The sequence below is a fragment of the Odontesthes bonariensis genome, chromosome 13, assembly GCF_027942865.1.
Source record: "Odontesthes bonariensis isolate fOdoBon6 chromosome 13, fOdoBon6.hap1, whole genome shotgun sequence".
In the NCBI taxonomy this organism is placed as follows: domain Eukaryota; kingdom Metazoa; phylum Chordata; class Actinopteri; order Atheriniformes; family Atherinopsidae; genus Odontesthes; species Odontesthes bonariensis.
In genome coordinates this window covers 14,778,400-14,850,488 of record NC_134518.1, presented here as the reverse complement: position 1 = coordinate 14,850,488, position 72,089 = coordinate 14,778,400, and the positions used below count along the sequence as shown (strand labels likewise).

Sequence of the window (72,089 nt, the reverse complement as noted above, 5' to 3'; positions counted from 1 at the left end):
TATGGGAGTGAAGATAAAATGGCTTGTAAACCGGAGACGGGCTGTTGCGCTTTTAGAAGTGGTTGCATTATATGTGTTCTTGCATATTAGACTGGCACAACTAGCAATGTAAAGCAGCTGTGATGAATATTTTTTACTGTAGATATAGATCTAATTACATTGTTTAATGTATAAGGGGTCAGATATTTTGTTGTGCAGCTCATCACAGCTTTCAAAAGGGTTCTTTAAGTCTTGCTGTGAACAACTACTGCCTCCCAGATTTGAGTGTGGGGCAGCTGTGGACTGATCCTCAGTGTGTCAAAGTGTCTGTGGGCAGGACACTGAACCCCATACTGCCCCTGATGTACTCACTGGTGTCCTGTACATATTTTCATTGGTGCAGTTGAGGTGTTTACATGACTTGGTGAAAGACAAACAGCTTTGTTGGGCCCCTTTCAGGCAGTGTGAGTACAGGACAGACGAATGTATTCTTATGACTGGAGTTAAATAGACCATATCAACCAGTATGGTACAAAAGAAACATTGAAAAAAATGGTGGTATTTATGTTGATTTAAATGATAATTGACACTAAATGCTCTTAAAATCTACACTAGCCGGAGATCTTTTCTGTAAGTTGTAAGGTTCAAACCTTTTTGTCCAACACATTTCACAGATGCTCAATTAAAATTAGATTTTTCAATGTATTTTTCCCCCCCTAACCATTTCTGAGCTTTTCTGCTGTCTGTGCTGTTTTTGCACACTGTTACAGTTTCTTCCTGAAGTGATTGAAGCGCACACACCTGGTTATCCATGCGACACAAAAGATCTCATTTTCACATGCCATCACACAGGTCAGCCTTTGTTCCCCACACGCATCGGTGAGAACACGTTACACGACCTGCTATATTGGAGATGTTCTGACCCATTCAACACATTATTACTCATGTCAAATCACTCGAATCTTGTGCGTGCCCGTTTTTCTCCTGCTCGTCGAACTGATTTCTTCGTTGCTTCCTAATATTTCTCCCCTCTCTAATTTCCACTGTAATGAGATAACCACTGTCATTCACTTAATCTCTTTCAATTATGTGTCAAACTCGCAAACACCAGGAGAAAGGGTCAAGTTGGTCATTTTCAGTCAGAACTATTCACAACTACACTGTCTGGTACATTCTCATGGCTTTCGTGCGGTTGTTGTCAGCTGCTCCAGGCAACTGTTTTCAGTTTTCAAATTTAGTTTGCATTTTTCTGTAATGTGGGGAGCAACAATAACTAACTTCATTGGCAGTGACAGCATCTGTTTATAATTACCTTGTGTGTTATATTTTCAATGTAATGACTTTCCCTCCTCTAAAGTAACTGTCACCGCTGCTCAGCATAATTTTGCGCTGATGTAGCACATGTTGTTAACACTGCGGTAATTCCACAGCAGCCCGCTCTATCCTGTGACAATGGCATACCGCCTATCTAATCTGCCGCTGCCCCCCGACGCTGCTCTGTCTTGTTCTCTCGCACTCTGTTTTTAAACTGTGCATCCTTCTTATTATATATTTGAATGCCTGAGCATGCCCAGAGCACACTGACCACCGGCCAGCCGGCAGCCAGTGATGTCATGCGCTGATACACGTTCAGTTCACTTGAGAGCAACAAACTCGCCTATTTTTCTTTGTCAAACCGCAAGCTCCTTTCCTCTGCCTGTAGACTAAACACACGCTGGCTCACAGAGAGGCGCGCAGTGTAGTCGATGCGTGCACAGTTGTGAGTGCACACACTCAAACGCCACCTCACACGGCTGAAGAAAAAAGAAGCACACATTAAGAGCTGCACATACACAACAGAGAGACGGACAGAAATGCACCAACTGTGCAGCACGCAAAGATGTCAACTCGAATGCAATGCACGTCTTATTTTTCACTCATCCACCAGTCCGTGGGGTCCCTGCTGTGTGGTTGCTATTACTGTTTCGAAGCTTGAGTTTTAACAGATAACTCACAGACAGACAAAGCAGCGGTCTGGCAGCTGAGACTTTAACTCTCATAAACATAAAATAACCCCAGGTCATCCACAAAGAACTCATGGGAAAGCAGCACTGAGTCTACAGCTCCCTCTAACTGCTCGAGCCTTGGCTCGATTATCAAAGGGCATTTCCACTGCACTCCATTTTCTGAACCAAACTGGCTTGGTCCACTGGGAGTCTCCGCAGTCTTAAGAGTGGGAATAGGAAAAAAGACAAGAAAGAAGTCAAATAAAGGGGAAAGTAAAAGATAGAAACCGTTACGGAAATAGCGGATCACGTATACAGGGAAGCCTGCCGAAGCATGTTTTGTCTATTTACAACACACTCTTTTGGAATGCCTGGATGTGAGTGGAGAAGCAATAATCTGGAGAGCTGCAGAGGGTGGCCTCATGCGAGAAAGGTTATGAGTATTCAGTATTCTGCATGTGAACTTCTCCCATTTCTCCCTAAGTGGTGCAAGTGGGGCGAAAACTTAAAAACTAACCTGTGTGGGATGATAAAAAAAAAGCCCACTGGTGCCTGTTTTTATTGAGCCCACACTGCTTTTCTGAGCATCGAAGGACGCTGGTGGAATCATCCAAGTGGGTGGCTGGTAACCGTAGTGGATGAGGGGTTTTCTCGAGGCATGGACAGGTTTTCCATTACACACTGTATCAGGTGAAACAGCGTGTTTTCTTAATTGGTCATTGAAAAGAACCCTTTCCTCTCAGACACATATGCTGAGCAGATGTGATACAACTCGAGCAGTGTTCACAGGCAGCTATAAACAACCTGATGGCCTGAGGTGCAACCACCCCTTTACAATAACAAATGACTTTTGTACTTAAAATGGAAAGGGCACTTATTTGTACGCTGCGTGAATAATTTAGGGATTGATGCCCTGTTTCTGTAAGTGGCTATCAGGGGTCAGGTGTAGGAGCACGCATGAAGGATTATCTGGTATTTATTGGTAGGGATGATGACGTCAGGGCTGCGGTATCTACTCCAGACATCCGGTTGAGGCCATGTCTGCTTTCGGCACGGGGCAGTAGGCTGAATTCACCTGGTAATGATGTGTGAACATGTACGAGCAAGCACACTTGTACTCACACACCTGCAGGGTGCAGAGTGAAGCCTGAGTCGTCAGTCACCTGCTCGTACATGGGGCACAGAGAAAAGTTTTGGTCCAGCGTCAAAGAGTTAATGTTCATCTACATTGTGCTTTCATAGAGCGACTCATCCACCTGTGGTATTGAAGAATGTTTTTGTATCTGTCTGGTATCTAGTTTCCCAGGAGAGCAAGAGTCATGCGTCATTAACAGTCACAGATGATGGAGAGCACGAAGACAGAGCTTCGGTTGTTTGTTTTTTACTGTTGTTTGAGAAGAAAAGAAAAAAAAAAAGACTAAGAATCTGTCACCATGTAAGCGGCCCTCTGGGGATGTGATTCTCATTACACACCAGGATTGTTGGAAGGATGTTGTTCTCACATCGTTCCTACTGGTGCGGGATAAAACGTATGTGTGAGCCAGTACAGTGGAAAATCACTTTCAGCTGCGGATTGCCAACATTACTATATCAGTTCACAATGAGAGAACATTATTTTAAAACGAAGGTATGTATATAAATTTGAGTTGGCTGATCACCTTAGGATGAAACCTTTACAACAGATCTATAGCAGGTTCAGCGGTCGGGCTAGAAAAATGAAAAGCTTGCGGTGGGGAGACACAACACCTAATCCCATGATACATACCACAAATGTTAAAAACACTACACCACAACAAGGTTCACAAATCAAATTGTACTCTAGTCTTGGTGACTGTGACCACAGCTCATGCAGTGAAGCGAAAGGCTTGGACTGCTCAAGAGAAAAGGCAAAAGAAAATAATTCCTGCTTCATCTAAACGCACAATATAACCCCTTTTCAGGTGGGTTATTAGACATTGTTTATTCCCTATAAAAAATGTTGCAACAATACACGTATGATCAATGTCAAAATGAAAACACAATCTATGAAATAACAATATAAGTCAAAGAGAGGCTTAGTCTGTGCTGAATGACTCACTATGAAACAAAGTCAGAGCACAATAAAATGGTGCGGCGTGAAAGCAGGTCACACAGAAGCAGCAAAACCCAACAGCAGTCTGAGATAGTGGATTGTTTCATGATATAGTTACAGCTTTTAGGACTGTGAAGATGCAGGAAAGCATGGCTTCACATGATGGCACCTAAAAAAACCCTGCCTTTGTTTCAGTCATCATTTTAAGTGAAAAAATCAAGATATTTTAGAGTCTATACCTTAGAGTCTAAGCAGATTGTCAAGTTTCTGCGCAATCATTTTGTAAAATACAACCAACTAACCAGCACTAAAGGAAGTTGTAAGTCATTCTTATCCATCAGCAAGTGCGCAGTGACCTTTTCAGAACATCTTTCAGACTTTGCTTATTGGGTTCAGCTCTGCTGTGTCAGTTCCAGCTCAGGCAGCTGTGCTTCAAGCTTAACACTTACATGGTATTTCGATACCCTATTTATAGCATGATAATGATATTTTAGTAAATGCATCTACAAGGGCTTATTTGGTAGATAACATTTTAATATCTTAGCCTGTTCTGTGTGTTAGCGATATGTTTATTGAAAAAAAGTAGTTGATTACTTCTTCTAAATTGGACAGAGACAGATATAATGCCATGCGGTCCTTACATGCCCAGTGAGCTGTGACTGGCATTGACTGAAGTCCAGAGCACATTGAGCACTGCAGAGGCTAATCCCTCTCAGCATGAGCTCACCTCACAAAACATTAAGACATAAAAAGCTGATTAGCCACCTAATAAATCTGATGTAACCAATGCTCACAGAAATTTGCCACTGTCGCTTTGACAGTATAGCTTCTTTCATACAACCCTTCCACTGTGAGCTCCGGTATTTCTAAAGTAGGGGTCCCATAAAAGCTGGGAATCTCCCTCCCTTTAGTCAGAGTGATGTTAGCAGAGATTCACTTTGCACGCAAAGTCGTGTGAATGAGTCAGAACTTTCTCCTAAGTACAGATTTGATCAAGTTTCCTATCATTTTTACACCGGAAATTCTCTCCTAAAACTTTCTGGGGTCTGACTTGGGAAGACCTCTACTAGTAAACCATTACTGAATAACTCATTGTTGTTAAGTGAATAAGTCATTGAGAGCCACAAGAAAAAGAACTCTAAACGACTGAACTGAATGACTGAAGTCAGTAATTACTTTTACTGTGGACAGCTTGATTGTATTCACAAAATATAAACAAGTTAAACATTTTTTGCCTGTGACACACTCACAAAAGTTCTGATAAGAGGCATGTTTAGAGACATTTTTAATTGTTTGGAGACTGAGGATACTAATTGCTGCAATTTTGTAAGAGGAATTCTTCCTGAATACAGGAATGCAAAGAGACAGTCAGGCCAGTCAAGTTCACACACTCTGTCTACGTAGCCAAGCTTTTTGGTCTGGCGTTGTCCTGCTGAAATAAGCACGGACCTCCCGAAAAAAGACATTTGCATATGTCTCTTGAAATGTCCAATGCACTTACCTTCATCAGCAGTACCTTTTTTTTACATATATATATGAAAGCCACCCATGCCACCATATCATCATAAGAGCTGGTTTTTGCACCATTCACCAATACCAACCTGGATGGTTTTCTCATCTTTGACACAGAATCCGCTGTCATTTTTTCCCAAAAGCAGTTGAAATGTGCACTCATCTGACCACAGAGCACATTTCCACTGTCTCTTTGTGCATTTGGGATTAGCTTGTGTCCAGAAAGCTCATGTGGCTATACTGATCATGGTGACGTGATGGTTGTCAAGCGCAGCTTGACATGTCCAACAGGGCTGTCCGTCCCTCACCTTTAAGCACTGAGATTTCTCGGAGTCCCTGAATCTTTCACAGAATTTTGCACAGCAGATGATGAAAGACTAAACTTCTTTTTTGATGATTCTCCGATGCAGTTTGGTTCTAAGCTGTGGTCCATGACCCATCCTTTTTTGGAAAGACGCAGCCTTTGGTGGACGCTTGTTTTATTCCCAATCCTGACATCCTCACCTGTCACCAGCTGATCAGCTGATTGAATTAGCTTCCAGTTGACCTTACCTGTGTATTCTACATACTTTTTGTTTTTGAGTGTTGCTTTCATGAAATACTTGATTTGTTTGAGTTTTCTAAAGATAATTCTAATTTCTTTGCACTTGTGTCTGTTGAATAAAGGCTCAAATGAATTGACAAATGAAAAAAGATACAGATTGTATTGCATTTGAAAAAGTTTGTCAACTTTTTGGGAAATCTTCTGAACTTAAACATGTTAATAAGGCCCTGCATAATCTCCTTTGAAGGTAAGAGGACTTGCAAAGGGGATGAAAAGATGGTGAGAGGAGAATTGATGCTCATTATAAGGTCTCTGAGTGATTTTTGCTCTATGTTAGGGAGGCAGGCTGTGCTGGTGATTGTCCAATCTATCAGGCGGTTGGTAGACAGCTAACATGGGTCTTTGTCAGAAAGTGTGGTATTCTCTTGCGGCCTCTCAGGCCTGGCCAATGAAGATAAATAACCAGATCAAATTGCCGCTTCACCGTGACCCATCCATCGGTCTCTGTGGACCCTTTTAGCACTTTCTCTTTAATGGAAAAGTTATGTACTTGCCAGTATCTCCGTCGACTCAGAGTAATAGGATCTACCACTGGCCGGTGGAGGATTATTAAACCTGTGGAGTGACAATGATGAGCAAAGCGCACTGTGGAGACTCAGGAACAGCAGGAACATCGATTATACCCTGACTCACTGGTTTGGCAGAAGTTCAGGCCTTACCTGGGAACTGAAATGACACAGAGCCTCAGCTTTTGCTCTCTGATCAAACGTCTCTGTGTAAAATCCCTGTGAGCTGATTTTGCATTATCAAGGAAATTATTCTAGACTAGATATGTCAGTATTTTTTTCTATGGATCATTTTAACAACATCATTTAACACAAATGTTTCTGCAGCTGTGTCGTGTGTACATTTAGTCATTCCCAGGTGAGACATTGAAGCCTTCTCCAGTGGCTTATTTTCACTGAGAAACGTAAAGCAAGGCAAAGAAAAAAGAAAAAAGAAAGAAAAAAAAACGAACCAACAAAGCCTCTAGTGTGCTGAAAAAAAATATGCCTGCAGAATGGAAAAAGATTCAACACAGTCTCTTAATTCAGGGAGCAAAGCAGTGAGAAAGTCTTGCAGAGCCCAGATGGCAGGAGGTATGAAGGTATGAATTTAATTGCTTCCAGACAGGCAGGCAGAAGAGGGGGGGTGGGGGGGTACAAGGTACTGTAGCTGCACAAATACACCACAGGGGATGCCTGATGGGGATGAATGTTATTACAAGTCACTTCTGTTTGTTAGAAGTGAAATTAATTGAGGCAAAGGCATGAGCAACAGCATCAGTCTGAGCACTGACCCATAATCTCTTATGAAAGTATTCATTGTTAAAAAATGGAATTAAGAACTTTATCCACGAACCTTGGAAGCATGGACTGCTGTAGTTCCGTAATGACAGCTTGTTTTATGATGTCCCACTAAATGAATAATCCAGGGTTATCCTGCACCAACGTTTCATAAATTCATTACTGAGTTTATATGTAGGGTACCTCCAATGTTTATAGAAATTACAATGTAGCTTATTCCAATGTTTAACCGACTGTTTTCTATGTTTAGAAATAAAAATGGCTCTATTTTGCGATCATTGTTGTGATGTATAAATCAACTGCTAGGAAGCGTTTAACATGTGGTCCAGTCAGGAGTAGTCTCTGTGGTGTCATTAACTGAGGAATGGAGCTTGGAAATCTGTGAAGCTTTTAAAATTAGAATGCAAACCGAAAACATGACTCGGCTTCCACACAATCAGGTCCCAAAAAGTACACAAAGAAAACCAGATTGAACAAACGAGCCAAAATGTAATACTGTGAGGAAAATCATGAGGAAAATAATCCATGATAACATATCTCCGGCTGGCATAATGTGGCAGCCACCTACAATTGATTGATTTGAAGACGAAATAAGAGCCATTTTTTTCTGGAGATTGTTTTGTTCATTTATTGTAATTAATCATTATTTCATTAAAGGAAAAATAAAGGTCTGCAAGGTCACAAATAAAAAAAGGGTAACTTCCGAATAACTAATAGCCTCTCTTACATTGCCTGTGATACCACCATCAGGAGAACACTAAACGGCATAAATGGCAAACTTTAAGGAGAAAGCCAAAGCTGCCAATGTATGTGTATGTTGCTAAAGATCACATGGACAGAATCGAAGAATAATGGGAAAATCTTTTGTGAACAGATGAGATAAGAACAGAATGTACTGATTAAATCAGGAAGCATTTTGTTTTGGATAAATGAAAACTCTGTTTTTCCAGCATAAAAAGCCTTAGCCCATATTGGTGGTAGTATTGTTGTCTGGGCATGTTTTACTACAAATTAATTCTAAACATAGCAGAAGATGGGTCCTGGAGCAGGACAGCAACGCCAACCACTTCAGTTGTTCAACTGCACTAAAGAATAGTCAAAGTGGCAAAAATCTTATGTTTCAGAATGGCCAAGAAAAAATGTCCTGAACGTTATCTTAATTCCAAATGAATGGGGAGGTGAGTTCAAAGTTCTGAGTGGCAATGTAAAAATACTGGATCTGGGTAAAGATTGTGATGTGCAGCCTGTTTTTTTTAAATCAAACTAGTTTGAGGCTACAAACAGCTAGCAGCCAACTCCTGAGCTGGAAATTAGATCAGGAAAATCGGTGACATTCTCCCACTTTGACTTTTTCTTTTCCTGTCTTTTCTTTGTTCCGCTTTCTCTCACTCACACACATGGACACACAAATTGATTTCCAGGTATTTCACCACACAATGCTTTCACTGAGACAACAGCAGATATTTTGGGTTCATGCAGTAATGAAATTTGCAGGAGGAAAGGCGGATAAACATTTTGTGAGACCTTGCGTTGTGTGACAGAGATTAAGTCCTTACTGCAGCATGCGTGACAGTGAACCACATCAGTGTTTGATTTTTTTTTTTTGGGCAAAATTTGGATTACATTCTGCAGAGCTTTGATTCAAACAAAGCTAGAGCCTCTTCCTGGGAGAATAATTCCTGCTGTGTTGCTGTTCCATTTGCAAGAAGAAATCAAGATGGAAATTGGCTGAACTAAACAAAATCATTTGATCCATAAGCTTGTGCCTAAGCTTATTTAGTGGGTGAAATACTGCTCTCTTTTAGTGCTCAGTTTTGGGGTTTAAGCCTGATTGACTGGAAAATAAAAAGCATGCATGCAGAAAAGTGGAGGTCTACGGGGCAGCTGGGAAGTGAAACACTTAAGCTCCCACCCATTTCCTCTGATTCTTCATCACCTAACATGGCTATATAATGATTAATCAGGAAAAAATGTTGCATGGTATTCCAGTGAATTAAGTAATATCCTGTACAGATTACAACGCGGACTGCACACGGAAGACCATTACCTCTTGTTGTGCAGCGCTACTCTCACTCCGACCTTTGACCTGTTACACAGACCTGCAGCAGTTCAGTTTCAGGAGGTATTTGTTCAGTTTTGTAAAATGGGACATGTATGCTCTGTTTGGTGGTGCATTTTCCATACATGGAGACAGAAATCAAAAGTTTAATCTGCTCTTCTACTAACAAACTCAGACTGCATCAAACTTCTTCTTCTTTTTTTTTTTTTGCGACATCCGGAGTTTGTTTGTTTTGGCATCTGCAGCCATGTGAACACTGATGAGTGTGATTTTAAACTGGATAACACCCGAAATTTATTACATTAGAACATCACAAATCAAGAACGGGCCAGCTGGCGGTAAAGGAAACAGCGATTGTGTCCAGGGCAAGCCCCTGGGATTCATTTGTAATGATTTCTAATTCCCTCATGTCTGAGCTGCATTGTTGCCAGGAACATAGTCAAAAGGGAGGCAATGCTGCCATATAGCTGATTTGTTTTTTTTATGTGTAAAAAGGACTGTTGGCTCCGTGTGATTTTTACATTACCCAGACTGAAAGACTTAGCCAGCTGATTGTGGTTTGGATTCAATCACAGTCTCTGTGTTAGTGCACCAAGGCTCCAGCCATATGCTGATGGTGCTGTAGGTCCAAGTTTACACACACATGCAGTTTATAATGAACAGACACCCACAGACTCACAAAAACAAAATAGTACACAGAGGTCCACCACTGTCTCAGATGCCCTGCCCAGTCTGTTGAAGTAATTTAGACCACAAAACTCCAGCCTGAAGTAGCAGGACTTGTTCCATGTAGTATTTTTAGTGTATATATATATTGGATGTGGAAAATTCACCTAGCTTTAAATATTTTAGTAGGCGCCATGCTGGCATCCAAGTTTGCTTAAATGTGAAATCTGTTGAAATCTGTGAGCTGTTGGATACTGCTATGGACTAATAGCAGAATTAGACTTCTGGACTTTTAAATAAGGCCTTACAGTGGTATAAATCATCAAACCACAAGCAGACACACCCTGATTGTACCAGGCTTTACTCATCCAGGCTTCAAACCACGACACCCTCTGAGGTAGTTCATGAGAAACACAGATGTGTCATTGACTGGAAATAAAGATGAGGCAGTGCTGAAGCGTTTGCGCTTGAACCAAATCAGTTCCACAAACGCTGTATATCCTTGAGGACTTGTAATCGGCATAATCGGTATGTTGACGTATCCTCCAGCACAATGTGAGACGAGATAGTTTATGCCGCACTGCACAATAACTGAGAACCTTCGACTCATCAAACCATTCACAAGCTCTGTGAGTTAACACTCTTTCTTTTGTGTCTGTTTCTGTGTCTATGCTGCGTCTTTGAACGGGCCCGCGACTGTATCCCATTACATCCAGAGGGATGTGTTGAGAGGCGGTATGGTGAGCAGGAGGGGGGCCTGTGTATGATTCAAATCAGTTCAGGACCAGGCCAGAGCAAATACTCTCTAATAACTCCAGTAGACGAATCCAGCTTGAGAGTCTTGAGAGGGAATACAAACCAGATCACTTAGGAAATTCCATGATGCTCTGTTTGCAGCAAATGCCCCTCTTCTGGAGGAATGTGTGTGAAAATTTCCCCTCTGCTCACTGGTCTCCCACACACACAGCTGCCCTTCAGACAGTCACGCCAGAGGAGCAAAGCCGAACAAGCCATTGGAGAGGTGGAGAGGGAGGAGAAAGAAAGATATAGACTCAGCTGCATGTGGTCTTATACCGTAGTATGTCAGGAGAGGGTATACAGGAAGACTGGTCAGGAAAAACTGATTGAAGGTGAAAGAGGGAATAAGCAGCAACATGTGACTGTAAAAAAAAAAGCACAAGATGAATCGGTGCAGGGTGACAGATGTGTGAGGAAAGAAAATCATGGAAGATTACAAAGAAGGAGAGTTGAAGCAGGAAGAAAATGGTGTTTGAGAATGAGGAGTGACGGTAAACGTAAAGTAGCCTTGAGAAAATGTATCGTCTAAGCTGATTTAAAGAACCATCCATCAGGTGAGGAAACTTGTCACACTAAAATTACAACGAGTTCCTCTTTCAAAATCAGAAAATATGCTAAAAAGAAACCTTAATGCTCCTTGAAACACACCGTAACTGATTTGAGAAGTAGAGGTTCACCTTTTAGTAAACTATGTGTGACCTGCTCTATGAAAAGGGGTGAACCACAGATAGAATTACTCGGATCATATAAGTTATCTTGTCCTATAGGGCTGAGGGGAGATTAAAATGTCCCTCCTTAATCTCTGGCAGCTGCTCAAGATACATCAAACTCAGCCACGCAGTCTCCTCTGTGTATCCAACAATCCAGTGCCCACAGCCAGTCCCAATCTTACTGAGGGCTTGCAGGTTTCAAGAGGAAGTTGCAAGAGAAATGCATCCAAGCTATAGATCTAGAAATCTAATCATTTCAAACCTCAGATCTGGTACAGTGAACCAGATGTTACTTACATTTTATGATTCTTTGGGGATCATTTGAGTTGGAGAAATGGCTGTTTTTAAAGTAAGGATTACAGTCTTAAGATCATCATCCCTGCAGGAAGGCCAAACTTCGTGCACAGTATTCTACGAAGTCCAGGAGAAGCCGTTAAGAGATAAAAAAGGCCACTCTTCACTGCATCATGCATGCACATGAGATACAAATCATTCCCATGTTTGGATAAGTCTACAGAGGGAGCTCTACACATTTCGTTTTGCATTCTGTGATTTTCTGGAACCCCCAATCTACACGAAAGGTCTGATTAAGACAAGAAACTAATTTATTCCATACAGCAAATATGTCCCACAGAGATACAATGCCTGCCGCCATGGACAATACGAGGGCATGCTCTCTATTATTAATTATAAATCACTTTCCAGCATCAGTTCAAAATAAAGTTGAATAGAAATTAGGTTTCAACCCAAACTTATTAGCTTCGCTCTGATTGCCTCCCAAATAACACCTTCTGATTTCTTCCCTTTTGATTTTAATAGATACATCATAGCTTTCTCTGTCTTTTTAAGGATGGCCCAGTGTTTCCTAAGCAAAAGGGGATAATAATGGAAGTATTGAAGCTTCTTTTCTTAAAATGGAGAATTTCGACAACTTCTTATCTACACTTATCTACCAGTTACATACTTCTGGGTCATTTAACGCCGTTAGAAACCTGCCTGAGCGAAGATTATATGTTGCTCTATCCTTTCTCTTTGGGCAATCGAGATATCGCGTGTTATCAGTTCCACGAAGAAATCCCGCTCTGCCACCTCAGAAGATAAACATATTTTATCTTACAGGCAGGTCAGTATGTCTTCCACCTGTGCTCACACATGGCTTGAATGCAGCCGCCAGCCGTACAGTCAACCAACCCGCTAAAACCATTACCCTGTGCCTCTCTGCTTGTCACTATGAATTACTGCTCCACATGTTGTTGCACCGCATGTGAGAAGCTTGTCATGTTTTCAGGGAAGCTCATGTCTTGATAAGAGGAGCCAAGCTTATTTTCAGTGGCTTCTGGGTGAAAAGCTGGCCTGCTGTGCTGACTCTGTGTGCGCTGTTCTCGTGTGCATAAATTAACCAAAATATGCAAATGAACAGGTTAGTGAAATGGGGCCTAAAATGTACAGTCGCATGAAAAAGTTAGTACATCCACTTTCAGTTGTAAGGTTTTATATATCACAGTGACACAGTGTCAGTATTAAGCCAAACTTCAGAAACAATGTGTGAAATACTGAGTATGCATTATTTGGGAGCTTGTAGAACCACTTTAAGCAGCAATAACTTATCAGGCTCTCACACCAATGTAGAGGAATTTTGTCCCACTCTTATTTACAATGTGGCCTAAGTTCAGCAGGATTGGAGCATGTTTGTTTGCATATTGGCACAGCTTTGTAAAGGTCTCACAACATCATTTCAGTTATGCTGACGTCTAGACTTTAACTGGATCATTGCAACACCTTGATCCTTATCTTCTTCAGACCTTCTGTGGTAGATCTGATGCTGTGTTTGGGGGTAATTGTTCTTTTGCACGACCCAGTTTGGGACAAGCTTTAGCTGTCAAACAGATGGCCTCAAATTTGACTCTAGAACACTTTGGTATACAGAGGAGTTCATGGTTAACTCAATAATAATGTGATTGCTAAACAAGCCCAAATCATCAGCCCTCTACCCCCATGCTTCACAGCTGTCACTTACCCTCTTAAAGGGGAACTCCGGGGCATTTGAAGCGCATTTCCATTGCTAGAGGTTGTCAAATACTGATAGTAGGACACAGACAGGTGCAAATCTGCGCTCCCTGTGTGGAGATAGCGCTGTTCGCTCAGCCTGTCATGCGAGGCTAATACGTGGTGGCTAAGGGGCAAGCGCTAACCCTTCCATGTAAAACAACAACTTGCACACTGCAGAAACGTCACACCACTTTATAAACCATCCGACAATAAAGTCACAAGCCTTACCATCAAAACCATATGCATGGTTCTCACATTACTGGCATGGGGACGTTACAAAACAACTTTATAAACAGCATGTAACTCACCGGTTAGTTGTACATTTAAAACATTACAACAATACATGCCCAGTAATATTGTTGTAATGTTTTAAATACTTGAACGCAGTTTTTCTAGAGAAGATAATTGTTTTGTATATGTGATTATCGTCCATCGACTCTTTTGGGCTTTCACATGCGCGAGCCTACAACCAGCCGGTGAGTTACATGCTGTTTATAAAGTTGTTTTGTAACGTCCCCATGCCAGTAATGTGAGAACCATGCATATGGTTTTGATGGTAAGGCTTGTGACTTTATTGTCGGATGGTTTATAAAGTGGTGTGACGTTTCTGCAGTGTGCAAGTTGTTGTTTTACGTGGAAGGGTTAGCGCTTGCCCCTTAGCCACCACGTATTAGCCTCGCATGACAGACTGAGCGAACAGCGCTATCTCCACACAGGGAGCGCAGATTTGCACCTGTCTGTGTCCTACTATCAGTATTTGACAACCTCTAGCAATGGAAATGCGCTTCAAATGCCCCGGAGTTCCCCTTTAACTCCAATGGAAGCAGAAAGAATGTACGTGGCTGTTCACACACTGCTTCTGCGTGTTGACTTTTTTGTTAAATAAATACTGACTTGTTGTAATATGTCATGTGTAGCTGTTCATCTGAGGTTTTGTTTACCTAATTTTAAGATCTGATAAGGAGCATGAGAGGGTGTACTTTTTTTTTCAAAGACTCGTCTGTTTCTGTCTATGGAAGGAGTTTGGCTGAAAATTCTTGAGAGGAAATAAAAAGTGATCTGGGCTGAATTATTATTATTTTTTCTTATTTTTTTCAGATGAAAGATTTGAATCAAGGAATTCTGTGGGTTTAGCAGGAACCTACTCTTCCATTTTTCTCGCATAGTTTTCACTCATTATCTGGATTTTTCTGCCCGGTGTGCATGGCAGGAAAATGGTTCAGGAAAAGAAAGTAGGGTGTGGCAAGTGGTGGTGGTTGGGGGACACAGTGGGGCCCACTGGCCCCCTCGATATCCCTCTGTTGAATATGAAAATATATCATACCATAATGTGTTCAGTATGCAAGCTTGAAGAAAACCATATGAAAAGATCCCAGACAAAGAACCTTCTGTGTTCCAGCTGACCCCCCCAACCAATCCTTCGTCTGAGTGAGAGAGTCAGCGACACAGAGAGAGAGAGACAGAGAGAGAGAGAGGAGAGGTAAAAAGGGGGAGGTGTGTGTACAGAGTCGTAGGAACGGAAAAGGGGCCGTACACACCCTCGCTGCCTCACACCGCCAGACCCACCGGAGTACAGGTGAGCAGCATGACCAAACCAGCACGCACCAAACAGGAAGGAGGACTGAATTGTGGAATTTTATCTGTCGTTCCAAAACTGTGACTTCTGCACACTTGGTCACCTGCTGCCAATTATGTCCATCTTTGCGGGGTAAGACACAATCTTTGTTTGGGGCAAGACGGACAGGGGAGAAGGGAAATGCCGAGCACTGGAGCAGAGGAGGAGGGAAACTTTGAAAGTCTTTGTCTGAGTAGATGACAAACATCTGGGGCTGCTGTTTTTTTCTCTGGGTACTGGCTGCAGACTTGCAGGAGTGGAAGGGTGGGGGGTGTTGACTGGCTACATTAGCACTGATATCCAAGCCTGTTGTCCTGAGAGTGTGCAGTTCTCTGTGTAGCCAGGTTATAGACTTGAACTGCACTGTGTAACATTAGAGGGTGTATCCAATTAAAGTCCTGGCTGGAGACTGTATTAACTTACTCATATACATAATTGCTTCCTGTTAACACGACAGGTGAGGCCTATTAACTGCTTTATAGGGGAGTAACAGGAGTTTTTGTTCCACCATATGTTTATTCACATGTATCTATAAGCAAATGAAGCCCCGTTACCTTTGCCATGACTTTGCCTGGCCAAGTTTCTTTGAAATGGTAGAAAGCAGCTTTGTCAACAGAAGTCAACACCAATCTACAAATAATTACAGCAGTATTGATAATGCCTGTCTGTAATTTACATTAAAAAAAAGTGCCTCAGTCTCTTCCTTTGATGTCTAACAGTTTTCAGAAGATGACTCTGATTGCTTTAGAAAGCTCCTCCCTCTTGGCATAGGATCATACACACCTCCTTCAAGTATATCTCTCTGTTTCTTCTCTGAAGTTCCCCACCAGTTATTATGAGAAAAGAACAAGCTGCACATGAAGCAAACTCTTCATTATATGGGTCTCCATGGCACGCTTTATGACAGAACTATCAAGAATCCCTTAAAAGAAATAAAGATAAACAGAAATAGATGTTTCTGAGTTTCCTTGGAGACAGTGCCTTGCAATGTTTTTTAATGTCAGTCATCAGCCCGCACAAGCCGAGGCCTGTTGACTATCACAGCCTCTTGAGGAGTTATGTGCCAGGAATGCCCATTTTGGAGCACTCGCCAAAATACATTTTTGGTGCTGCTGGAGCTCTTGAATGGCTCTTTGTCCTAGCAAGAGAGGGAGAAGGGGCAAAAGGCCCTGCTAAAACCCTTTAGCATTTACAGCTCAATGATTTGTGCATGCCAAAGTGTAAAGGATCCAGGCAAAGGGCAAGAGATAACAGACACACAGCAGTTCTGCCCCTGAGGGCTTCAATCACAAAGGCCTGTCAGTCAATGTTGTGATGAGATGTCTCAAATGACAAAAATCTGATTACAAAATCAGTAACTGATACACTTTTAAAGTCTTACAGTAAGTAGAATGCAAGCTCACCTGATACCGACACATCTGCCTCAACACATGTGTGCCCCGAACGACTGATGATGTACAAATGTCATCCCTCAGGAGGAAAAATCATGCAGTGAGTGAGTTATGAGTTGGCTGACATGCTTTTTAGAAGTTGGCTTTTGATGCTGATATGTGATAAATGTACCAGACAACGGCCCTGAGGGACAAATGCATAATTTCACATTGTGTGTGTGTGTGTGTGTGTGTCATTACTATGTGAGACATGCTGCAGAGAGCTGGATGGATTTGTTGCATAATGAATCAGTCAAGTGCTGATGATGTACAGGAACTTTGTGATTACAAACTAAGAGGCCCGATGCGCTAAACTGTAAATTATATCCTTGCTTTTGACCACGGATGATGGTGGGTGGCAGAGGAAAAGTGTGGAGGGGTGGATTAAAAGCATGACAGAGACACACTGTAGAATACCTTTTGAACTTCCAGGCAACAGGAGGTGGGGTGATGATGTGTGGGGACTGGAGTGGCATCCAACTATCAGTTATGGAGGGCAGATAAAAGGTTGAGTGGGTTAAACATCACAAGACAGTCTGGAAGAAATACAATGCCTTGGCTGTACAATATCAAGTGGAGGCAAATAAAAAGAGTGCAACAGATGTAGATTTCTACAGTCCATATGTTAGTGTTTTGTTTACTAAGCTAGAGTCAGGGCTACATCTTGGCTGCTGTCAATTTTGTGTGTCCTACATCTGCTCTGTGTCTGTCAGTTAATAAATTTTTTGAGCATGGATCAAATATAGTAATCTAACCATATTTTAGGCAATCTGGTGATGCTGTGTTAGGTCACTTCCTCAACATGTGTTCACCTCTGTTCTCACTGATCACAGCAAACATTCAATTTTGGCAGAGCAAAGACAACTGTTAATGAAGAAAACATCACAAACCCACTGAAGTGAAAATAATAGGTGAAAACTAATCTAAAAAGACAACGTGTGAGCTTCCAAATGAGATGCAGACGGATCCAAACAAGCATCCCGCATCTGTCGAGATTCAAAGAGCTATTGTCAGAGTGTCTAAACAATACTGGCCTTCATCTCCTCTCACTCGTCAGGATCACGCCAGTAAGTGAAACTGTGAAGGATTTTTGTTTCCTTACAGCAGGGAGGTGGGGCCGTGTTTTTGTTTGTGATGATTGTCTTTAAGGGGGCTAATGAGCAGTCCACCCACAGAGTGTCACGACTCAGCTGATGTTCCATAGGGGTCTGCATAAAAGGAATGAAAACATGTTTATGCTGCTTGCACACCTTAAGGAGAGATGGAGATGAGAGGGGCTGTTGTGCCTGCAAGGAAGCTCTGAAAAGGTGCTTTAAAAATCATAATCATCTGTTTAGTTCTCTGTGCAGACCTCCCACCGCTGAGTGATACAGGAGTGACTCACAGGGAAAAACAAAATGCAACTCTGATCAGCTTCAAGGAGAGCAAGTCTGTTCAGGGAAAAGGATGTGCAAACACCGGTTTATCATTACAAACATTGCCAGTGGCTCTTATTTGCTTTGAAGAAGGGACATGACACTGCTGATCTAATGAAATACTGTACAGGATAATCTTTGTCCCTTTCTTCATTCTGCATAGAGATTAGAAATCTACATTCACTCTTTCAGTGTGCTGTATCACATCGCAGACCCTGAGGCAACGATAAAGCTACTTTTGACAGGTTTAAAGCAAATTGCCAGCGCTCAGACCACAGTGAATTGCTACCTTTCTTCCGTTTTTGGAGACGGCACAGAGCTTATCACATTGAGACTTTTATAAAGGTGTCACACCATTTCTTTTTTTCACCTTTTCAAGTTGATGCCAGAGAATTAGGCTTTTCTTGACTCAGGAACTAACTTGTCCCGTCTTTGCTCACAAAAAAAATCATAAAGAGAGTCTCTCAGACTCTCAGTCGGCATAAAGATTAAGTGTTTTAGATTACTTTTCTGAAACCATCATTGAAGACTCTTTCAGTTCTTTATGAAACAACATGCCTTATCGTAAGAGTGATGGTGGAAAAGCTGAGAACAATTGTAACATTTTCTTTGTCTTTGCAAATGTCACATTTGCATGAAATAATTAAAGAATATATTGATTTAAATGGCTTGGATTTTTGCACAACAACATTTTAACCAATGTGTTTCCCCCTTTTTTAATCTTTTGCAGGAAAGAAAAAAGAACACGGGGAATGATTAAATAAAACACAGTGACCCTCGTTTTATCTACAGCCTAAGGAGTTTTTACATTTTTTTTTTCTCCAGACTGGCTAAACAGCCAGAACACATTCATCAAATATTTTCTACAAGAGCCAACACTCAAAACACATCTGAATGGTGGAGCCTTTGAGTTCATTCATGATGAAACCTCAGCTGTGGTGCTTCGGAATTGACCGAGAAGAAATAAAGTTTTCTCCTCACGTATGATTTGTTGAAAAAAGAAAGAATCCTGTTTTCAGAAACTCTGTATGTAAAAGAAACCAAGCAGGAGACTAGAATAAAGCAGCTCTAACTGAATGCTTTTGAACACTGAGTACAAAACAGGCTCCGTGACCTTTCCTGAGTTAAATGTTATTCCTCACATGCACCTTAACAGCAGGAAGTCCCCATATGCACAGTTGCCTTTCACGTCACCGTAGACTTATGATCTCAAAGATAAAGGGCAGATCCCTTTCTCTGAAAGAAAAGTAATCTGCAGGCTGCAGACTGAGACGCCAAACAAAAAGAATGTTCTGGTGACCAAAATAGAAGGGGAGGAAGAAACACTTCAGTGAAAGAAAAATGGAGTGTTAGAGAGATGTAAATAGAGAAAGCAGGACGGTTTCTTAAAACTCTGCGCCAGACTTTTAACAAAGTGCAACAAACTTGTGCAATTTTCGTGGCTGTTTTCCACGGGAACTCATCCAAGACACATCAGAATTGACCCTCCTGGGAGGTCCAGTTAGACAGACAACAATACTTCATGAAGAACAAAGTGAGAACACACTTGTTCCGTCAGATTTCAGCCGACGGCAGGACAGCTTTTGGAAGGATTACTGCTAAACGGCGAGCCATGACCAGAAGCAGCAACCTGGAATCCTGAACTGCCTCTTGTGCTTGTTCTTTCTGTGTTTTCTTTTAACGTATTCACTGCCTGCCAGTGAGGAGTGAAACAGACAGAGACAGAAGCGTCTTATTGTGGAGAGAAATGGATAAGGGACATATGCCCATAAGGAGAGAGGTGAGCTGGAGTCCAGGAGGATTGAGAAAACCTCTTCAACTAAAGCAAGACATGGACAACCCTGAGACAGACTATGACACATCGTTGGATAAGACAGGATTCAACAAGGAGCGCATGAGCAGGAAAACAAGTGAGTGTTTGTGTTTGTGACTTTTCTGTTCTCATTTTGGGTGCCGAGGAAGCAGCCAGAAAGTGTATTCTTACTTTGTTACGTTACAGTGCAGAAATGTAAATACAAAACAAAAGTGTTTGCACCGGTATACACCAGAAAGTGTAGCTGAAAACGGGAGACAGCTCATATAGAAAACAGACAGTCCAGACTCATCATTGAAATCTGACACAGTGAAGAGCGCCATTAAACATCTGTTTCCATGCCTTAAAATACAGGCGGCCGAAGCAGCAATGGAAAAGCAATCTTGCACCCCTCCTAAAGGGCTGTCTTAATATCCAACACAGACACTTACAATAACGGGGTAACTTGAGGGAAAAGCTGTTTGGAAACAGACTTTCACAGATCTCAACTTCTGTCAAAAAAGAAAAAAAAAAGAGAGAAAGAAAATCTATTTCCTCTGAGAAATGACAAAGTAAAACTACACTGTAGGTTGTATAGAAAGCTCATGGCCACTTGCTCCTTATCTAGATCTATGGCTAACAACACTCTTCCCATCACTCATTACCCGCTAATTAGTTTCCTCAGATCACAAAAAAACACAAAGGCCCCAAAAGAGTCCACTGCTCCCCTTTTGAGATTTTTCATGCCCTATGAAAATAAGAATTTGAGTAGCGGAGCTTGATTTCCACCTCTGAGCTGGTCTTTTATTTCTCCCATGAGATGCACTGAGAGTTTAGGTCGCACTCAGTACGGTAAGATCCCAGGACCTCTGTTAATCCCTGCCTTTCCATACCGCTTCACACATCACCCACGGGGGCCGGCGCTGTCATCCCACTCACTGCACAGTCATCACCCACAGAAAGATAACATCCGATGGGGTAATCTGACCTTTGATATACAAATGCAGGGTTGGCCCCCTGACTTGAATCCTGCTGCTGTGGGGGTGTGGGGGGGTTTCCAGTCTGCTCTCCTCCATGCTGGAATGAGGGGAAGGGACAGAGGGCAGAGAGATGAGATAGAGCAAGTTAGAGGTGGAGGTGGGAGAGAATGGAGGGGGCAACGATATGATGTGGAGACTCTTGCAACAGGAAATTCCTGTCCTGCCTTTGCAGGTTGGAGTTTAGGGCCGAAGAAGTTCAAAGAGGGGGGACTGTTGGTTGGAGAGAGAGTGCTCAATAAACACACATGGCATATCCTGACTGACGTGGAGGGCAGCTGAGGTCAGGTGCTGGAGCTCTGGAGCCTCGGTGGTCTAATCCACGTAAACATAAACTGGGGTATCTCTGGGTTGCACTTCAAAGATTGCAACAAGGGTCAGATGCTCCCTTGCCATCACAGGACATTACAGAGATAAGCTGCTCAATACTTAACATTGACTGGACAGCTCTCAAAAGCTGTCACAAGAAAAAGTCTGGACTCTGTGCAGCAAAGCGCAGAGCTTTCGTCTCACAGGGGTGTCTGTTTTAAGCATTTGTGAAAAGCTTGTGGAGGTGCTGCACATTTGAAAATGTGAAACAAAGCTGGAGGCTGAGTGACAGACAGCACAGCCTCCAGCTACACCCCCCCCCTCCCTCTTTTCCTCCTCTCCTCCCTGCCTGCCTGCCTGTCTATGTGCTGCTGAACTGCAGAGAAAAAGAAATCTGATCCCGTGTCTCGCTCCAGAAAGGGTGGGGGGGGGTGTGTTAAGTTAACGGACGCAGTTAAATTGAAAACTCTTGTGGAGGTACTACAACACAGCGGAGGTCTGAGTTTTGACATGAAAAAGGTAAGGGATAAGGTGCTGATGTGGATCCAGCAAGATAAGCAAACTTTCACAGAACTTGAGAGAATGTTTCATAGAGTTGAATTCTAACAGAGGAGCAGCCGAGTCTGTTTTGAGAGGAAACGTAACGTGTGAGTGCCACTGTGTTGTTTTTGTAACACTGCCTCTAAACTTATAAAAAAAAACGCCGATTGGAGTCGATTGAGCTTTTTGTGTTGTCAGTTCATCATGACAAAGAGTAAAAAAAAGTTAATCCTCAACAATATGAGGCACATGTATTTTGGTCACTGATAGGATTTGCACCTGCATGTTACTTGATAACCGAACTGGCTCCTGTACAAGGTAGATGTTTATGATGTTTATGATGTTTATTCCATTAGCATGAATTGTAAGTGGTAAGACACCTGATCAAAATAAAACCTGGTGTATATCCCACTTATATAGACAACACGGATAAAAAGTACAGATTATTAAGCAGGTATCTGTGGGACAGGCTGATTTATTTCTCTGCAGTGTAGTATATAAAGGGATATTTATGTTTATGCCAATAGTGGGGAGCGGTCCGCTTGTTTAAGGGTCTGTCTGACAATGTTTTATCCATGTTATAGTGCCACAGATGTGTCATTTAGCTCATATATCTTCACTGGCTTTCAGGTTGAGTGATTTAACATCGTTATGACTGATGCATTTCTTCGTAGACAGAGTACAGTGCAGAGTATATTTTCTTTATGTGTAAATGCGATGCACTGTTTCTGATCAAAATGCGACCATTAAGCGCATGTTTGCATTGATATACATTTGAGATGTTGAATACACAATTTCAACTTTTTAACTGGGTTTCTGTAACTGGAAATCAAGAGTACGTCACAAACAGTTAACTAGATTACTGCAAGGACAGGCTAAAAGTCTGCAAAATCAACGGCAGATGCTTGATATCCCTTTAGACTGGTGGAAAGACCATGTCAGTGTTGACCTCTGCGCCAGGAAAAGCCACATGCAAAATCAGCTCTACAGGACAGCTTTATAAGTGACTGATTTACACTTAAGTATTGTGATTGGCACTCGATTACATCTAATAATGTAGCTGTCAGGATCCATCACTTTATGATATGAAGGCTGTGCCAGCTGTCTGAGAAAAGTCCTGGAGGATCATGAATTAGATGAATAATCTACCAGATGTGTCACCATGACAACTTATTCTACTTTGCAATGCTCATCAAAGAGTATTTTGTACAAAAAAAAGCCTAGATGCAGCTTTTGTTTTCCTCTCATTAGCTTTGAAGTATGATGCAGTCTCTATATTTAAGATGGGAACACTTGATTGTATAGTGCGTTTATGGGCAGCAGTAACAGAATGTCATTTTAGGAGGCTGAAGGCTGTAAAAGTGGTCTATTAAGGGTTGGAGCTGCAGTATTGCACAAATTAGCTGCAGAGAGAAACCAAAGGCATGCTGGAAGCGCAGGCGGGGAGTTTTCTCAGCGGTGAAGGAATGCTCAGGGAGGGACTTCTGCAGATGGTAGAGGAAATAGTTCCATTGCCTGGAAGGGAGCTCTTTAGCTCGGAAAATAAACTATCCACTTTAACATCAGCAAGATTTATCTCATGATTTCAAAGTCATTAGCAAACCTGTAGAACTGTTGTAAGACAATGATTGTCAGCAGCTTCTTATGGTGCTGTTGAAAACACTGAACTAAATCTTTTTACCCCAACAAGCTGTGCCTCCTTATTACACTATTCATTCCAAATGTTTTTCTCAGCTTACATCTATTAGCTCACTGTCAACAGCTCCCGTCTGCTGATTCAAATGTCCACAAAGCCTTAGATTTGATGAAATGAAAAGCTCGGCAAACAGCAGTCTGAACCATCTGGCGCAGAAGCAGCTTTGTGGGTTTTAAAGAGAATATTCAAACTCATTGTTGGTCATTGTTGGCTCTTTATATTTCCACAGAACAGCAGTTTGGTAAGTTTAAGTTAGATGTTAAGGGAGTTGCCTTTGCGTATTGCACATTGCTTAGTCCACCACAATTTGAGTGCGCTTTACAATTAATCAAACATCTTTGTTAAATGACAACACATAATATTTATTTATATGAACTTTCTGTCCCCTCTCCACTTGTTTGTATCTCTTCAGATCTGACCAGGAGTGCCAGTTTATCAGAGAAGGAGCTGAAGGAGGCACGTGTGAGGAGTCACATCATCGCTTCTCAGCTCACCATCCCTTCCAAATCCAGCTCCAGCTCCAGGGGCGTGCAGCTATTCAACCGGCGTAAACAGAGAGTGAACGCCTTCACCCTTGAAAGTTGTGGACAGGGGTCAGAGGAGGATAAAGTTGAAAATGGGAATAGCAACCCCTTGTCCAACAAACTAACATGGACAGAGAGGAGCAGTGAGGAAAAGGATAGAGACCTGAACTTTAAGAATACCCAGCCACTGTTTTCACCAACTATAAGTGTACATTCTGCTGGTGATATCATGGACGAGCCAAGGAAGGATTTCCACAAAGAGCAAGACATGGAAGACAGTGTTATTCAAGAGAGACATTTTCTCCCAGTCAAGGAGGAACAGGAGGAGGAGGAAGAGGGAAGAGATGAAATCCGTGAGGAGCTAGAGGACAATGCCAAGAATGAGACTCCATTAGGAAGTAATAACATTGAACCAGATGTGATGGAACATGCTCAAGGGGCGGCAGAGACAAATAGGGGCCACATAGGGCCAGTTCCTGCCGGAGAGCTTCCTAATGGCTGTCGCAGCACCTCTGGACCTGAGTGGGTGTCTTTACCCTCATCCAAGCAGACCGCCACCATCGTCAATAGAACTGCCAGGCCCTTTTTCTCGCCACCCACAGTGCGCTCTCCAGAAGCAGTCAGTCCTGTCATGAACATCCCACCTCCTCCATCTTACTCCACCCCTCCCCTCCCTGCTCATACTGTCCCCCAGTCCGTCATGTTCTCATCTCCACCCCCGCCTCCGTCATATCCCACACCTCCTATCCCAGCCTTCACAAACCGACCTCCACAGGCTTTCTACTCAAGTTCACCTCTCATGTCTCCTATCATGTCACCTTGCTCTCCTCCACCATCTAATTTCCCTGCTTCTCAGTATCCACCCATGTCCCAATGTGGCCCTCCCACAGCCCCTAAGCCATCCATCTTTATTCCTCAACCCGCTGGAGAGAGTAAGCTGATTACACCAATCAAGACAGGGATACTTGAAGACGGAACTGCCAGGAGGGCGAATAAGAAGTCGATGTTCACGTTCAAAGAAAAGCCAGTTATTGCTCCAAATCCAGAGCTGCTCTCTCTGGTGCAAGGGGCGGATGAAAGGAAGAAACATGGACACAGACCTGTGCCTGAAGCAGCATCTGAAGAAGAGTTACTGGCTCTGGGTGCAGAGGCCTCAAACTTCCAAGCCAAAGAAGATGACAGGGTGGAGGGAGCAACTGCTCCAGAGTGGGCCTCCTGTCTCAAGAGCTCGAGAACTCGGCCAAAGTTGGAGCACCAGCCCGAGCAGACCCTAACTAACGTGTCAGGAAAAGGGGCTGCGCTGTATGCCAAACGTCAATCCAGGATGGAGAAATATGTTGTTGAGAATCAGCATGCAGGACAAATTCGGTCTCCCTCTCCAACAATGTCTCTACCACCATCTTGGATTTACCCATCAAACATGCCTGGAAGGGTGAAAGCCATCGCTAAAAACTCTGACATGGGCGCTCAGCTTTCACAGAATCTTAAGGCCCAACAAGCAGTCAAGCAGAAACCAAAGCCTAAAGCTGCACTGCCAGAACCAGTCCCAGAACCGCCTCTTTTGGAAAACGGTTGCACCAAGATAGAGATGGACCTCTCAAGGCACCGGCCCTACCAGCTTAACTCTTCCCTCTTCATCCTAAACCCAGTCAAGGACCCGATCAGTACCTTACCCAGAGGAGCGCCACAGGCCAGGAACCCACCAACCATCCATACTTACTCTAGACAAACTTCTCTACCTAACAGCCCTCCTTCTCGCTTCAGTACCCAAAGTATGGCACCTCAGTTGCCACTCATCCCAACAGCACCGGAGTATCCATCATGTCCAACTTCTGACCATCCAAGGATCAGTTCTCCTCTGTGTGCCTTTTCTCCAGAGCGAGTATCCTCTCCTCGGTCAGGAGTACAGGCACCAAGGCCCACATTTTCTGCCAAAAAGGCAGGAATTACACCACAGGTGTGGAGACCCTCTTACTACCATTTTTAGAGAGGGACTAGATATTTTGTAGAGATTAAACACATGGCTGATAATGATTCTAGTGGCTCTAAAATGTAATGAACTTTATTTAAACCTGTGCCTTGTTCCTTTCGTGCCACTTTATTACCATCCCTTGTAGATATATATTGGAAGAGTTGTAACACTAAAACTTATCATAAAACAGTGGATAAATTAGCTGAATTACTTACCAAGTCATTTCAGCTAGGGCTGAGCCGCTCTGCATATTATAAGATTATCTAAGCGAATGCATCCTAAATGACCCATGAATACATGGTGTCATTTTTTTCCCCCCTTAGAAACTAAATCTGCACACCAGTAATTAACCTCAGAAAATTAAAACTGTGATTCAGTTTAATCAGTTAATCATGTTTCCATTCCCAAAGCAGTTAGCCTATAAGCACTGAAAAACATTCATTTTTCAGGACATTTTTAAAACATGAAAACAACCTCACACTTTTTCCACTGGGCACCATGATGATGCTGCCTCACAAAGCACTTTAACAGATGGTCTAGCATCTGCTTTATGATCTAAGATTTGCAATTTAATGCTGCTCATTGGCACGGAAGTTGCAGCAAGAGAACTCTTTTATGTCTTTATGACTTCAGGGTAATTTGCTCTGCTTTCCAGCACGTTTTACCTAAATATATGGTGAGTGCCTGGATTCTGCTGTGTTTCAGATCTACGTGCTGCCTTCTAATTTTCTTTATTAATTAACACATAGAGTATATTGTTGTTTTAACCTAAAGCAGTAATTCCACCATCAGTCGGTGTTGTTTCAAACTAAAGTGTGTGCTTGTTTCTTTCCACCTTGATTCACTGCTCTTTTCTGCTGTTATACTGTCTCTTATTACTGATTTTATTTCATGTAAGAGTGGATCTTTTCTTCCTACATTAAAGCTTCATTCTAACACTCTGCAGTGACCTCTCCTTTTCCTCATTTCCTGACTTCACTGGCTTCTTTCGGCCGTGATTTCACTGTATAATTTTGGTTGTGTGTGATTTTCCAGCCTTCTGCTCTATCACGAAGAACACATATGTCTCTGCTTGATACACAGATAATTTACAACAGGTGGTATATCCATTTTGATACACAATATGTGACATTTACAGCTCTGAAATAACTACTAAAGATTTCCATTACAAGATACATTACACTTTAACAGGAATTTTGGTTCTGTGTGTTCGTGCTGAGACCTGCAGCTTGGCCTCGTTGGTCTTGAGGAGCTCAGACGTTAAGACAAATGTTATAACCCTTGACCTTGGCCATATTTCTTCCAATGAAGCTCTTGACTTTCAAAATATGGCCGCTAACATTCATCTTACAAGACTAGAGTTTCCAGGGAAACTGATACTTGTACTTCAGTATCATAACACGATCTCTTCATATCATTACCTCAAGCAATTAAAGTTAGTTCTTAATTAGTGTGGGCACAAAATGGAATGCAACCCTTGCTTCAGTCGAGTAACTTCATATCTCTGCAAAAGTTAGCCAACCCCGGAGGACCAGATGACAGTAACCTGAGAGAGACACTAAAGACTGGTGCTAAGCATGCAAGGTGCCAGGCGTACTGAGAAAACAACCATAGAGGGAGGGGGACACTCAGAGATGACTTGAATTCGCCTGGAACTCAGACTGAACGCATAAATTCAGTTTGATCAAAACAGAATTTACATTACATAATTGATCTTTTGTTCTTATGGATTTGCTTTGCAACTTGACAGCAAAATGCTCTTTTTATACATAAAACATCCTGTAGGAGTCAAATCAAAACCATAGAATTTATTTGATAAGGAGATTTATTTATTTGTTACAAACTTGCAGAAGCATCATAATACAGTCGTGTTTTGCACAATTACTTTCCATGTTTGTATGTTTGATTCCAAAATTTTAAATCTGCATTACATGTCATGTTCCAACAGGCATCAAAGGAGTCCTTCCCTGGTGAAGTTCACAGTGAGACAGTCACACCCGTCAGCACACCCAGCCTCACCAGACGATTCAGCAGCCCAGATGGTCCAAACACCAGAATCTGGACCTCCAGCCACCAAACAAACCAACCTTCTTCCACCATCCGCTCCATCCGCTCAGTCACTTCCCCAGTGACCTCTCCCATTAATACAAGATGCCAGTCCCCTATGACAGGTCAGAATGTCCACTGTTCTACTGTTACCTCCACTTCTACATCCAGACCCTCCCAAACAGCAACGGCCACCTCTCCTTGGGGTTCAAGATGTCAGTCCCCAATGGTCAGCCAACCCTCCACCTCCTCCATTCCTCCTTTCAGACAAACCCAAATCTCTAAAACTCATTATCCTCTTTCTCCTCCTTGGGGTACAAGATGCCAGTCCCCAGTGGTGAGTCAGAATAACAGGCCCTCTACTGCTGCCTCTTTTTCCACACCCAGACCATCCCTAACACCTACAGCCACCTCCCCATGCTCCCCTCCTTGGGGATCAAGATGCCAGTCTCCAGTGGTGTGCCACAATACCAAGTCTTCCACCATTTCCTCTGATCCTTCATCCAGACCCTCCCAAACACCTCCCTGGGGATCAAGATGTCAATCGCCATCAGTAAGCCAAAATAACCAGTCCTCTCCTCTCCCCATCTCCTCATCCAGACCGTCCCAAACATCTGCAGCCGTGTCTCCTGCCTGTCCCCCCTGGGGCTCACGCTCCCAGTCACCCGCACTCTTTCAAAGCAGTTTTTCCTCTCCTTCCACTAAACCTCTGTACTCATCCTCTGCCACCTCTCCTCCTCAACCCAAAGACAATCGCTGCATGTCTCCCACTGTTAATAATCTAGATGCTAAAGCCAACCATCGACTGCTGGCAAAGAATATAATCAATGCAGCCAAACGTAAAAACAGCCCCTCCCCTGGTGCGCTGAGTGGTCACAGCCTCCCTATTTCACCTCTGGGAAACTCCCACCAAGACTCGAACAAACCACCCATCAGCCACTTCCAATCACGAGCACTTGGGGCACAGTCCCCTACTTTCACCAGCCCTCCTCCCACTCCCACTCAGAGAATCTGCTCACCTGTGAGGCTCTACAACAGCCGCTCTCTGACCGACTCCGACGCCTCTGTTGAGTCTGAAGACTCAGGCCTTCGCTCGCCAGGCCTGCACTCCTACAATACCTGCCCCCGCGGCTGGGGCGGTAGCCTAAGAGTCAAGAGGAGCACAGTCTCCACTGACCTGTGAGGGTGTTACCAGGTGTTAAATCAAAACACAGTTTTTACAGACTTTGGCGGCATTGGATTGCCCATAGAGAGGCTGCTCTGATATCAGATAAGTTATCTCTCTTTAATGTTGTAGTTTTAGCATTTTATATGGCTGACATGCCTAGTATGGACTGACAAGAACAAGCTTTTTATAAAACACAGTTGCTGTGGCTTGTGTGCTTCTTACATACCAAAAAGCGCAAAGATAACCAAAGATATTTAACTTCACTTTAAGTTAGTATGATACGTTTTACACCTTTACAACAAACCATGACAGTAAATACCACATTCAAATAGTTTTCAATGGTTAAGGATAGTTAAGATCATATAATGCACATCTGATTCAAGCCAAAATGGAGGAGACTTAAGGCAGAGAAGGGACACATAAAGTTGATAATATCTACATATATTCAGTAGCTCTATGGATTGTTCAGTGCTTTGTTTGATTCATTCTTATTGATGCTTTTTCTTTAAGTATATAGTCAATTCATTATGAATTTCCAAAGAATAAAGAAGGGCTGGAGCTCACTAAGGCCAATCTATCAACAGACTAACGTTTCATCACTATTGTGTCTTCATCAAAGTCTAGTTGGACTCAGAACCAAGGCAGGCAATAAAAGGCAACCTAAAACAGGTGGACATCAGCCATTGTCCTTCAGCTGAGAGGCCCCTGATTCAGCTGTACACTGCTGGGAGATGCGCAGCGATTCCTGCTTTTATTTATTCATAATGAATATTGTCTGAGACAGCACATGACATAACACAGCCATGCTATTCACAGCGTCATAGACAGCGAGGAATTCACAACAGTTTATTATCCATTTAAACCAGTGTAAATGAATGAAAAGCATAATCACATTATCACAGTGCAATAATCACTTCAACACAATGTATTGTTGCTCTAAGTACTGAATCTTATTTAACTGAATGTAAGCTTTACAGGCAGACTTGCAGAGAATGACGGAAAAAAAAGAGAGTTGAACAGAAAGAAAAATGTGAAGGTGGAATGGGGCACTGAGGCACCTGTTTGATCACGCACTGTTGACATGCTTCAAGAGAGAGAGATTTCAAACATCGTTGTATTTCGTGTGTTTGTTTCCTAGAGTTTACCGCTCACCAACAGTCATAATTCTGCATGTCAATGAGATCTTTGATTAGAAACAGGTTGAAAAGGGGTCGTTTCAGACATTGTTTAGAGGCAAACATACATGTCATGTAAGTGAGGAGAGGATGCAAGAAGTGGAATTTCCATGGGGAAAAGTGTCAGAAGAATATTGTATGTTTTGAAGTGTTTGTCAGACAAAGATCAGAAGAATATGTATTTCAGTCACGTATAAAACTCTAATGTACATTCTCTGTAACTCTGTTATCTGTAACTCTGTTTCTTTTTATACTTGATTTGCACTTGCGGTCATTCAATTTCAATGGCTACCATGGCTTTGTAAAATACTTGACTTACTCACACAGGTAAATAAAGCAAATGTCTTGATTCACTCTCAAACTTGGTCCAGCGCTGGGAAATGCAACACGTTGACATGACACTTGCAATTAACTGCAAATGCAACCGCAGCCACGTCTTCCTGTTTCTTGTATTCCAACAGCGGGACCATATTACAGCATTCCCACCTTGCCCCATCTTGCACTAGCACAACAGATCATTTCTTCATTCCCTGACTTGCGGGCCAAAAAGCATCAGCACATTGCTAAATATTTACTCTGCATATCTTTGAGTGACAGGAACTTCTGCTACTTGGTGACCTTGCATTCTCAACAGGATTAAACCTATCAGTGACATGGATTGATTTCAACCTGGGTCACCTCTGGACAAACTGCAGACATCCTCAATGATAGGGAAAAGGAAAAAAATTAAATAAAATCATGACATGTTTAAGTTTTGCCTGCATGTTTTATGGTTTTTATGATGTTAGCCTGAATTCCAATAACTCCACCCCTGTTTCATTTTATGACTTTATGATTTCTGAATAACCTCATGCAAAATAAAACACCTCTTAAGACACCAGCAGAAGTATTCTCTTTCTTTTTTGTCTACTGTTTTATTTGTTTTGCCCTGTAATACCAGGCCTAACAGGGGTAACAGAGAATCACAATTGTGGGATGATGTTCGTTCAGTTACTTTATTTTGTAGATCAATAAAAAAGAGGGAAAATAACACAAATATGACAGAAATCTAAGTGATCTAACAGCGCAACATCCTGGCTTTGTAAAACATACCTGATAAAAATTAAATATGACCATTCTAATTAATGCAAAATAGAGGGTGGGAAATAATGATGGAGTGGTAACCCCCCCTCCTAAAAAAAGAGAAAAGAAATTACAATCAGCCTTATCTTGCACCTCCTCTGTCTTTTCTGACAGCTCGAGTTCTTTGAGGCATGGACCTCTCTAATGAAACACGATATTCTTCATTAATCGGGCTCCCACTTTCTCACACAGGAATTGACAAAATGCTCCATGACAAGTTTCCATCCTGCGGAGCTGATCTGTCAGCAGCTCCGTGAGAAAGTTGGATCCTCTCTGGTGGGGAATGTTGTTTTTTCATAACTGAATTAAATGCCTCAATGAATTCAAGAAAAAGCCAGAGGTGGTGCAACAAAGTAGCATGCTGTGACCATTTTTGGTTCGTGAATGAGTTTTTTTGCGTAATCATTTGAGTGTTTTTCATGAGAATGGAGAAATTCAGTAATTGTCATACCCTTAAAAAAAAAAACATGCTCACAAACTGTTCATTTCCCACAGCGATGACATACATAAGATCAATCACCACAGTCTCGTTTTGGTGTCGCTCAACAGTACAGCACGTTTAGCGATTCTTCGGATGCTGGCACGTCCCAAACAGCAGCACCCTGAGGTGAGAGGGAAACTAAAGCCACATTTATCACAGGTTCATAGACTGCCATCTGTAGGACTTCAGACTGAAGTTCAAATTGGGCAACAGTGTTGGGACAGATCCTGCACAGACATGTCCTCGGATTGTTTCAGAATGTGAAACTGTATTTTGTGCTGTTCTCTATTTTCTTGTCAGTAAATCTCATCACAACTATGCCATTCCTCATAACTTAGTGGCATTGGATTCTCGATTTTATGCACAACGACGGACGTGTGGGTGTGGTTCAGTCAAACTCTTAATTAAAGTCTATGCCCAAACCATCTCTCTCACGTCACCTGCGTGTTTCCTGCCGTCAAGTGCTGAATCAATGCGCTGGAACACGTGACGCGTTACAAGACTCTGTCACGCGTCGACGAATTCAAAGAAAACGAAACAAATGTTTTGCAAGAGAACTACACAGTCAGAAACTCAATTAAAGATTTGGGGGTCTTCATTCACAATTGTAAATAATGACATAGTGGAGCATGTGTTATGTTACGGAACATTAAACATAAAAGCCATGTCCAAGTCGCAACGGGACTTCTTCTTGGATCTTGAAGACGTTTCACCTCTCACCCGGCAGGTACCAGGCGGTGGGGAGTGTGAGCATGTGTCACTGAACCCAAAGCGACGTCGTCTCTCAATCTTGTCCGGATCATCCCCAGAATCTCGTTGCACGGAGGCGAAAACCTACTCTGAGACACAAGAGGCCGCTCTTGAGGTGAAAAGGGTGAAAGCCAGCGCTGTGATTTTGCCGTTTGACAGCAGGGGCTTGTTTTACAGCACAAAAAAACAAGGATGAAGACTCTTAGCAGCGATGCAGTAACAGAGATAGTATCGGGGATGTCGGTCCGAAACATTTGGAACATTTAACTCGATCTGCCGGCGTCCGCAGCGAAATCAACGCCCGGCGACGGTAGTATCGGCAGAGCCGCAGAAGGGATGTCTGTGCCTTAGTTCAGCGTACCTGGATTTGTTGTTGTTAGCGGCTAACGCTAACTGCAGAAGTTGGGAGCTAGCTGGCCTAGCAAGCTAATGTTTAAAGCGAGGAAACGATAATTAGCCACTCATGTTTGATTTGACCGACTCGGTGCCGCCGAGTGACTCAACAGGGGCTTGTTTAGCTAATGGATACAACTAACATCGCTTCCAGCGGCTCGATAACTGCAGCGTTAGCAAAAAGCTTTGGAAGTATCGGTTGTAGTAGTTAGGGTCTAGCTTTCCAGATAGCCACCACTATCCCTGGAAGAATGAGCAGAAAACACCACCAATTTAAAGGAGCCGAAGTCAGCTGCTGCGTGAAATACTTCTTATTTGGCTTCAACATTATATTCTGGGTAAGTGAAATTAGTCTTTATCCATTTACCTTTCATTGTAATTAAAAAAAAAAAAAAAAACAGTCTTAAGGTCGCTAAGAAAATGCAATAAGTAGTAAAAGCTAACCTAAACGTTGGCGTTAACAAATTTATCTGCGAAGTCTAACGACTTTTATGTGTCTCTTTTCTGAGTGGACCACTTTTTGTGGACAGAAGCAGGTATGTTGGCGTGTTAATGCAGTTGTGGTCCTTCTTCTGATTCAGTTTATTGTAAGTGGCATCTTGCATAACGGATTAACTAGTTCCTTTGATCAGGAAGTCATTCATAACTTTCATTACATGACTGCTCGTATGTGGTGTAATGAAGATTGATTTGGGCATCCACGTTAACATTCCCACACCTACCGTTCATCACACATTGACAGTTGTGTCCTTTTCTCTGTTGGTCGGCTGTTTTAAAGTTTTCCATGTATGACAGTTATCTTTTTGGTCTTTTTGGCAGCAGAGGAGTCACAAAAAAGTTCAAGGCCTGTAACTAAAGTAAGGATGGTTGAATGTTGAATGAAAGGATGGTAATTGTTTCTTTTTGGGTCGCTCCTTCTCTGATATGGTGTGCTTGTAACATTGTCTTGTCACCAGTCAGAGATGGTATGATTCTCATTTGTGTTGTTAGGGCAGTGGCAAGTGAACCCATGTCTCCTTCACGACATCCCCTCCATCTTTATCTCTCTGCACTGAAAAGTTTCTCTGTTCAGTCTCCCTCACCCCTCCCTCCCTCCCTCCCAGCACGGCTGGTGTAGTATAATGTCTGTGGGTGAAGGAATGGCGTGTCTGTCTGCCCCGGAGGGTCTTCCCACACATGGTTTGAAGGAAAAGGCCACACGGCCTAAATTACCACCCATCCCTTCTCTTCTCAAGCATCCCTTTCACACTCTCCACGCCCATAGTGCTCAGGCTTTGTGGGGCTGCATTGTTTCTCCTCACTCGCAGACCCACAAGTGCACAAAGAGATGGCGAGAACAAAGAGTGGCGTACGAGGGGCTCCAGTGGAGGGAGTCTGTGTTTTCGTCCATCGTGGATTTGTTCTATAGAGAATGTGACGGCGCGTTCACAAAGTGCTGCGTGTTGGGACGGGAGCGCCGTCTCATGAGGAAGACGTTTAATATCTGCACCTGCCACCGTTGTCATCTGTTTAACTTTGGTTTAGTTTGGCCGAAAAGTTGGTCAACATAGTCGAAACTGAACAAAATGAGCAATAAAAACTGGACCCTGCTCATTGCTCATTACAGGTTCAAATCCCTGCTCAACTACTTCTCAGATTTTCTTTGTGTAACTTTCCAAAAAGTTCACAAAACAATTTTACGGCGACCGTGTGTTTGAGCTTCTAATTGGCAAGCTGGTGTTTTTGCAAAAATTTGATTCCACGCTAAATCTGGCCCTCTTTTTGGCTTATTCTGATTAAAAAAAAAAAAAAAAAATGTGAACACATTCAGCTGTGTGTTTGTTTTAAACCCCAGTCAGAGGGTCTTAAGGCTCTAGCATGGTTGCTGCGTCTGCTCGCGCGAGCGGTGTTGATGACGTCACGAGTTCGTGCCCGCCATAGGACCCTATATAGTGGCGCAAGTCGTTGCGCGCCAGTAGTTGCAATTTTCTCCGTCACAGAGGTGGCGCTGCTACGTGAAGGTTACCTCTACTCTACAACCACGAAAGTGGAGAAGAAAACAATGTCAATGTCAAGAGCAAGAATACTGTAATTAATGATACTGCTGCAGTTTTCGGATCATTTTAATTTTTTAATTCAGTTAAAAGAGGTGAAGGTTTGAAGCCCCCGGCATCAACAGAGTCTCTGCCCTCTTCTTTGCCTTCACGTATCTGTCCCGTAGCTTCTTCCACATATTCTTACAGAACTCTCCCTCTTTCCCCAAAGTTCTGCCCATCTCTGTGCACCAGTTTGGGGAGTTTACGTGCTCCCTGTGCTGTTTCACTGCAGTTTCGTACAGCTGCCTGTACAAACGCACCTCCTCACTGAGCCTGGTCTCACATCGGTCCATCCAGTTCGTTGTGCTCGGCGCCGCCAAGTTACAAAAATCGACTGGTGCACAACAACGCGCTGCGCCGTCTTTTCAAGGGAAGCGCCAGGCCTGAAACGTCATTTTGACGTCACGGTCCACCACCGCCGTGACAGACGCGGCAACCATGCTACCGCCTTTAGAAGCCCCTATATTGTAAATAAAGACTTGCTGTTGTCTTGACGACTCGAATTGTCGTTAAAAGTAGCATTTGTTTAACTCGGCAGTGGACGGATTTGTTTAACAGTTTGTGTGGTTGCAAAAACTCAAACAAGATGTCATTTTTGGAGGTTACGTTAGAGGTTCTTTGAGACGCACAGTGTGAGCATAATAACATAATCCTGAAGGTTATTTTGCATGATCCTCGCAAACAACAGACAGCCTCTGTGCCAGCAGGATCCAAAAAGACCCAAAAGATCTTCTACAAGACCTTTATAGCAGTTCCTTTAGAAACAACAAAATATTATTCACGTTCACATAAATATTCATGAATATAGATGTGAACATGGAATAAACATTGCAGTGTTTAACTGTATGGACATGAAATGAAATGCGGCGTGGCCTCACCTTCACATTCTCTATTGGACTCATCAAGTATACAGGGCACATATGGTCCCGTCTTATCTCTATCAGTCATCGCCGCCCCCTCACTCCTCCTGTAATGTGTGATTACACCACTCCTCCCTTGCTCTGGAAAACTGACATAACGCGAGCTGACAAAAATTCCACGAGCCAAGGTTTTTCGAAAGGTGGAGCCTCAAATATGTTTTACAATTTGCCTGACAAATGCAGTGCCAAAGCGCGTTGCAATTCAGCCGGACTGAGAAATCAACCAAGAAATATTGAGTCCTAGCGTTGCGGCCGACTCATATCGCGCTCTCTCAAACAGTTTGACACTCGGGCCACGCTGACGCTCCCGTGTCTGTGCTCTGTGTGAAGCAAGTTCCAGCTCGCCGGCGTTTTCCGTTGAAAATACCAAGATGATGTTCTCCACTTGTACGTGTGCTGCTGAACTGGATTTGACAGACAAGCTAGTGCATTGCTGAAATGGCTAGAGATGGGTTGGGGGGGGTAATTCTCCTCCAAATCAACCCATTTCTCTTTCCTATACTGATCTTGTCAGGCTTAAAATGCTGCCTAAATTGAGACAAAATGCTTGTGAGGCCATAAACACTGAACAGACTGGGGAGGTACAGCCTAGTGCTGCTTTTCTGTGTGAATTCGTCCAGCTCCTGAGCCCGCTGTAGGCAGCCACACGTTCTCGGCCAAGAACAACACACCTTCTCTCGTCCCAAGAATAGACACATTCCTCACGTCCACTTAATTAATCACATTTTCTGCCTTAGCTGCTGAAATGTGTGGAAGCTCTGCGTGCTGTAATTAAGAGCTCGTTAAGCTGTAACCAAGTTGCTGAATGGGTTGGATGCAGAGTGTTATTAGCCAGCTACAGCGCAGTGCATTGTCTGTTCACATTTCGCACTGAAGTGCAGATTGAATGATCACATTATAGGTGCAGAGCTGTTTCGGAGCATGCATGTATGCAGTCGTTTGGGGTCACACTACTTATGACACATTCAGAGCTAGGCTTTACTGGTTTACTGCTGGTATTCACATGCGTGTGAAGTGATCCGATCACTTGCGGACAGCTCCGAGTACAGGTGTGAATGCTCTCAATGCACGTTGAGATGGGATATAACAGGACTTAGTCATCTCTCAATTCAGGGCCAGACTTTTGACTGTATAGCCTTCTCATGGCCACTAAATTTTTGGACTTGAGTCTGACTTTGACCTCCTGCTGTGGTGACAGATTGCAGTAAATTGATTCATTAATTTTCTTTTTTTCTTATGTCAGGTGGATTAAAACATGAGCGGAAAACGTGTGGGAGTGTTTCCTTTTCCCGAGGCCAGACACGCTTCACAATTAGTAATCTTTGTGCCATTTCCATTGACATCATATAATCAAGAATGACTGTGTTTACGGAGTTCGACACATTAGATTTTTCCATTGAGCAAGTCCACACTGTGTGTGTGTGTGTGTGTGTGTGCCTGTATGTCCAGGAAGAAGCGTGCTTGATTAGTCTGCTAGTTGGTCGAGGTTAATGGGATCATCTGGCTCAGGGAGGCATCTTCTCGAGTGCTGATAATCTGTGTCTGCATGGAGATAATACCCTTGTTCTGCGACACATGTTTTTGTACTTGCTGGAGGAAAAGCTCTGATTTTAATAACGAGGCCGTTACAAAGACATCTGATTCCATTAAACTTTTATCTATTTATCTACAGTGATGAAATTCATAAATAGAGTGATAACAGCACGTGGATTAGAGGGATAAATATGATCCAGCAGCTAATTTCTTACGAGCGCAGGCGAAAATTAGATGAGAAAATACGAACTCGGGCACTAAATATTAAAGAAAGCCACAAGAAACAAGGACACTGCTCTGTACTTTTCTTGTTTCTGATTCATTGCTTAGTTTTTCTCAGCCCTACGAGGAGATGGAGGTAATCATATTAACTTACTTTGCACATGTTTTACTGCTTAGTGAAAAACCCTCAGAGTTGTGAGATCTTGACTCATTATGGCACTGAAGTAGTTTAGTTTAGGTGTTTTGCACACTGACCTGAATTTGACCCTCGTGGCCCACATTATACTCTGGGAAGGGTTTGATTCAGCACTATACAAAGGAAGGTTAAGATTGGTTTCAATGTACCCATTCATTTAAATTCACTTCAATTCCAACTTAATTGTGCGGCGAGGGAAGTTTGATCTGCAGATAGGGCTTGAAAGGTAGCACGTGGAAATGCATAGTATGACTCAGAACGATTTTGTGAGATTACGAGGTAGTGGAAGGTCACGTCCCCGCGATAGTGTGTTCAAAACAGGAAAGGTACTGAAGTAAAGTTTTGTTTTTGTTCAGCCTTTCTCGTTCTAAAGAAGCTTCGGAAGAGCATTTAAGGAAAAAATTTATTGCAATTCGATCACTAACCGAGAAAGCGAATCGGAGCTCAGGAAAAATGGAAAAAGACCAAATGACTCACAGCCAGACAAGGACACGTCCATTTTGTTGTAGCTTCACTCAGTGGCATCATCAGGAGTGCATCAGGCTGAGGCAGGGAACAATGCACCTTGATGCGAATGAAGTGCTCTGGTACTCTCGGTTGGAACTGACAAAATCAGCCATATGTCAAAACAACAAATTTGGGGCCTTGCTAACGTTTCATTTTAGAGGCACCAAAGTAAAGAGGCAGTTTGTTTCTGCTTTATTTGGAACTTTACAGTAAAGATGATGGGTTAATGGAAAAAAAAACAGTTGAGTGCTTAAAACTTCCTGAATTTGAAGTTATTCTTCACTGTGTCCAGCCAATTGTAAAAATCGTCATTGTGTTACCAAGTGGAGCAGTGAAAGTTATTGGCTGTTGTCAAAAAAAGGCCATTGTGCGTCTCAGGCACTGTATTTCCCTTGAAGTATTAAAAGCAGAATATCGATATGAGTTTATTGTCTGTAACTCTATAGCATTAGAACAACTTCCTGAATGGAATCCACCACAGATGTAGCATTAAATCCTCTGTTTGGGGGGTGGGGCTGCTTTGGTTTTCCACCAAAGCAGTTCCAGTGCTGGTTTGGAGCCAGAAACTAACCTAAAACCAGTTCTTTCTGTCTTGACCACCAAACCACTGGCTCCAACACTGAAAAACTGGTGCCACTGTTTATATCGGAGGAGGGGGGGGAGAGGGGGGGGGGACCAACCAGATCGATGAAAATGTTATGACCGCAATGTTTAAAATCCAGAGCCAGTGTAGCGTATAGTCTGCATAATTCAAGGATGAGCAGTGAAAAAGCAGGCTGCAACGTGGATTTTGAGTAGGAGCAGCCCTGGAATACTGGAGCTCAGTGCTGATCCCCCTTTTTAAAAAAAAAAATTTTCTTAGGTTTTACTCTGCCAGCCGTGTCTGTCAACACCGTCCGACGTGCAGCATAGAGCATTATTCACAATCGCTGTTTGCAGCAGAATTTTTGAACAGTGTTTTACATTTCTTCACAGTTTTGGGTTCATAAAGGCAGCTGGCCTTTATAGATCCTGTTCGAAACAGTTTGGGAGCACCAGTTGGCGTTGCATTGAGCGTTCACAAACACCAGCTGCTGTTTGAAACAGCGTTTGAATGTACCTGTAAGTGTAGCTCAACATACCTTCCACCTGTGCATGATTGTGTATCGAATGGGAGTGTCTGTGCATTAAAGGGGGAGGGGCCGATGTACACTGTGCATGAGGCAGAGGGGCGGAGTCACTGAGCTGTCTGATGTTCCACAGAAAGATGATATTTCCGGTGTGAGAAATGAACAGAATTATTAGATGAGTGAATATATTGCTGCTCGCTGTTTGGGCCAGAACAGAGTCAAAACTTTACTGTTTTGAAAAGAGGACTGTAATAAGGATACGCTCATGAAACATCGTGTGTGTGTGACTGATAATAAAGCCCTGCTTGTTTTAGTCACTTCCTTTTAATATAACCACTGGTAACCACATCTTTTTCTAAGTGACCTGATGTGCCACTGCAGTGTTGCACATAAGTTGTGGTGGGGATGTTTGTGTTTTTGGTGTGGCTACAGTTTAGAGATGTGTATGGTCTCCAGCAATAAGTTTTAAGTTTATAAAAAAAAAAATAAAAAAAAAAGAATTAAACACAGAAAGAGATCACTGGATTTATTTCTGCTCTAGCGCACAAATAGTTGCTGAACTGCTCTTGTGGTGGATGTAATCAAAAAGGTTTTTGAAGTTTAAAAAGAAAACTGCATTCTGTGTAATTGAGTTGCCTTAATCTTGATGTTGGTGTCAGTAAACGTTGACGTGAGTGAGATGAGAAAATGGACGGGGGTGACGGTGCTAACCACTATTTGCTTTTGGTATTATCACAAGTTTAATCGCATCTAATTTGAAGAAAAAAGATGGGCAGATATCTGTAACTTAGACTGGGTAAAATTTCCATAATGTCTTGAGAATCAGTGAACATTAAACCTGAAATGATGTTTGGTTTAATTGCACGGCTTCAAGCGTTATCTTTCTCCCATTTTAGAAGCTTTTCTCAAAAAGTTTAAGGCCTCCTGCTCTGTCAGCCTGATCCCTTCAACTTGTTGTCTGTGTGCTTATCCCGGCTCTTCCACAGTGTCACTTCCCCACTAAAACCCCCACGGCCGCACCCTTCTTTACATCTGCTTATGCAACTCCCAGGCCAACCCAGCCGAACCGCTGCTGTTGTTTGGCATTCTCTCTTTATGGACTGATGGGTTCCCAACACTTTACTTGCTTCGTTCGACGTAATCAGCCTCTCAACACAACAACGTATTTTCAGTGAAGCCGAACATTGTGCCTCAGTTAAGTTCATTACCTTCTTTAATCCCTTTTGAGTGAGAGCGCGTGGCAGTTAGACTGTCTAACTGCCACGCGCTCTCACTCAAAAACCCTGAGTAAACCCACACCACCAGACACTTTGGCACTTTGCTATGTTAAAAACTGTGAGACCTACATTCATCCATCTTTAGGATGGCAGACTAATACCGGAAGGATTCTCTTTGACTCTCAAGGTATCAACTTGTGGAGCTTCTGTACAGTGTCTTCTCACCTTTCAGTAACCGACAGATAAAAATGATTCCCTCCGTCCGCAGCAAGTTGAAAGCACCAGAGTTTGCTATTGTTTAAATGATTGTTTAATTAGTTCCTCTCCACAGAGGGTAGGTCCTGCCTGACCAAACGATTACCTCCCACTCCTCGGAGGATACCGGTTAATTCAAACGGCAGATTCTGTTTTTATTTCTTTGTGCTCTTCTGCGCGGGTCTAAAGTCTGCAAAGCTGTGTTGGGGGAAAGGTGATATCATGGATTACCATGGATCAATCAGAATTTGAACTATCTGAATCAGAGGACAGTTATGTTGTTTGCTTATGTTGCCAGGGACACAGTGCTGTAAATCATACCACACCCAGAACCCTTCTGATAGGGAAGGTTTTTGTGAAACTTGAACTAATTTATTTCATGCTCTTTAATCACTCTCGAGTGGTGTTTTTGGCAGTTTTCACTGTGTGTAACCGGTGGCTCTCCATCTCACAGCAGATCCTCTTCTGTGTGCTTTGTTTTACAGTTACTAGGAGCGGCGTTCTTGGGTATAGGCCTGTGGGCATGGGCGGAGAAGGTATGTATAAACACACACACACAAAAAGCACGCTGTGGAAGTACAACACCATTGCCTGGACAGCATAGCGAACATTCCTCCAGATATGGCTGAAACAAGCTGGAAACATGATATGCTGCTGATTTTAGATGTAAGCGCAACTTTTGAGGGAAGCAGTGTGAAACGTGGAGGTGCCGTTCTAATAAGGCATTGTAGCACCAACCGGCTCTTCTGGTTCGCACGTGTTGTTTGTCATAGGAAATGAGCCATGCTGCTGATGCTCCAGTGTAATGTGTAACTTCGTTTTGTTGAATTGACGATTTGGAGCTAGACATACAGAAGGAGCCAAACATCTAAAATGGCTTACTCATTTGACTCATAGTCATCAGGAGCTGAATGCTCAGTGTTGTATTGTAATCTATTGCAGAGCAATAGTATTTGCATGGAAACCGCTCACTGTTTCTTGTCCACACAGTTGAGGCTACAAAGGTCCTCTCTTGCCTTGAACCTCTCATGTGCAGTGAATCATGGCGGCATTCAAAACGTCTTCCAATTGAATTAACAGTCAGTTTGTTCATTAATTAGGAAGAAATTGTACCAGTCAGTCCAGCAAATGCTGCACCAGAGGGGAAGCATGTAGTGATTAGTAACGTCTGGTCATGAACTCTGTGCAAATAGGTCTGCAGTGGAGTACCTTTGTGGAACAGTGTGAATAATTTATAGGGATTAGGTTGAATGATGAATAGCGCTTGCTGGAAAGGCGTAATGGTGAGTTTGAGTCTCAGTGACTAAGATGATTATTTTCAAGCCTGCTGCCTGCAGCCAGATCACATTATTGTTTCAGGACCTCTTGCTGGAATTCGAAGGAGGTTTATTTTGCACCAATGGCATGAAAACATTAGAGTGCAGTATTAATGGCAGTCCAATAGCTTTAGCCTTACCCTGTGCAAATGAACATGAGCAGTATGTGATTTCAGCTCTCCGGGCTGCAAGTGTTCAATACATTTAAAGTGAAGTTTGTGGCAACTACAGCTGCTGCCCTCTCTCATAGGTTAGGTCCTTGTTTGTCAAGGCTGGTGGGAAGTCTAGAAAAAAAACTTGACTTTAAGAGAATATACCGCCTTGGTGTGTGCGACCTTGTGACAGTGACTTAGCATTTGGCATTAAGGTTCATTATCCATTTAAGAAACTGGCAATGGCTTCTGTCCCGTCACACTAAGAAACATGTTGATCTTTATGGATTTGGGGTTGGAAAGCAGGATATACTGAGAGAAAGGACAGACGTCTGTCTGAATGCTTTCAGAAAGCTCAGAACTTTGTATCTTCTGAGTTAATGAAAAAAGCTTGGGGACATAACACTCAATAGATATAACTAATAAAAACGTTCACATCTCTGAACCCCGGCTGGCCTCTTGCCTGTGACATTAGTTCCATTCCCTCTATTTCTCTCCGACATCACATGCTCTATTCAAGTCAACTTTGTTTTCACTGGAAATCCTTTTACTGTGTACAATAAGGAAGGATTGTTTGTGTTCTAATCTGATTTATTTTATTTTTTTACCATTGTTATGCCTTTTTTTTTTTTTTTTTTGTTTGTCCTTTCCCTCAGGGCGTGCTGTCCAATCTGTCATCAATCACAGATCTGGGAGGCTTCGACCCCGTGTGGCTCTTCATCGTGGTGGGAGGGGTCATGTTCGTCCTGGGCTTTGCTGGCTGTATCGGAGCGCTCCGAGAGAACACCTTCCTGCTTAAATTTGTAAGCCAGCTCCCAGCTTTTGATGCACAGTCACCATTTGACACCTCTTTAGATGCACTTCACACCAGAGCCGAGACTGATAGCATAGCAGGTGTCACTTTGACTCACCACAGCCAAATGCTGAGAGTGCTTACAATGGCAGGAATTTGTTATAAGTAAATCAAGCCAAGCAGTGATCAGAAACACATGCCTCATTTTGCTCTCAAGTATTTTTCTCTGTCAACTAGTGTTTTATTCATCACCGCCTTTTTACGTTTGATCTTAGAATCTTTCTAAAAACCCATAGGCACAACATTACTGGTTAGGTGGTTTATTTGGGTTTGCCTTTATAGAATATGTTAAGGACGGAGAGAAATTTCCCTTGTTGCTGGCTGCAATTTTGAGTAGCTATTAACTCCAGCAGATGTCCATTAGTCGCAATAAGTCAGGCGTCAGAGTGAGGAGCTAATGTGGCTTTTTCGCATTTATCATCAGTCTCGTCTGCTACATTTACGGTAAATGGATAATGTAACGGTACCTGTGGGACTGAGGTTTTTCCCACACCCTCACTTATCAAATCAGGGCCGGCCCTACAACAAGACATGAGCTGGGACCATCGCATCAAAGCTTTCCTGTTAATTCTTTTAAAAACACCTGCAGAAAGAAAACTGAGCACTCTTTTGTTGTGCACAACCGAATGTCGTGTTTGAAGTGACATATATTGTGTTTGTGTGTGTGTGTGTGTGTGTGTGTGTGTGTGTGTGTGTGCTCGTGCTATCACTCGTGTCTCCAGTTTTCTGTGTTCCTGGGTTTGATCTTCTTCTTGGAGCTGACTGCAGGGATCCTCGCCTTTGTCTTCAAAGACTGGATCAAAGACCAGCTGAACTTTTTCATCAACAACAATGTCAAGGCCTACCGAGACGACATCGACTTGCAGAATCTCATCGACTTTGCCCAGGAATATGTGAGTCAACTATCGACTGTAATTTCTGTAAAATGTAAACGTTTCTCATCCGTTTGCTGTGAGGATGACTTTCTTCCTGAAAAATGTTGAGGTACAAAGTAGCTATTTGTAAATTAATTCAGTCTGCCTGGTTCGTAGCAGTCAGGAGACGTCCACGGTAACTGTGACACAAATCCGGTGATAAATCTGATTGTGTTTTTCTTCAAATAAATATCCAATTAAATGAATGCGGCAGTTGAGATAATTGGCTCCCGTGCTGGGCTCTGTGGTGACGTATTGTAAAGCAGATTGCATCTGCAGTTGACTCACCAAGTGGGTCTCATCTGTAGTTCCCAGTAAGCTGGTTATCAACCCGGGCCGACCTCAGCCCGACTCTAAAGAGCTCAGATAGCCAGATGAGAGGAAGTCATTCTATCTGTTAGTCGGGCTCGGCTGTTTAATCAGGACCTGTCGTTGCTGCTGTCTCAGTGGTTATGCTGCGGAGCTCACGGGCCCGACGACTGGAACCTGAACATCTACTTCAACTGCACTGACAAGAATCCAAGTCGAGAGCGCTGTGGAGTGCCCTTCTCCTGCTGTGTCAAAAATCCTTCAGTGAGTCACTCGTGGACACGATTACATCTCCATCTGATTAAATGGTCTTGGCGTCATACAACTGCATTATTTGCCAGCATTTTATTATATATAGCATGCCGTTAGAGAAGTACATGAAGTCCTTTCTGCATTTCAGACTACTAATAATGACCTCAGTCTCTAGCTGTTTATTTATGACACAGGCCTTATGTTTAAAGTTGTGTTTTCGTTTGTTTTGTCATTCAGACATAAAGTCTCTCCAGTGTTCTTACCAGAAAGAGAAAGTGTAACCTTTCAACTCAATTTGTTTTGTGTTCCCTTTTTTTTTTTTGATAGGAGGACGTCATCAACACGCAGTGTGGTTACGATGTTCGGCTTCAAGGGGTTGGTATCTTTAGACTGCGCTTGCCTCACTTGAGTAGAGTTTTATTCTTAACTCTGTATTTGTTTTAAGACTTTTCAAAGATGTTTACAATTTAAAAAGTAGAGAAAAGCTATACAATACGCTGTTGGTTAAAGTCACACTAGGCTCCTTCGTAGAATTGAAGTCCAAATGACCAGCAAAGTGCAAATCTGTTTAATTAATGGCAACAAAAAACCTGTAGCTGTAGCTCAGAGGGGAGAGGGACTACATTTCAGTCAGAAGCTTGCTGATTCAACTCTCAACTTCTCCCGTCTACGTTTCTAATTCTTTTCTTGCTGAACCACACGCCGCACTCCGATGCCTTCCTCACTTTTGAGTCGCTTGGGATAAAAGCTTCTGTAATGTAATGTAGCAATGTTGGAAATCTTAGGTTGTCGAGTGGCGGTAGGTTCCATTCGTATTTGACTTGATTTACCCCCCCCCCACACACACACTACAACTGATCAATAACTGAATTTTGAATTAAAAAAAAAAAGAACAATCAAATCTTAAATTTAGTGTTACTCTCGGTTGCATTTCCCGACTATAAATGCAACGAATAGCGTTCAGAACTGAAAACAGAAATCTAACACAGCACACACTGAGAATGTACAGGGTTAAGTGGCACATAGGCGATCCTGCATGCTTCTCGCCTTAATAACAGATTGTTCTTCTGACAGGGATAATTAGGCTCCAGTTATAGCCCAGAGAGCAGCCTTACTACACTCTGTAATTGGCTACTCAGTGGGTTATGCCAGTTCGTTCCGTTTTCCTCTGTGCGTGGGTGTGGTGGTTACAACTCGCTGCACTGCAGTCAGAAGGATTGCTGTTGCTAGGCGAACTGCAATACAGTGAACCACCTGCCACCGTGTTGGTATGAATTAATTTTCTCCCTGCTCTTATGCTGATGCCTGACCACTGAACCTATCAGGGATGTGCAGTAAGTTCCTGTGCCGCTCGTCTCAGGAAGTGCAGGGTGGGAAAGTAGAGGAGACATGCGGAGGACAGAAGCAAAACAAAGGCAGAGGCAGAGGGCTGAGATAGTTTCAGAGGAAGTTCACAGCCAGAACAACATGGTGTTTCCTGCTTTTTTATTGGCTACCAGGAGGCCCTCTTCACCTCTCATTGGTCGAAAGCCAGCTTTCAGGTTTTGCAAGAGAACAAAGAGTTTGCTAGCTTGACTTGAAGGCGTAACAAAGAAAAGCATTGTGTAGAGGCACCCTTTCTTACCCCATTTTTGGTGTCATTGCAGCAGTAAATTACACCATTTATGTCCCTCTCTGAGTGTACATCATCAGCTGAATGTGACAACACGAACAGCCATCTGTCCGGTAACAGGAAACAGATTCTGCCTGTTTATTCAGCCCAGACAGGGTCAGAAGTAGACACGAATACTCTGCTTTGATATTCTCTGTCATTTCCAGACAGTGACATGTTGAAATCCTTGAGTGTGACTCGCACATGTTTAGCTTTATGGCCTGTTTAGCAGTAAAGAAATCCGTGGGCCGAAAGCTACCAGTGTTTCCTTCTGTCCAGCATTAGTCATAGGTCAGACTTCGGATGTTTGTTGAAGTGAGTCTTCTGTGAAAGTTGATCATTGAATGATTTTGAATAATCTAAGTTTCTCTACTTTAAAGTCAACTTGTTTTTCCATTTTTTTATTTTTATTTTTTTTTCGTTAAAAGGACATCGAGCGGCAGAAATATATCTACACCAAGGGCTGTGTGGGGCAGTTTGAGAAGTGGCTGCAAGACAACCTGATTATTGTAGCCGGAGTATTTGTTGGTGTTGCACTTTTACAGGTAATGTGTCCTTGTTTGGAGATTATATGTTTTAGAAACATCCACTTCAGGCAACCGGCTTTTTATCCTTTAAAACTAAAGTAAAACATTCAGTTGTCTCTGATTTTGATTATATCACCACCACCTAGTGGTGATAAATTACAATAACAAGCAAAACCCCCTGCTGTAGTTTGTGTTGTACCAGCAGCATCCTGTTAGGTTTCAAAACTTCCCTAAAATAAGGCCTAACTCTTTGTGTGGCTTGTTTTTTTGTTTGTTTCTTTGTTTGTTTTCCCCAGATTTTTGGTATCTGCCTTGCTCAAAACCTGGTGAGTGACGTCAAAGCTGTCAAAGCCAACTGGTGACATGAGGGGTGAAGTGGGGGCAGCCCCACCCTTCCAGCCCAGTCAGGTCAACACAGCACACAAACGGTCCCGTCCAGCTGAGGACGGAGAGCCAACAACTCGGTGCTGAGCAGCACATCTCACACTTGCATATGTGCTGACACAAAGAGTTCACTTTCCCATTCATCAGTGACACTTGAAGGGGGGACAGAAAATATTCCGTGCTACCCAAAAAAAGCTGGCATTTTTAACCCAAATGTAACAGAAGACAGTTATGCCTACTTCAGCGTTGATCCTTTATTTTCTGTTCCCTCTGAGTTTGATCTCTGGTCAAAATGGCACACGGTTGCACGAGGACCCGCCTGTCAGCTGAGCCACAGGAAGCCATGGATGGAAGTAAGAGACAACAAAAAAACAAAGGAAGAGTGACAGCAAGTTTCCCTTTATAGGTCAAGCATCGCAGAGCTTGTTTTTAACCTGTGTATTCCCACATCCTGCCCCAGAGGATGGTGGATGGCTGGCCGGCCGGCTAATAAACATATTCTTTTTTTTTTCCCCCTCCTCCACGGCATTCTGTTATGGCCACTTGGAAAAACTCTGAATTCTGGCTGGTCATGTCTGCAACTTCGAGTCATTTCAGGAAATGCGCATACTGGTTTCTAATGTGAAAAGTGCCATTCATTTCCAATGATGTTTATGCCTCCCTCCTGTTCTTAACCAGAAACCTTTGCACCGTCCCCCCCCCCCGGTACCTCAGGGCCCAACTGACCATATATATATATACGCTTCCTGCCACTGGTTGAAAACATGTCCGCATTTTTCCATCCACATCTGCTGAATTGTGATGGCTTCATCCAGAAAAACAGTGACAGTTTACCAAAAGTTCGCCCTGTTTGCCCCTGTGGTGATTGTGTTGTCTGTTGATTCACTGACGGATGTTTTATTTTATTACATGGAATGGTCTGGTGTGGTCAGGACTGTAGGTCAGTGCAATGGAAGGGTTTAATGATAGACATTGTTGTTTATCTCTTGGCATCCCTCAGGCACATGGGATTGCTGGTTTGGGGCCTTTTGTTTTATTTTTTTTACTCTAATGTTACCACTTTTGTCTTACAATTTGTCCTTTGCATAAGAATGTGTGTCTATCCTTTTAAAGATGTGCTTTTCTTTCATACTTCCTTTTTGTGCGCTCTTATAGATTTTTATATATATATATATATATATATATATTCTCGGTTCATTGTTTGATCTCACCTTGCACCTGTCTTACCTTTTTAACTTATCAGTAAACGCTTGGTGTTAGCAGTCCTAATGGAGACCAAATGAAATCAGCTGCCTTGTAGATGACTGCAGAGGATTTTTGTCTGGCTGCTTTTTTTTTTTTTTTTTTTTTAGGAAGCCAACAATGTCAACTAAGATTTCCAGATAGTCAGAATGTGAATGTCCCTTTGTGTCGGAAGTGCCAGTTGAGCTGAGAAATCAAAGATTGAAAGAAAGGAAGGGAAAAAAAATGCAGCAATGCTATAGTCTTTTGATTCAATGCTCTCTTTTTTTTATTTTGGGACTGAATTATATTTAGAATAGTAAATACAGACAGTTACCTTTAAAAAAAAAAAAAAAAAAAAACTAGCAACAGACTCGATATAACATGAACGCTGCTTTAACTTTTAGCTGTGTAGTGCAGTAACCAATCTAACAAGAAGTTAGTGTATTTTTTTATTATACTATTGTTCTCAGGCTGGGAAGACATTCTGATTTATTCATTTATCCTGACGTTTACAAATTGTATTCATCCCATGTTGCCCTGTGTTTTTATTTGTTATAAAAGAGACTTGTTCTCTCTCACAAGTTGAATTTCATCTTGCATTGAATGCAGTTTTTCCATACAGCTTGGTTCACTTGATCATTTCTCAACATTCTTTACAGCATTCAACCAGTGTGCTTTCCATTTGTGGCTTATGAAGGATCAGAGAGGGACCACACACAGGTCTGCATGTACACATAGGATACACTCCGTTTTAAATGCAGTGCACACAGCCTAAAGATGAGAAGCACTCATTTCCTGTTTTCCTCCCACACTGAGTCTGTCTGTAGACTCTATATATATATATATATATATATATATATATATATATAGATATATATATATGTGTGTGTGTGTATGTGTGTATATATATATATATATATATATGTGTGTATGTATGTGTATGTATGTATATAGTTATGTATATATATATACATAATATATATACATATATATATATATATATTTATATGTGTGTGTGTGTATGTATGTATGTGTATGTATGTATATAGTTATGTATATATATATACATTATATATATATATATGTGTGTATTCATATATATATATATGTGTATATGTATATATATATGTGTGTGTATATGTATATGTGTATATATATATATATATATATATATATGTGTATGTATATGTATATGTGTATGTATATATATGTATATGTAGGAGTTCATTCAGGAACACCTTATGATCGTCTGCTGTGCCTACATGTCACTTGTCGTTTCGCCCACACGCTTCCACCTCACAGAGCTATCTGATCAGAGTGCATCTGTTTCACACTGTGCCGCGCTGATGTATTTTTAAACAGTGGAGAGAAAGAGAAGTGCAAAACTAAACAGCAGCCGTTTGAGTTTTCATGTCGAAAATGATCGTGTCGATTATCGCCGGTGGAGCGCAGCTCATCTGCACCAGAGTGACGGAGCCTTAATGACTTCTCACACCTCAAAATGGATGTGCATCCCAAGTAGAAGCTCGTTTCTTTTAGCACTTTAGGTGTGATCGGTGAGTAAAAGCTGTTGGTAATCTGGAAATTTAAAAAAAAAAAAAATAATAAAACATCTCACTTAGAGTTCTTGCACATTCTCACCCAAAGTTGCAACATTTGCCATTCTGCTTTTTTTTTTTTTCCATCCCTAAATGTCAGACCTGTGTGTGTGTGTTTGTGTGTTTGTGTGCGTGTGGACTTGTTTTATTTGACCAAGTGTTGCAAATCAGCCTGTTCCACTCCAGTCTGGAAGATCTGGATGTTTGTTTGTTGTTGTTTTTTTTTGTCTTTTGCCTTCTTTACACGGTAAAGTTGAATTTCTTTGCGTGTTAGTTGAACTGGCTAAGATGCGATTCATTCATATATTTCAACGATTAACACGTCTTTTTTCCTTTTCTCTTTTCTTTTTTTTTTTTTTTTTAAAGTCTCTCTTGACAGGAAGTGTTGCCTCGGGGTCCCTGAGCACACTTTTCACTCTTGGAAAACAAAACAAATAAACACTGCTTTATGCACGCAGGGAACTAAACGGAGGGCTGCTGCCTTTTCAGTCGTGCTGAGAGCAGGTGAAGACCGTGAGTGTCGGTTCTGCTGCACTACAGAGCTGCATCTCTTTGAACAAAAAGCAATCTGGCCCCTTTTCTCTGCTGCTGTTTCTGGATAGATGTGTCAATAATCAGACAGTCCCATTGGTAATAAGGACAATAATGCCATAATAATATGCAGTAGCAGGCTGGCAGGCCTTCAAGATGCAGACTCTACAGAGGTGACTCACTGGAGTATGTTTGTTTTCTCAGCTTGGGGTTATTCTGCTTTTGTATTCCTTTAATGCAGTGGAAAACGGGATGAAAATGCAAATTATGCTTTGTCCTTTGTCGCAATGGCCTTGCATCACGAAACACCTTCTTAATTTCTCTGCCGTCCCCGCGGGCACTTAAATCATTCCCTCGGAGGAGCCTTATGCGTCCCATGAATGTAAACATCTGTATCAGCGTGGACCTGCTGCTCCTCGTTCACTTTTAAATTAGCTTTTATGCAGTGCAGTGCACAACACCAGTCAAGTCTAGAAATGTGAATAAAGAGTTGTATTCCGTGTTATTTTTAGCCGTTATTCAGATTTTTTTTTTCTTTGTTTGTTCAAAACATCACGATGACGTGAGCACGAGAGCAGATGAGCTTACCCTTTATTTTCTTCTCTGGTGTGTGTGTGTGTGTGTCTGTGCAGACCTTCATTTAATATGCAATCATAAAACATTGAAGTCAGCAGATACAACTGTAATTGTCCTGTTATTTATTCTCTCTTCTGTAGCTGTAAATGTGGAGGATTTATGAATCATTAACAAAACATTTCTGCATTATCCTTTATGCATTAGCTGCTGAGTGGTTGATGCTGTGGTCTGTCCTGTGAACCTTTTCTCAGATGAGAGTTTTATTTGATCTTTCTTAAAACAAAGATGAGCTGCACATCAGACATTGACCATTCTTACCTCATCGTGTGCATCCGCCGCCCACATCGGAGCACAGAGAGACAGCGTCGCTGATTAGTTGGTGAGCATATTAACAGCAATACCACAGTTGTCCGTGCTGACATTTCCATACCAGGGCATGACATTTGAAGAAGACACGAGTGGGAACCAACAGGAATTAGAAAGAAAAAGGGGAAAAAAGAAAAGCCTTTTGTCAGATTGATGAGTTTCACAGATTTGTCTCAGAGTATGGACACAGTTCATGATTATTTCGCCACACAGAAACCACTACAAATATCTCCTTGTGCGGCCAGGCAACAGAAATGCGCTTTCGTTGTGTATAAACATTTGTTTTTCCAATTTTCTCGCTTGCAGCTGAGCACAAATCGACCATGTTAAACATCTGTTCTTTCCACTTTCCCCCGCCTACTTTGGAGGGGTCGCCTTGTAAAGAAATGTAAATGGGAACTGGTCTGTCACACTGTATATTCTTTGAAAATATGCCTCTTTCATATATTAAAGGATTCCTGAGATGAGTTTTGTTTCCTCTCTTTTCTGTCATATATTGACACCCATGATGTAATGGTACTAATATTTTTATTTTAGCCCCACCTCAGTCCGACACTGCATCACACTACACTGCAGCTGCAGCTTGCACGTGAAGACATCAGTAACAAAAGTCACACGTGCCACAAGGTAAGTATTTTCGACTTTCTTTTTAAAAAGAAATTTCTACATTTTGTATGAAGGATGTTACTTGAAGGATGTTGCATCCGATTTTACATTGTGACATATCTTGGGATTGAAATTCTTCCTCAGCTATGCACTGTCAGACAAGATGAATGGATAGAGGCTGTTCTCATCTAAGGATGTTGGTTTTTAAGGTTTTCTATGATTACAAAATGCCTCAGTTTGTCATATTGCGGTGAGTTAGCCAATAGAGGGAGACAAATAGTGACAGAGAGCTCAGATACCAACACACTGCTGCTGTGGCCTCATCTTTTAATTCCGTAGGCCAAATAAAATACTATTCAAAAGCTGTACGTGTGTGTGTATATTATTTTCTTGCCATCACTGGCTCCTGGAGTGCAGCCATAATCTATACAAACCCATTCAGTTACCTGCTGGTACTCTTCTGTAGTCCTAATTTGAGATCAGAGAGAAAACGTATGAATCAAATCGACCAAATTCGCTTCAGAGACTGTCAACTATTTTTTGTTACCAAGTATCCCACAGATGAAGAATTCCAGTGAGCGATACAAAAATTAGCATTGTTTCTTGGACACTTAATGAGTGACTCAATAAAAAAAGAAACAAACACAGAAATCTGTTGCTCTTTCTGTCTCTAGGTTACAAATTCTGACCACAAGGGAAGAGCTATAACTGATCATCTGGAAACGTAACCATCTTGAAAGTCTATTATCTAACGTTGTGATTGTCTGCTTTCAGCATGCAGCTTCAAGGCTCCAAGGACAAGCTAATGCCACCGACGTTCCTCCCTTTTTGATTCCACATAAAGCAGCTGCTGCCACAACTGATATCTGTCCAATAAATATGACAGGCCTTTGTGTGTGTGAGTGTGTTTTATTTGTTTTGGGATTTTTTCCCCCTTATCTACACAGGAATCAGAATGTACAGCAGGCAATGCCATCCTCCATCCCCGCAGACCGGATCATTTATTACCATTTAGCAGACACAGTTCAGAGACATCCCTGCTACATAAACATTGCATTTCCTTTCTAAGTGAAGTTTTAAGATTTAATTATCAGATTACACCACACATCTGCAAGGCCACATCAGACTGCTGGCTCCCCACTACACTGCGTTTCATCTCAGAGCTCAGACCATCTGTTTCTGACCACCTGGCCTTTCCGTGGCCATGGTTCCATGTGTCTCACTGGTGCCTCCTCAGTTACCAGTTACTCGAAGGCTTTGAGGGCTCATGCTGCAGCAAGTGGCGTTTAAGTCCACGTGGTTTTGCTGACTAGATCTGTGAGATTGTGGCAAAGTTTGAGTGAGGCAAATATGTGTGCAACATGAATAAAAAGTCTGCTCGCCTCGGGGTGTAACGTCGCATTTAAGCGCTTGATAATGTCTTCTGTTTAGCTGATGAGTTATTAGAAAGAAGTATTAACACCGCTTCGCTTTGAGCACTTTGGTTTACCACTTGTGATCTTGAATTAGATGCTACGAAAACATGTCAATCCAAATCAGATATGCCACATCCTATTTCCTCTGGTTTTCTTTACTGGTTTTTGTCCAAAGAAAATCCAACGCACAAGTATATAGATAAGGGTACAGAACACAAACATAGCATTTCTGACAGAGACTGAACATGGAGGCCCTTGTTCTTCAAACCCAGTGTACTAAAAAAAAAATGCTTAGGACCACCCACATGATGACCATAACGCTAACATCTAAATGTGGAACATGTGTACTTGCCTTCAAGGTTAATTTGTCACTAGCAAATGTCACAACAATATTTTCCTCTGTCTCATTTCCATCGTTGGATAGACGTGCATTTGAGACAAGGGTTCCTGTTGAATGCTGAATGAGAATGAAAAGACATTGTGATGTTTTACTGCCAAACATCCCCTCTGTCACGTGCCACTATGTTTGGCTCCTCTCTTCAGGCAATAATGGAGGCAAATTCTTTTTAGAAGAAGAATTCGCAGGCGTCTCTTAGTTTTGTTTGAGGAGATGTTGCTCGTTTTCTCATAGCTAAAGTTGTACGTATAAAAAATAGCTTCTTAGCTAGCTGCAGGCAAGCTGGCAGCAATTGGCTCGGCTTTTATGTGTGAAACAGGAACGCATGCAAATCTGTAAGTCCATATCACTTCAAATCAGCCACAGATATTATCATTCACTAACAAGGCTGCAGCTCCATGACTTTTATCTGCAGTCCTGAAGACTCTGTTTTCAAATGACTCACTTTTGCAAGCCAATAAGAGCATGACTTACTCTCATCGAGTATTTTAGCTGCGTCATATCTTCTGCTGAGTTAAGGAATCAAGAATTAATTCTGTTTTAAGTGGTTTTTTTTCTCCTCATAGGCTAAGATATTAGTTTACAGTGTTACATGGGCAGAGGAGATGGCCTCGGCCGCTAAATAATCAAATATCAATACAAAAAAATACATCAAATAAGTTGATATTATTGCACAAAGGCAGTATTTCTACTTGGAAGTTTTGTATGGATTAACACAGACACATGGGCCAGTTTTGGTGTATGGTCTGGTGACTTATTTGAACCATCTGACAGCAGAGGGATGAAAGGCCTCTCCGTCACACACTGCGGGGAAGCTGCCCGTCACAGAAGGAGCTGTCAGTGGGACCTGTTCTCTGTTATGACTGATGGCTGCAAACTCCTGGAGTCAGAGAAGAAATGCTCTTTGTTGTTGTCCATCGTTGTATCACAGATAACTGAAAAACAAAATAAATTCCTCTAAAAAGCATCCCTCTGACATTTGCTTTGTTTCGATAATCTTTAACTGCAGCCGAACAAAAACAGATGTTGTGGAGAAAATCTCATTCGCTTTGGACAGAGTGACGTCTTGCCATGCAGAAAATGAATTCTGGGTCCGTTTCTTTGCTATAATGTAGTCTCAGCTTTTTATTTGGCAACTCAAGCGCTGGCCAATCAAATCGCCTGACTGATATGACAACCCTAATGTGATGCTTGGCGTCCTTGTGAATCCCACTTTACTGTCTTTGCCTGTACTTTACTGTCGGAGAAACTTTGGGGACAGACTGCTTTTATTACAATGCTGCTTTGTGTCTCTGGATTGGGGCGTGCATTGCTGTAGTGTCCTGCCTCCGTTGGAGCCTACAGATGAAGAAGAAGAAAAAGAAAAGAAGATGAATCAGTAGCAAATGAATAAACTTGTAAATAAAAGTTAGTGAAAAGCACACTGGTGGAAGCTCCCGGCAAGTGAACTTCACCTTCGCCATCACTCCCTCGTGTGAAGGCAGTTGTATGCTTGTGTCATACATTGTTTATAAAAACAGCTGGGTTGAGGTTGAGCTACTGTTAGAGTTTGATTTTGCCATTTAAACAGATCTCTGTCCTTGTCCCTGTAGACGTGCACAGGAGTGGACTTATTGACTCAAGTGTGTTTGTGATGGCTGCGCTGAGAAAATGTTCGAGACAATCTGCGCCGGAGTCTAGTTGAGCATATACACGCTGGAAGGATTCATACCCCATCTGCATTATCCGGGTGCATTATGTCACCTTTGAGTGGCTCAATGTTGTACAACTTCTATCTGACTAGCAATTTCTTTTCCTATTTTCATGTAAATGTGCTCACCAGCTGGCTATTTTTTTGTCATTGGAGATGGCTTTAAATGAAGTGAAAGGAACCACTTCATAGAGATAGAGAAGAGCTTTTTCTCCCCGTTTGTCTCCCTGCGGGCAGGAAAAAAAACTATACTGACTTGTGAGCGCGTGTATCCTGTGTGCAATCTCTCATTATGGTGTTTGAAGAAACCATTTACTTATTTACACTGCTATTTATCTGGAAACTTGTTGCTCACTTGCTTCTCTGTAATAACAACATAAACAATGGGAACAGTTTGATTCACTCGTCTAATTAAATATTGATTAGAAATATATTGTACTAAAGTATTCTATCTATCTATCTATCTATCTATCTATCTATCTATCTATCTATCTATCTATCTATCTATCTATCTATCTATCTATCTATCTATCTATCTATCTATCTATCCATCTTTTTTTGTACTTTTAAGTTTAATGACTGTCCGAACAACCCAGGGAATTTGGTTATTTAATGCATGCAAATGCACGATGAAAAGGCAAGTAAATGAATGAACTGAACGTTGAAAAGCAATGGAAAAATACTGTTCTCGGGTAGTGCTCTGCCCACTTTAAATGTTTTGGACCAATGCCACAAAATCCAGCGTTTAATATTGAAATAGTGCGACTTAAAAATAAATTTACTTACTGCATTAGAATAATCTCGAAGAAAAGGTCACCTCTGTGCTGCTCTGTGGAGTTATGACGTCTCAGCTCCTCTCCATTGAGTCCAGGGAGTTTTATTAGTCTAGAAGGCTTCATGCTAATACAAAGAAACTAAGTTAAAGTTAAGTTTACCGAGATGATACTTGCTTACCAGGGTTTGTTTGTCATACTATTGAGAGTTTTCACTTGCTTATATCTCAGTCTATTCCGCTCACCTCAGACCCAGCCATGATATCTGTGTTATATGTTCTATTAACACAATCTGTGCATGTAATATTGACAAATTGCTGGAAAAGGTGTTAGCAGTCAGTCCTGTCTAGCAAATTCCATTGATGGATGGCAAACAAGGGAATCTCATGGAAGTTTGGGAAACTGTCTTATTCAAGACACAGTTCAGTTGAAACTTATTCAGAACTGAACTGTGTCCTGGGTGCTTTCTAAAGGTACTTGAATTTGATATTCTATTCTTTTCAGTCACTGTTTACCTCCTCTTTTGATGGCTGTTTGGTTAGATCCATGCATTAAAAAAGCAATAGGTTATATTTAGACATAGAAGAAAACCTCAAACTAATAGAGGACTTTCTAAAGTTGTACAGTGCAAAGGTTTGCACCCCGTGCTTATTTCATGCTTAATATGAATAAGAAAGTGTTTAAAGTGTCACTTTAAAAAGCATTAATGAGACACTGTAAAATAGTTATCATCTTGGAATTGAAACATTACTTAAGTGAATGTATGTGTCAGAAAAATGAATAGATAATAATAAAAACAACAATTCTCCATGCAGAGCAATATCTGTTATAAATCACTGCACAATGGATGGGGTTTATTACATTTTCACATAATTATATTACTGAACATATGACTGCACTTTCTCCTGCTTGTTTCAGTGGAATTTACATGAAACTATTCTTTTGTTAAATTGAATGATCAATAAAGTAGGTCAAAGCATGTTTAGAACTCGAAACGCAAAGTTCACCCCACACTTGACTTGAGTGGAGCTTGAGACTTACTTATCACTTGCTAAAAAAAAAAACCCAAAAAACAGTTGGTCCCACTTCGATGTTAGTCCTGAAGTGTGACAAAGTTAATAAACCCCAAACCCCATTAAATCGTCTTTAGGTTGTCTTAAACCTTGACAGAGCAGCTGAGTTGGATGCACACAGTTTGTAATTATCATGAATTAAAGGGCACGGTGGGATCACTGCAACGAGCTTAAACAAGCCTACCTGGAAAAGTCCTGATAAATTAAACAGTGTGGGGACAATTTAGCCTCAAATTTAGATTAAGTGTGACTAACTAAAGATTGTGCAATGTAAGTGCAATCCGTTTTGTCTACCACCAAAACACAAATGCATCAAAACTCAAATATGGTTATGCTGTATTAGCAAGCGTAGCATCTCTTAATTGTGGTTCACACGGGAATGACACCCACAACTTTGGATAAGCTTTGAACTCACTACAGACGCACTGATTGATCTGAGCAAGCATCACTCATCAAGGAACAATAATAACAGTAAGAAGCAGTGGGAAAAGTCCCTGTGGTTCTCCACGAGGGGAACGATCATGTCAGCCTCCAGATAGGGCTGATAGTCCCCCTGGCACAGACTGCAACTGATTTTATTGATGCGTTCCGCAGAGCATGCTATCCTCACCAAACTGTCAAAGGCGCCCATTCAGAAGCAGGTGACGTCACATCTGCGTCAGCTAACTTGGAGAAATAGACATCACATGACAGTACTCAGCTACTTGCTTTTTCATGTGGTGTGTTAAAGGCTCTCTTTCAGAGCAGCAGAGGTGGAGATGGAGGGGCACAAGGGAGTTATTGACACATACCCAGGGAGCTTGAAATATAAATCTTTGCAGGATTTAAGGAAAACATGGACGTGATTAATTTTTGAAGTGGTGTCATCCGTCTTATTGGTAATTAAATGAGACAGACTGCAGCATTTTCCATCTTTTTTCTATAATTTTTTTTGGGGGAAAAAAGCAATTCGTATCCGTTTAAAAAAAAATCTATTTTCTTTATTTTGCTCTTTGGATTTTTAACCCTCATGATCCACAGTTCCATATTAGAAAGCAATGGCCTCCACTTAGGAGAGACAAATAGACACAGCCTTCAAATGATGTCATGATGTCTGAGCTCTGTGGCATTTGGTGCAATCTAACAGGCCTGATTGGTTGATGGCATAATTCAATGATAATGTTTCTGAAACTACATGAGAGTAAATCACTGCCTTGTTTAAATCATGGCAAGAGTGATTGTTGCCCATGCACAAAACTCACAGCATCACTCTCAATCTTCTGAAACCCCAGTCTCAGTGGTGCCAGGGGGTTAAGTTGAAGGAAAGAGCTTCCCAGGCCTGCCATTATTCACCCAAGTGGCTCCGCTTTAAAGACACAATCACGCACAGGCTAATTGCATGCCACCCTTTTTTAACAGGAATATCTATCGGTGATTTATATATAGCTACCAAGGCTCTAAAAAGGAGAAGCACACAGCCTCTACCCAACCTGCTAGAAGCTTTGCAGAATAGCTTTGGTTCCAGCTCCATTTTATAGTATGCATTTCTGTCAAGAAATGCAAAAACACCATTTCTGAATGAAGAAATACATGCAAGTCAGCCTTTGGCTTTTATTATCCTGATAGTGAGTTTTGCTGTATCTTCTCCCCCAGCAGTTTGAAGACATTCCAAGAGCAGCTGTGCAATTTGTTCAAAGACTTCGGGAAAAGCTCGTCTCTTGCATATTTCGCGAGGCTGAGTTAAGGGTAACCAAGGTGAAGATGATATGACTGACAGCGTGCCATCCTTCTCTTACTTCTTAAAATAGTTTTTGCCCCGCCAGCATGTGGGTTTAGGATGGGTGTCTTGCTGCATGACAAAGTTGGAACATATGAGACGTGTTTTTCAAGATGTAGCATGACACTGGAAAGATGGTGTGCTAACTGTTTGTCCACGATCCTCAACTTAGCTTGCACAAGGCACCCACAAACTGTCACTCATCCACCGTGGTGGAGGTTATGCGCTGATAAATCATACTTTCATACATCTGATGGCAGACACCATGGTTTGAACCAAAGTTACTGAAAGTTTTTGTCTTCTGTTCAACTCACCTTCTGTCCAGTATAGATGGTCTGTGGCCTCGTTCAGCCGCTTCTCATTTTGAGGTTTCTTTCTAGATAATGCATCAATGAATCCTGCTACATGATACTGATTCACCAATTACAAAATGTTACAATTGGTACTCAACAGGCAGAAAAAAGTTAGTTCACTTCATCTCTAAAAGTGAAATCGCCATGTTCCTGTTTATATCTGAAGTGTTCAACAAACACTGTTCTTACAGTTGGTATGATTTATTCCCCTTATTCTCATAAACACTCGAAATAAGTGGATCCTTCTGTGTTGGTTAAAATGATCATTTTACTTTCCAAATACTCCTAAATTCAGCTGTGAAAGGGGACTTACTGTATTTAAAGTCCTCATGTTAAGGACCAAGTTACCACCCACATTTCCAGGATATTAAACTCCACCATGATCTAACCAGCCAACCAAAAACGACTTAAAGTGAAGAGTAAGAAGAATGCCTTACATACTTCATATACCAAAGAGTTTGAGCTTTATTTAGCATGAAACATTGAATCCTGTCTTCACAGCCTCATGCTCATTATCACTTGACTTCTTCATATATCATCGAGGCAAGCTTACATAACATATGCAGCTGCCAACAAGTCCTACTTAATCATATTAGTGAGAGAAAGGTTCTTTACCACATCCGTTAATCTTCCACCTTATGTTACTACAAGGCAATTTAATCACACTCCTTCTGAGATTGTTGGCAAAGTCATGGACAGTTAGATAATGTATCGTGTTGAGCGTTTCTTTAATGTGTAAAATTGATGCACAAATACTATGGCAACATTGCTAAAAAGGACCTTTGTTTGGTAGCAGTTGGAAATTGCAGCTTGTTATTAAGAATCACTTGCATCGCTGCAAACGTCTCACGTGGCCTGTGAACTAGTGAGTCAAGCTTCAAATTCCTTTGGGAAAAAAAAGTGTTACTTCAGAGCTTCCATCGTGTGGCTTCTCTGAAACTTTCAACCACGTCACATAAATCCTCATTTGCACATTGAACATTCCCAGCCGTAAAGTCAAACTAAGTGTTGATGTCCTGTATAACATGGATGGGGTGGAGTGGTATTGAGCACTGATGCCTCACAGCAAGAAGCTTTCTGGTTCAAATCCTGCTGTAGACTTTCTGCATAGATTTTTCTTCTGCTACGCTTTCCTCCGACAGTTAAGAGGAATGCATTTAGGTCAATTAGCGATCCTAAATTGACCGTGTATGAGTGAGAGCATGCATGGTTGTCTGCCTGTGTTAGCTGTCTGATGGACCAGTGACATAATCTTACTTGTACATCTGGGGTTAGATGGTACAGAAAAAGGCCAAAATGTACACTGTTGAGCACTCAGCAGAGAGTAACTAAGCTACTTTTAACAGGAGGCGACACCCCTGCTGTAGCCAGCTACTGATCCAACCAGTGAGTCAGCACTGGTGACAGAGCAGCCAGCGGTTGCAAATAAGAGGGTTACAACTCATTTGACCTGAAAGGTAACTGCATTTAATGCAACTTCTCATTAGATCTATTGACATGGTTGGGCGAAGGCTAATGACTAGTATCTCTATAGTGGTGACCCACGGGATTAGATACTGCCTCGGCTGGGCATGAGCAGTTAAGAGGCGGCACTTAGTTAGTCAGTGGGACTTTCTGGTAAAGAAAACAAACAAAAATGGCTAAACTACATCTTTTCACTTAAAGGGATAGTTCGCCTCTTTTGACATGAAGCTGTATGACATCCCATATTAGCAATATCATTTCTGAACATTGACCTACCCCCTTCTGTGAGCCGAGTTCCAGCCTCGTTTTGGCGTTGACGAAGGTAGTCCGGCTAGTTTGGTAGGGTCCCAAAAATAAAGCGTCTTGCTTCTCAAAACAATATGCGTTCAAAAGAGTAATGCTCCCCTGCTTCCGAGCAGTAAACACCGTAACAGGTGCGGCTATCGCTAGATGACTGAACGCATTGATATGAAGGGAAGCAAAAATAGCGCCAAGCGATTGTGAGGTCTGACTTTTTCTGGATGGACGATTTTGTGATGCAAATGTATTACTCTTTTGAACGCATATTGTTTTGAGAAGCAAGACGCTTTATTTTTTTAGCCCCAGCCAACTAGCCGGACTACCTTCGTCAACGCCAAAACGAGGCTGGAACTCGGCTCACAGGACGCAGCGGGGGGCAAGTCAATGTTCATAAATGATATTGCTAATATGGGATGTCATACAGCTTCATGTCAAAAGAGGCGAACTATCCCTTTAAGACTAAATTTGTCCCTTTTACTGGATGTGGAAGGATGGATGGATGGATTAGACAAGATGCGATTCTGACATTTCCACATGAACAGATTCTACTTACTGCGTCCTTAACATTTATTAAGTGTCACACGTGTTTGGTACCTTTTGCATTTAATATTGAAGCATTGCATGGCACTTTTTTTTTTTTTATAGTGTGATGAATCATTTTGACCGGAGTAGCTTTTTAAGCCTTGTTAAATGTGATCTGTCACACTAGGCCAGTCACGCTAGGAACAATGTAATTTATGATTTTTTTTCCCCAACTGCTGACATTTCAGAGATGTAAGGTCCACAAAAATACTGCCTACAGAAAGAGGTGATACGCTCAAACAAATGACACATAAAATTGACATTTTGTTGTGAGTTCTAAGAACAAGAAAAAAAGAGCAGCCAAATAATACAAAAAAGTAAGAGCTCCGCTAGATTTATTTCATGTTTAAAGATCCCTCTTGAGGCAGCAGCAAATGGACTCGGCCTTATCTTACACGAAGAACCTGGTGTTTTCTTCTATGTTGACGGATGTGGTGTCATCGTGCCAAAATCTCAAAAACTTTGACAAGCCTTCAGAAATATGTTGTGGGTGTCTATTAATCTGCCGGGGGATTTAAACTGATCTCCGATAACAATAAATAAATCATTCAATTAGAAAGAAAATCATCTACAGGTGGTGTGGATTTCCAACAACAACAACTAATTTATCCAGAACTGCCCACTTAGGCATTATCAGCCCAAGAGAGGTGATAAAGTTTATGTCAAAATGCACACCTACATCAAAACAGCCCAAAATGTAACCTGCATGGGAACCATGCCAGGAACAGAACCTTGCACTGAATGTGAAAAACAGTAGAAAAAAAAAGGGTTTGTTGTTGCTTCACTGCCTCAGAGACTGGGCAGGTTACAGCTATTTAACAAGGAATTCGGCATCATATCAGAGAGTCCCTAAGGGTTTATGAAAGTCAATTCGTATCAAAGCTACAATGAATTAGAAGTGGAACTTTCAACAAGATAAATCTATGTCGAACTTGAGCAAATGCCAAAAAAAGAGAAGAAATTAAGACTCATGGGATGGCCAAGCACAAGAACAGATGTACACGCCACTTAAGAGAAGCCGGTCGAACAAAAGGAAGAAATGAATAAAAAACACGTGACAGGCATGTTTGTCAACATGTTCAAAATGCACTGCTGTCACAATAAAGAAGAAGGAATTCTAAGATGGAAAAGTTTCTCATTGACTATCTCTCTCTACAGTGCAACATTATCTAAGCCAATCTATGAGTGAGGGCAAAGTAGGAAAGTAAAAAGTCTTCAGACGATGCCCCTGTGGGACAGGGTCCAACTTGTTTCTCCTGCATTGCAGTCCATTTCCACTCCCTCCTACCTCCTTCTAAGTGTTTTGAAACATGTAATGACTTCTGTGTACAATTTGCAAAGGAAAAGTTCGGCATGTAACCTCTTTTGGAGCCTCGAAAAATGTAGACAGCGTCTACAATTTTGAGAGAAGAACAGTGTATGGAAGAGTGGTGGAAGACACTGATGGGAAATTGAGACCCAGGATGTTACTCATGACCCCGGATAGGATGAAACGGGTATGGAAAATGGACAGGTGGATGGATATTGTTTTTCATCTGGGTGTGTTAAACCTGTGTTGCATTTATCTGTTGACACTGTTCCAAAGATGGTCCCAAAAGGTTTCCACCGAATGCCCTGACTTTTAATGTATGGGGGTGAATATTCAGCTGTGTAGGAGTTTTATCATTGTTGTTTCTCTCTGTTTATTCTTTAAGATTCAAGCAGATTTGTGGGCTGCAAGTGTGCGCCTATTAAATCTGGTCTACTGGGTTTTTCTGCCAAGACTCTTGTGTTCTAGCCTTTTATTGCCTCTTTGGGTCTGAGCCAACAGCAGAAACCTTTTTCGTCCTTCCTTAACATCAAGACTCACACGGCAAGACCTCTGACAAGTAAACTGCAATACAAGACCTGCTCAAGGATTCTTTATGCAGATGAATCTGGGGCAGAAAATTCATCTAATAACAATTAGAATTAAAAAAAAAAAAAAAAAGGCAAATCTCTGGATCCCGAACGACTGTTTTAACAAACACAGCTTGATGTTTTTGTCGCCGTACTCCGAAGCTTCTTGATTTAAACATGTTTGAGACTTTCTTTGATGGCCAGCTGGTATTGAGTTTAATAGAAATTGACATGTTGCAGGAAGAAACTTTGTGCAACATGTGTTTAGATAGGAGGCCTACACCTGCTCCCAAACAGGAGCCTATTTCATCAGGAAGAACGCCTCCTGCTCCGTGGTTGAATACACTAAAAGCAGAAAAGTGTTGGCGGTTTTTTTTTGTGCGACAATTGAATGTCCAAATGCCAATGTTTAGTTTTGATATGGCTGAGAGCTGTCATATCACATTAAGTTGGGCACCCTGTGGAAGGTGTTGCCAGAAAGATGTGATGAGATGGATCCTTTCTTCCAAAAGCAGCTAATTTATATGCCTCTCAGATGCTCTCTCTTACAGCTTGAGCAGTACTTTTTTAACAGTGCTGACACAGTTAAAATTAAACTTGTGCTGCAGATAAAATATGTCTGGATTCAGTAAGGGGAGCTGAGTCTGACTCATTTCAGTTTCAGTTCACACAGTCATTCCCCTGCTGTTTAAAACACATCTCAGGTCTTCCTTAGTATGGATAATCAAAACAATTACGTGACGATGCATTTGGATCAGCAGGTGAGCGTAACCTAATCTCGCTCTCTTAGTTAGGGTGTGTGTATGTGCACACAAGCGCTGAATTATGACGAATCACACCTCATGCAGTGTGATTGTATCCTCCGTCATCACTCCATCGGGCGTGTTTAGAAGGAGACAGAACAAGTGTGGAAGTGATTATATTTAGGTGCCTCAGAGCTGTACACAGACACCCGATCAATATTCAATCTCAGTCATTTCACCCCACATTACCATCTCAAGCTGTGCAGCTCGATGACTGGAAGGCCTGTTACCGCTCACTGCGAGTGAGAATCGCTTAATCAGAGAAAGTAACTAGATTCTGCATCAATAAGTTCGCATCAGCTAGTGTTTAAAGTCGATGAAGATATTCCGGTGAGCATTTTATTCATTATGATGATTCAACAAGGATTATTCCAAGACCTTTAGGTTGTAAGAGAAAGTGAGCATTTAAATGGAGAGGCTTGTGGTACATTCGGCAGTTATTAGCTTCTTTTACTTACACAGTGGGTAACTTTACTGTATGTATTAAAATGAATCCACTGAGAGCAGAGAAAAAGTACTGCACATTCCAGCGAATAATATGCATGAAGTAAACAGAGTGAAAAGAGAAATGGTTTAAAAGGGGGTGTGAGGAAATTTTGGATTTTGACGTTAATGAATTGAATTATTATTATTATAATTATGATTATTTTGATTATAGAAAATTGCTTGTTCGGGCATATTGTGCTTCTGTGTAGGCAGGTAGTGTCATGGACTATGAGTTTTTGAGGTTTTTTTGGTCCATTTTTTGCTCTTTCATTTCCTTGCTTCCTGTTTTATTTAGTAGAGTTTGCCTCTTTGCGTGTTCTGTTGGGGTTACTTCCTTGTCACACCTGATTTCCATTGCTGATCGCCTCAGCTGCAGCTCATTTTCTAATCACTCGCTCAGTAAAAATTCTATTGGTTTTTCTTTGTGCTTTGCCAGTTCATTGATGTGTCTTGCCTTTGTGACCAGCTGGTTTTTGTTAGTAAATTATTGTACTTTGTCTCTGGATTATGTTTTACCTTGGCAGCGCCTTTTGGTTATTTGAAATTAAATTGAAAATTAAATCCTTGGTCAATACTCCCTGTCCTTGTCCCCTCTTTAAGGAAGTCCTGCATTTCCTCATGAACTGTGACAGGTAGGAGTTACTGGTAAAACTAAAATAAAATAAAAAAAAAAAAATTCTCTATTCATTATTTTTTGCCTTGGAACAACTACATGTGGCTTTGATAATACATTTTTTGTGTGAGTGGGCAAATGGAAAAACTCAGAAAGATACTTTGTGATAAACTGGCAACCTCATAGACTGAAGAATTGAGCTAAAAAGTAAGTACCAAAAACTGTTTTTCCTTTTAAAGGCCTTCTGAGGCAGACTCCAAAACTGAGTCAATGCTAGATCCTTCCAGCCATCCTAATGAAATCATAGACCGGTATCCTTTTTTTTCTTTTTAAAAGCAAAGGAGTGAAATGAAGACCAACATTGTGTGACGATATTCTTACCAGAGAAAGGAAGTGACCACCCACCTCACATCTGTTCTGTGTTGTGGTAGCTGGGCATGATGCAAAAGTTTGTTTAATTCCATGTTACCACCAAGCAGAACTTTAAAAAAAATTTAAAAAAAGTGTTTTTATATTTATATATAATTTCTATCTAATTACCTTAGTAACTATCTTAAACATTTACTTAATGGCTCGCCTTGTTTGGGGAGGGGGGAATAACCCACATAACCGTGACACACAAAATAATTGATAAATATGAACGTTAGCAACTTGGCCAAGTAATTTCTTGCCAAGAGCAATGATGGCAAACCCCAGAGAACTGCAGAGTAGAGCACTGAAGTCCTAGTCAAAACAATGCCGCCTCTTTAACCAAGGCTGCTTTAGCTATGAGGATGGCCCATCTTAAAAACAAAGTCACAAATGTTGAAATAAGTGGTACATAAAAACATGCAGAGTTCATTACAGTGTCTGGGATCTGTTCTTCCAGGGTCACAGCCCCGAGTGCTCCAATTACCACGGAAAGTGGACACACTCCACATCGGTCTTCCTTCTCCTCCTTACAAGCATTACTGTAAATGTTGCAATAATCGACAAAAAAAGAAAACTCAATCGTCGGGTAAGATCACTATCCCTATGTGAGCAAACACGATCCTGCCATGTTAAATTCCCTCTAGTTTATGTCAATGGACCACGATGTATCTAAAGTAATAATGTCTGATCTTGCCTGCCTCATCATCTTCTGACTTTGGAGGAAGGTGTTTGTGAGAACGAGGCTGGTCATTATGTCAGATGAACGGAAGGCACGAGTTAACTTTAAAGTTTATAAGCTCGGGGCACAGCGCAGATGTCCTCCAGTGTGGGTCATGGTTGCACACAATTAAGCCCATTCCAGCAGTTTTTGCCTTTGTTCCTCCAACATCAGAATGCGATCTTTCCCAGCAGCTACAGAGAGACGAGCGCACATTTTAATTCAGGAGCCCATAAAAGCAGCTTTTGATCAGTTAAATGTTCACACTGGACAATAAAACTTTTTTGTTGTTTTACAAAAGTAAAAGGAAATAACTGCCCAGAATTTTAATGTTGATGTTTGAGTGTGATTCACACAAAGATTTTTTTCTATTTTTTATAGCGGAGTTCAGAAATCTGATGAAACATAAATGTACCACTGCTCTGCGAGCATCTCCATTTATTTTATGATTAATGAAGCTCATTAAAAGGGATAATGATATAATTAAGCTGTCATTAATGTTATGTCTATGTACATTTGCTACTCCAAACCATGTGAAATTGATCATTTGTTGGATTCAGTCATTTTCAGGGGATATGAATTTATCATTTGAAGCAGTCTGAGATTTAACTCGGGCTGAAAAGTCAAATCATAAAGAAGGGGGAGGGAGGTGAGAAGCTTTTAGGCTCAAAAGAGCTGAAAGTACAAAAAGATTAAATATAAAGAACACATTTTCCAGCGCAAACTTATTCAAATCTGCAACCTAAATGACATCAAAGGTGTCACCGTTGAAGGTTGAAACACGACCGCCCCGGAATAAGCTTCTCAGGCTGACACCTCAAGAGAGAAGGAAGAAAAACTTAAGGCAGATTTTTCTGACGGATAAAACGTGAATGCCTGTTGAAGGACCCGATGGATGCGTGCTGGATCACATGAACACAGATCTCCACCTCAAGTCAGCAGAGTGGAGGAGGGGTACTGGTAAGGGGGTAGTGTGCCGATAAATATTCTCTGTGAAATGCAGCAGATGCCTTGGTGTCGCAATGCTTTTTGTTTTTATTTATTTTTTCTTATTTTTGCAAAAATCCCCATGAAAAAAACTCAACTTGATTTAACTGAGTCAAGCATTCATGTATGACGTTCAATAACATTTCTCATTGCTTAAGAGTGTCGAGTATTTTTGGCCTTTAAGGTTTATTGACGCAATGTTATTTAATAGATGTATGTAAATGTTTGAATGCCACGCAATAAGTGGGGGAGGAAAAGAGAGGCTTTTGGAAAGGTCTTTATTTTATGGTTCTTTTGTTCTCCTGTGAGTAAAAAAGCAATCGTGTGCCAAATGATAAATTGATGTATTTCTGCAATGACCTTTAAATGACATTTTTTATCCAGAGAATACAAAAATGAAAATTGCAACTTAATTACCACGCAACAATGTCACTGTGGCATGTTATGTAGCAAAGCAACTCCAGGTCCTGTTTCCTTTGGAACAGACAAAAGACGATGGGCAATGCGCGGATTGATTTTTACTGATGAATGAAAGAAAAATGGACCATAAAACAACTTATTTTACTGCTGAAAACACTTTTTTAACTGAGGGATTAGAGTGGGTGTTAAGAAACAACGGCTTTACACAAAAGTGTCCATACCGCATGATCAATGGCCATCATGGAGGTGGAAGGTTTGCATAATTGGGATTTGTAATTTTTCCCATGTACATCAGAGGACTGCAGCCTTGTAGTGTGGCAGTATGCAACAAAGTCTGTCCTCCCTAAACTCCTGCTGTTACAGAGGATTTCTCTTTGAGCAAGACAATAAGCCTAAACATGCATCAGATCTATTTAAAGTCTTAGAAACAGCAACAAGTGTTGCCCGCATGGCTTTCCGTCAGCAGTCACAAGACCTCATCCCCTGTGAACATACTTTGGAACAAATGTGAGAAGGAAAAAAAAGTCAAATAACATCACAAGACAGTCTCTGGGATGGTTTCGGAGGGAGCTGGAATGTGGCTTTCTAAAGAAGTGGTAGAAAAAGGATGGCTGAGTGTGAGCTCTGATAAAAGCTAACAATGCAGATTTCTGAGCAGGTTTTTGAGACCCAGAGCATATTGCTTTGGCAGAGGCGCAGTGGAAAATTTGATTAGTGACCAGTTGCATGTAATCTGGGGTTTTAAACTCAGGCCATACAGATGGAGATAAAACCTGAAAACACAGTTTATCTCCTTGTGAGCTGTTTATCCACACAAACTGCTGTTTTATCTCTATGAAACTGAGTCTTTTGAGGATACTCGCCACAGGAGATGAATTTGACAGTACGCTGTTTGTTGTCATGGTTTTGGTGAGGAAAACGGAGCTTTTTGAATGCATGGAGTCACACAGAGGAGTAAAACAGCCCTGCTGAGACTGGGACTCTAAAAGGCGCTTCAGGGTACTGGCAACCCAGACATTAGCAGCAGATCTTTGGACAGCACAGCAACTTGCAGTTCAACAATCATAGTACATAGAAGTATGTAGCTAGAACTAGGTTTCTGAATTTTTATTCTATTTTTATTTTTTGAAAAACATATATATATATATATATATATATATATATACACTAGAAAAACATTCAGAAAAGGAAAAATGCATCCACACAGTAGTTTTGATGGTGTGGATATTGAAAATGTAAATGCACAAGCACATGACAGACCGCAGCCTTATGATTATAAGCCTGATAGGCGTTCAAAGAGTTCAGGAAAGGAAACGGAGCTGGAGAATTATTGTCCGTTGGAGAGCAATTCATTTGTGGTGCAAGGAGAGCCAGTACAGAACCGAGCAGTGGTGCAACTGAGTTGGCTAACAATTGCTAACGTGTTTGCAGTCGGAGTATGAGAAAACTAGAGATTGGTCATTTATTACTGCAGGATAAAAAGTACCCAAAAAACTGAAACTAATGCCAATCTGAGAGGCTCTTGGTTATATTACACACTGTATAACAAAGCAAAGCTAAGATTTGTGGCAGCTGCTAGAGATGTCGGGCCGACAGAGGGAATAGAGAAATGAAAGACAAACTACTGGTATTAAATTTGAAAAGAAAATTAAAGTCCAATATGTTGCAAACTAGAACAACAGAGGATGGGACTTGTTGCAATACATTTCAAGATCACAATAGATGTGTGATCACAGAATTTTAGTTTGAACAATATATTTATGATTTAGGTAGATTAAGCGAAATAGGCCAAGTTTCTACTGATTTGGCAACATTCTTTCTGTAATGCAGGGTTTGCCAGCTGAAAAAGGAAGAAGCATTTCCCAGTTTGGAAGCACTAGCATTTGAGATGTATTTTCATGTAATGAAAACATTTCAGACTGAGTGCCTGTAAATGTTTTATGCAAGTGTTAAACTTTGTCTGTTAAATTATGTGCATGAAAGGGTTCTTTTTATCTGTTATTCAATCCTAACCTCAGTAAAACATGCTTCTGTACAATCATCCATGTTTAAATTTTGATGTGATACCAGAGGGTTTAAAGTCTATGCTTGTAATGGCTTGGAGTACCCTCATTAATTTGTACTAAGATGGTAACAGCTGCTTGAAATCTGCCTCAAGACATGATGTTCTCCCTCATCCACGGCACCTTTGGAAAACATTTGCCTCCACGGCCACGGGCAGAACGAGTCTTGACTTATATTCACTCATATGCAAAGTAAGGTTGAGTTTTCTGCAATGTGGAGCACCTTTTCGCACACATTGTTATAATTCTGGTGGGTTCACTTTAGCTTTCAGGGCTTTGCTTGCTATACTCTTCCAAGCTCGCTTCCACATTGCTTACTTGACACCTTTTGCTTCTGCTGTGTGTAAAGCATCCAAAGTCCCTCCCTCTACTCCAGCATCCAATTATAGGATCATATTTACAGCTGTGGGACGCCAAAAAGACCAAACATTAACAATGTTTAACATAATTCTACTTTTCACTTGAGCTGTCTGTATGAAAAGGTGGTGTGAGACGTGCTTTTGGTATTTACAGGCTTATGACCATTCATTGTAGGGGCAAGGCATGTGTTCTTAGCTTTTTCTGATTTTCAACCCCATTTCTAAGAAAAATGATGTTTAATGGTACATGAGATAAGCAAGGAAACGAGGCTGAGAACCAGTCTTTATTAACTGTGATCTCCAGGCCTTCAGGCAGCTCCACATTAAACACAGATGCTGTAGTGGACTATGCTGTCCTTCAATGCATCCACAAAAGCAAATGTTAAAACTCTAACATGCTAAGAAAACATGGACAAAATCCAGATATGCCGTCACCTTTTCTGGGCTTGAGTTCATTTAAGACGGACTGAGGTGAGAGGCAAAACTGTCCTGTGGTGTAATGATCAATTTCTGATCGATTGTTTGTGGAATGCTTCAGATTGTGAGTAGAGCAACCATTCAGCTTGCTATCAGCTCACGCTCCAAAAGCCAGAAGGTGCAATGTCATGGGGTTGCATTAATGTGTAAGACGTCTGACTTTCACATCTTTGAAGGCACCATTGATGCTGACTGATTATATTTGGGTTTTGTTGCACCATATGCTGATATCCAGACAGTGTCTGTTGTCAGTGACAGGATAAATGATCATTTCATGATTTCTGTTTGAGTTGGAGTCTACCTCCCTGAGAAAGCTAAGAAGTGAGAAATAAATCATTTGATTTAGGTGCTTTCCTAGATCATGAAAAGGGTTACTCTTGGGCTTATTGAATTAAAGCTGGAATGTGTTTTGGATGCAGAACAGGTGCAAGTAGTGAATTTAAAGATTAGTGGAGGTGTATAACTCTTCAGTGAAAGATCATTTCAACAAATAATTTTGAGGCAAATTCCCACCCAGAAGAAAGAAAGGGGGAGACTTCATCTCTTTCATTTGGAGCAAACTCCATTTTCCTCTTTAACATGTTTGTCTGTATG

At 41.7% G+C, this 72,089-nt stretch overlaps 2 protein-coding genes across 5 annotated transcripts; both read left to right on the top strand.

Annotated features, from left to right (window-relative positions):
• The first annotated feature begins 15,216 nt into the window (after positions 1–15,216).
• synpo (synaptopodin) lies at positions 15,217–31,318 on the top strand. Of its 2 annotated transcripts, none has more exons than XM_075481081.1 (4): positions 15,217–15,295; positions 18,910–20,089; positions 23,966–26,034; positions 27,998–31,318. In XM_075481081.1, the coding sequence occupies exons 2-4, from the start codon at positions 19,927–19,929 to the stop codon at positions 29,276–29,278; spliced, it is 3,513 nt and encodes a 1,170-aa protein (XP_075337196.1). In that variant the 5' UTR covers positions 15,217–15,295; positions 18,910–19,926; the 3' UTR covers positions 29,279–31,318. The 2 variants fall into 2 exon arrangements, with proteins under 2 accessions (XP_075337196.1, XP_075337195.1); XM_075481080.1 differs by having other exon boundaries at positions 15,219–15,427.
• Positions 31,319–32,551: 1,233 nt separating this feature from the next.
• On the top strand, positions 32,552–49,387 carry tspan17 (tetraspanin 17). Of its 3 annotated transcripts, none has more exons than XM_075481077.1 (8): positions 32,552–32,906; positions 41,704–41,754; positions 43,343–43,489; positions 44,262–44,432; positions 44,901–45,026; positions 45,342–45,389; positions 47,094–47,210; positions 47,489–49,387. In XM_075481077.1, exons 1-8 carry the CDS (start codon positions 32,583–32,585, stop codon positions 47,552–47,554), a joined length of 1,050 nt encoding a protein of 349 aa, XP_075337192.1. In that variant the 5' UTR covers positions 32,552–32,582; the 3' UTR covers positions 47,555–49,387. The 3 variants fall into 3 exon arrangements, with proteins under 3 accessions (XP_075337192.1, XP_075337193.1, XP_075337194.1); XM_075481078.1 differs by lacking the exon at positions 32,552–32,906 and adding an exon at positions 32,915–33,522; XM_075481079.1 differs by lacking the exon at positions 32,552–32,906 and adding an exon at positions 33,680–34,041.
• The last annotated feature ends 22,702 nt before the right edge of the window (positions 49,388–72,089 follow it).

Coding starts and splice junctions, on each gene's coding strand:
- synpo (XM_075481081.1), top strand. CDS start 19,927: ATGGATAAGGGACATATGCCCATAAGGAGAGAGGTGAGCTGGAGTCCA. Junction 20,090..23,965: donor GCGCATGAGCAGGAAAACAA/GTGAGTGTTTGT, acceptor GTATCTCTTCAG/ATCTGACCAGGAGTGCCAGT. Junction 26,035..27,997: donor AGGCAGGAATTACACCACAG/GTGTGGAGACCC, acceptor ATGTTCCAACAG/GCATCAAAGGAGTCCTTCCC.
- tspan17 (XM_075481077.1), top strand. CDS start 32,583: ATGTTTTGCAAGAGAACTACACAGTCAGAAACTCAATTAAAGATTTGG. Junction 32,907..41,703: donor CACAAGAGGCCGCTCTTGAG/GTGAAAAGGGTG, acceptor TTTGTTTTACAG/TTACTAGGAGCGGCGTTCTT. Junction 45,027..45,341: donor GCTGTGTCAAAAATCCTTCA/GTGAGTCACTCG, acceptor TTTTTTTGATAG/GAGGACGTCATCAACACGCA.